Below are 72,089 nucleotides of genomic sequence, written 5' to 3'. Positions count from 1 at the left end.
CTTCAGTAGTTGTCTAAAAATAAATATAAAAGTATTTTATTTCTCATATACTTAGGCACTACCTGCAGATCACTTGTCTAACTGCATCTGGCATGTATCAGTTACTCTTGACATCAGTTATTGTTAAAGAGTTCTTTAAATATGGCATTGACAATAGTGATATTACTTGTCCCTCCTGAAGCTAGTAGAGAGCCAGCAATGAGTGCCTGCAGCCCAGAAAGAAAGAAAAAAAAGGATGGCCAGCAGGTCGAGGGAGTTGATTCTTCTACTCCATTCTCATAAATCCTACCTGCATCCAGTTCTGGGGCCTAGTAACAGAAAGACAAAAAACTGTTACAGAGGATCCAGAAGAGGTTTGTGACAATGATCACCTCTCTTGTATTGAAGACCTCTCTTATGAAGAACAGCTGAGAGAGCTGGGGCTGTTCAGCTTCGTGAAGACCTTATTGAAACCTTTTAGTATATAAAAAGAGTTCATAAAACAGTAGGAGAAAGATTTTTTACCAAGGCTTCTAGTGAAAAGACTATAAATTTAAACTACTCTCTCTAAAACAAAACAAACAAACAAACAAACAAAAAAAAAAGAAAAAAAAAACCAAAGCAACCAAAAAAGCTAGAGAATCCCCTAATTAAGACATCGATTGACCTAGGACATACCTCCTTTAATCCTGAACTGAAAATCATTGAAATGAAGAGGGACATAGAATAATCTAGACTTTTGTGCATATTTTTTGTGTAGTTGCTTCTAGTAAACAACTGTAAATTCTTTTTATCTGACAGTAAAATGTCTCTCAACTGTGTTAAAGTTAATGGAAATACACCTGGCTTTCCATGAACTTCAATAACAGTCTGCCTTCCTGTCGCCGAAAACTATTAATTTCCTTCTGCTTTAAGTCCTTGCAATTTCTTAATCCAGGCTTGAAATACTGGGAAGATACTTAAGGTTGTCCCTCCAACTTCAGGTCTGATGGCAGTTAATGCACACAGAGGCAGAGCACAAACACAGACAAATAATCCATAATTGCACCAGTATCATAAGCCTGTTCTCTGTGGAGTGTTTTCTACATTCCTTGTGCAGATATTCAAAGCACATTGAAAAGTAGCCCTCTACCTTAATGCTTGACAAGCAGAATTAGAGTCTCTGCCTCAAAATAGTCTTAGACTTGATTCTTCTTACCTTCTCTCTATGTAAGACACAGTTTCCCAGCTAGGTCAAAACGTAGGCAAAGATCCTTCCTCACTAGCTGAACTTAATTAAAAGTGTTGCATTTCCTTTCAAGGATCATAGCAACTTAAATCCTCTACTGTGTGGGATGGGAGATATAGGAAATGCACTGATTTATCTTGTTTACTGTACTGAACACAAGGCACAACACAGTTCTCTAAGCCAAGTTTAGTACATGGCATCCACGCTTGTTCCAGTTCCTGTTTACGCAGAAGTAACTCAATTTATCGAGTTTGTGTAGTCAGAGGACTTTTTAAAATAGATACATTTATCACTGTTTCCTTATTGCTCTTATTACAAATTTTAATAATTAACTCAATGTGAGCAAGCTTATTAAGTAGAGAAAATGAGAATTTGTCTGTGTAGTTGAAGCACAGCTCTCCATGAATACAGAGAAAAGGTAAATTGATCCATAAGTTTTCTGCTAGCTTCCTCCTCCAAAGGTAATAGAAGCTCTAGGGATCAGATTTTAAAGGCTGGCTTTGTGGGAGAGAGGAAAGTCTCAGGGAATGGAAAATAAAAAGACCGTGTTTGTTTTCAGAACCAATTTGATGTCCACTCTCCATCGAAATAAAAAGAAGGCAGATAATTAAGGTGGTTTTTTTTTTTTTTGACATCTATATAAGTGTCTCTCTGAACCTTTACATTTCCAAAGACTTTAATATATCTGGCTTGTAAGTGCTACTGACATATAAATGCCATTGGCTTGTAAATGTCACTAGTTTATGAGCCTGGACTTTTTATGACTTTTTCTTCCTTGTGAGAGTATCCCTATTGCACATGTTCAGAATGCTGTAGGCTCCCTTGCACTTTATTATGCAGACATAATCAAAGCCAAGATTTATAACCATAATCCACTACTTCTAACCAACTGAGAATTATTAATGCAATCACCACTCCATTCCCCACATTCAGATATCATAACAATTTTAATCCGAGTTAATAAAACTTCTCATCTGTAGTAATGAGGCTAGTAGACTGTTTTGCCATAATATTAGAAGATTTAAAACAAATGGAAAAATATGCACAACTAAATCCTCCCAGCACTTTAAGCCACCAGAAACCACTCACCTGAGGTATTTTTATGTTCTTCTCAAAGCCTGCATTTATATATAAATATGACTTTACAATTTCATAAGACTTGTAAATACGAGTAACATAGTCCAAGAAGAGAATCAGGATCCAAGTAATTTCTTGGATTTTTCCATTTCTTCTTTCATTTCTTTTTCAAAGGAGAGTTATATAAAAGTGTTTTTTTAAGTTTAATATAACTTAATTGTCATCTTTGTGCCATGCTGATATTCAACCAGTTTCTTGTTCTGTGTTGATCTGCATTATTTCCGTGAGCTTTTTGTATTTCTATCAGTTTGTGGAGATTACTTTTTTCCTGGATGGAAACACAGATGCTATGTTATAGAAGCATTTTGGAAAAAGCAATAAGGTAAATAAGTGAATGGTACTTGTCATGATTCAAGCCCAACCAGCAACAAAGCACCCCACAGCCACTTACTCACTCCCCCTCTCCACACCTCCCATAAGATAGGGAGGACAATTGCCAAATAAAATCAAAATTCCTGAGTTAAGAACAAATATAACAACTAAAATAAAATAAAATGCAATAATACCAAGAAGAATAAAGTATAATAATAGTTATTAAAAGAAACAAAACACAAGAAAGACAAGTGATGCCCAATGCAATTGCTCACCACCTTTGGCCATTGCTAGAGCAGGAATCTGCCCCTCCTGGCCAAGTCCCTGGAGTTTATACTGTAGGCATGACATCCTATCGTATGGAATAGCCCTTTGGCTAGTTCAGGTCAGCTGTCTTGGCCATGTTCTCTCTCAGCTACTTGTGCATATATGGTCCTCCTCCCCACTTCCCCAGCCCACTTGCTAGAGTGAGAAGCAGAAACAGCCTTGAGGAGTCCTGTTCAGCAATAACATCTCTGTGTTATCAACTTCTCTTCAGCATAAACTCAAAGTATAGTCCTGTAGTAACTACTAGGAAGAAAATCAACCCTATCCCAACTGAAACTGAGACAGTACTGAACACCAATCTTCCATTTAGAAAGCACAGAAAGTGTTTTAGTTTTTCAAGAAACATGAATGTGGCACTTCTGGAATAAGATTAATATATTGGTCGCAAATATGCATGAATAGCCACTTCCCTAAAGAGCTTACAGTTCTTGCATGAACAAATAAAAGAGGCAAATTGAGGCTGTAGGATTTTTAGGAGAGATACCACCGGCCTGATGCTTGTTTCCCAGTTTTACTACTCTCCGCAGGCTAAATGCCCTTAATCTCTTTTTCCTTGATTCATTCACAGTTGTCTGTTGTGTCCGTTCTAAATCCTATGCTTTGATTACCCAATGCTTCACTCAATATTATCTTGCATTTTGTGTCTCTGGCCTGAAAGAGCAAGTTTTGGAAATGTATGTATATGCAAAGGGAAATACTGAGATGATTAACTAGGAAATGCCCTTTAAGAGTGTTTGGAACTAGACTATCTTGGGCTTTTCTTTTTTTTAATTTAATCATGCTAATTGTATCTTAATACTTTTTTTTTCTTCCAGACACTATTTCTGTATTGTTTTCTTATCTTAAATGGCTGTCGAACCTCTGTTTACCTTAATATACAAGCTCCTCTTCATCTCTAATGCACTCATATCATGCCATTACCTGTACTATTTTAACTAACACAAAAAGAAGACATTAGCTTAACTTTGTATAGTTGTAAATAGACTTTGTGCTGGAACAGGAACTGAAGTTTCTGCTCCCACATTATTTGCTATACATTATTAGCTGCTTGTCCACTGCTGATCTGTCACACTTTGAGAGTGTCAGGAGAAGTTACTAATCTATCTTTTCTTGAGGAGGAAACTCCTCTGTTACTATATAGTCTGAATGAAAGATGTTTCTTCTTCACCCCTGGATTCTCCTTGAGGAATTGAATATGATAGTATTTCATAACATGCCTCCTACAAAAGAAAGACAGTAAAGAGAAAATGTTCATATTTGTTTTCAGCAGCATAAAAATTATCCCAAATTATCATGCGGAGTTAAAAAAATTGTGTCTAAAGTGTGAACCGGAGGCCCGAGGAAGTTTGTGTTTTCATCTTTGATAACATACAAATAGTATCTCATAAGTTATCAAACTTTTTTTTTTTTTTTTTTGCATTCATCAACAATGTCAACACTGTTTCTTTTGGCTCCAGTTCAGTGAATTGCTCCTGTCTAAGGACATTTATGAATGTACTTAACAGTAATCAAAATCAATTGAATTCAAGGGATTAGTTGACTGCTTATTAAAAAATAAGACTTTCAATTATCCTTAAAAATGACATACTATTCCTTGGGAGTTGAAGAAAAGGATTACAATGGCTCATTTTCAGCCTCTGTGATTATCAGTGTCTCCAGATCCAGTGTAAGTGCCTCAGCTTTGAGAAGATTCAACAGTCCAGGTATTTCAAAGGCAACATTTGGTGACAAGTTACAGAGGAGAAATAAAATCAAACATTTGAGAAGAAAAAAAAATATTCAATTTGTACCAATTCGGATAATTTAAAAAATACTTTTATTCTTACCCTGTCTCTTAGGAGCACTATTAGCATGTAATATCCTTTATTTCTGTTTATTTTCACCCTCTGGAGTGTCTAAGCCTACCATGAGTTAGACAGAAGCTGGCATTAAACAAATTCTTAAAAAAAAAAAAAAAAGTAAGAGATGTAAGGATCACTGTTTGTAGGATATGATCGAAAAAGCTGAGTGTGATTACTAGAGGAGGTAATTTAAGTGGGGTGAAAAGGAAAAAAATCAACTGTTGCCTTGTCTGTTTTCTCTAATAAATACACAGTTTTTTCTCAATTTCTTTACAACTCCATGCACCAATACAGGCTGGGGATTGACCTGCTGGAGAGCAGCTCTGCAGAGAGAGACCTGGGAGTGCTGGCTGACAATAAACTGAACATGAGCCAGCAATGTGCCCTTGTGGCCAAGAAGGCCAACGGCATCCTGGGATGCATCAAGAAGAGTGTGACCAGCAGGTTGAGGGAAGTTCTGCTCCTCATCTCCTCTGCCCTAATGAGGCCTCATCTGGAGTCCTGTGTCCAGTTCTGGGCTCCTCAGCTCAAGAGGGACAGGGACCTTCTGGACAGATTCCAGCACATGGCCACCAAGATGATCAGGGAACTGGAGCATCTTCCTTATGAGGAAAGGTTGCAGGAACTGGGGCTGTTTAGTCTAGGGAAGAAGAGACTGAGGGGGGATCTCATTAATACTTACAAATATCTAAATGATGAGTGTCAGAAGGTTGGGCCATCCCCTTTTTTCTGTGGTATCTGGCAACAGGACAAGGGGTAGTGGGATGAAATTGGAACACAAAGGTTCCATTTAAACATAAGAAAAAGTTATTTCACTGTGAGGATGAGGGAGCCCTGGCACAGGCTGCCCAGAGGGGTTGTGGAGTCTCCTTCCTTGGAGGTCTTCAAGATCTGCCTGGACATGTTCCTATGCGACCTGATCTAGGTGAACCTGCTTCTGCAGGGGGCCTGGACTAAATGATCTCTAAAGGTCACTTCCAATCCCTACCATTCTATGATCCTATGGTTCTATGATTCTATGAATTTGATTCTGTGATGATATACAATCTGTTGACGAGGACCTGTTAGCAACCCTCAACTTCTCAACTAATCCAGAATTATTATCCTTGAGATATTCCTGGTGTAAAGAAGTCACCTTGAGATTTGTAATTGCTAGGAGAAATAAGAATTATCTGTAAAGTAATCTCAGTACATAATTTCTGCTTTGAACATTTGGCAAAAATATACATAGTAGACATTGTCCCTCAATTATGATTTCTTCAGCATGATCCATGATAGGAAATAAACCAAATGTCACTTTGTAATGGGATCACACAATTTTTTCCCCGTTTAGTAAATTGTGCCTTCAGAGCTGTTGCAGTATACACCAGTCTTAGTTAAGCCCATGAACCCACCTTGTGTAAGCTCAATTATCTGTTTAGTGCAGACGCATTTACTAGTCTACACTAGTACTGATGCTGCTATAATTTATATGGGGTAATTGTATTAAAATAAGCTAATTTCAAATCTAATAAACTTCCTGTACCACAGACAGCACTAATTTAACTATGTTTTGATGTTTAACAGGTCTGTGCTGAGAAATCTTGTGTATTCACAATACAATGCAAACTATAATGAGCTCTTCAGTGCCTCTAGTGAGGCAGACTGAATGTTTGCAGATTTCAGAGTGGCATCTTCCATTTGCTTTTAAAATGAAAGTGATACGGATAAATGAGAAATAAAGTAAGTGACTGCCATTCCCCTCCCCCTTTATCTGTTATAAAAACATTTCATAAGCTTGTTTTGGTTTTAACAAATAAGAGCTATTTTCTCTTCACAAAGAACAGCAGCTGGTTGGCCAAAAAAATCTTCTGTGGATACAATTAAAATATAAAATAATTCTTTATCTACATTTAAAGAAAAAAATCCCTCTTTGCTTTATTAAGCAATGTAAACCTTTTCTGTAATATCTGAGGGAAGGAAATTTGCCTATTGTGCAATTTAATTTTTCCATTTTATGTTTATTTGTATGTAGCTTTAGTCTACTTAGCATCATTCTTCACATTTCTGTTTTCCACTTAAATAAGTTTCTAAAATTTTCTTGCTTTCATCAATTTTCCAGGGAACTGTGTTCTGTTGTATAAATGATATTAACATTTGCCCTGTGCTACCTTTGAAAGCTGCTATTTTTGCTGATGCCATCTTCATGCCACAGCCTTTTCCCTTAGACTGGTATTTAAAAAAATTTTCTTTCAGATTCCTGTGGTTGCTGTTTGTTTCCAGATTGCAGCCATTCATTTTTCCTACTTTAGTGCTTGTAGGTAACTAGCAATATAGGCAAATGATAGTCAGTATCAACCCTTTAAAATATACACAGTATATTTTAACAAGTTCTTTCTCACTAAGCAGAATTACTTAAGAACAGCTTAAGCTGTTGGTTTCAAACAGACGTCTTTTAAATGAATGCCATATATCTTTGAAAAAAAAAAAAAAAGAACAATCTCTCTGTAACAACTTAGAATATTTTGTTTAAAGTGATAAAGTTCATTATTTTTCTAGTAATAATCATCATTCCTCATCTACAGCCATACTTATTTTTGTGTATTACTATGTGAAAGTCTATATTTTAGTATGTTAGGACATTATGTGCAAACGTGGTGTACAAGATCTAAACAGAATGAGGGAAAGCCTGTCTAGCTGTATTATTATTTTAAAGGCTCTTACCAGTGTAACAATTGAGCACCATTCAGTCACAGATGGATTTGCATACCTGACTTGAACCATGTGAAACAGGGAAGTACCATTCCATTCAGATTTTAAAGGGTGAAACAGTTGCCTCTGTAATCACACAGGTGTATCTGGTAGAGGGGAGTAAAATGTGTGTTGACTTGTTGTAATTAAAATGTTGTGTCAAGACAGTACGTTGTTGTGGTTTTGACCAGAAAGCAAAGAAGCATCACAACAGTGTCTTGCTCACTGCTCCCTATCCACTCCCACCCTCATTAGGATGGTGGAGGCCCCAGCAAGATGGGAAAAAAGACAACCAAGGATGTTGTGGATCGAGACAAGGGCAGGGAGGGCTCATTGCCAGTTATGATTCTGGGCAAAACAGACTCCAGTACTTGACTTACAGAATAAAGTAAGTTTATTCTACTACCTAAAAGAAACAGAACAGAACAAAAAACAAAAAGGGAGTAGGATGATGAGAAAATTCCAACCAGCATTTTAAGATCTCCCTCCCCTATCCCTCGTTTCTTCCCAGGCCCATCTCATTGCTCCCGATATCTCTACCTCCTTCCCACTCAATGCTTCAGGGGGGCAGGGAATGGGGGATGTGGTCAGTCTCTCATAGATGGGCTCTGCCATTTCTCTCTTCTCAGATGAGGAGGACAACTCCTGGCATTCTTCCCCTGGTCTGGTACAAGGTCCCTCCCATTGGACACAGTCCTTAACAAACTTCTCTGGTGCAGATTCTTCCAGCACCTACAGCTTCTGCTGATACAGGGTCCCCCACACAAGACACAGCCTCTTCTGGGCATAATTTTAATGAGCTTCTGGGTTGTTCCTTCCCAGATGCAAGACTCTGCACTTGTCCTTGTTGAACCTCATGAGGTTCCTCTCTGCCCAACTCTCAAGCCAGTCAAGATCCCGCTGAATGGCAACACAGCCTTCTGGGGAATCAGCCAGTCCTCCCAGTTTGGTGTCAGTAGCCAACTTGCTGAGGGTACACTCTTCCCCCTCATTGTGGTCATTGATGAAGATGTTGAACAAGACTGGCCTCAAAACCCATCCCTGTGGAACTCCACTGGCCACAGACCTCCAACTCAATTCTGTGCCATTGACAACCACCCTCTGTGCTCTGTCATTCAGGCAGCTCTTGTTCCACCTCACTGTCCACTCATCTAATGCACATTGCCCGAGCTTCCTGATGAGGATGTTATGGGAGACAGTGTCAAAAGCCTTGCCAAAGTCAAGGTAGATGACATCTGCTGCACTCCCCTCATCTATCCAACCGGTATGCACTCATAGAAGGCTGTCAGGCTGGTCAAACAGGATTTCCCCTTGCTGAATCTATGTTGTCTCCCTCTGATAACCATCTTTCCTGTTCCATCATGTTTTCAGGGATGGAGGTGAGGCTGACTGGCCTGTACAAAAAAGTTACTAAACATCTACAGATTTCCAGGCATCCTTGACCTGCTGGAGAGCAACCCTGCACAAAGGGACCTGGGAATTCTGGTGGGGAGCAAATTAAACCTGAGGCAGCACTGTACTTTCATGGAAAAGAAGGCCAATGCCATCCTGGGATGGATTAAGAAGAGTGTAGCCAGCAGGTTAAGGGAGGTTTTCTTCCCCTTCTCCCCTGGTAAGCCCAGATCTGGAGTACCATATTCAGTTCTGGGCTCCTCAGTTACAGAGACAGAGAACTTCTGGAAAGAGTCCACTGGAGTTCTACCAAGATTATGAGGGGATTGGACATCTCTTTTCTGAGGAAAAGTTGCTGGAATTGGGGTTGTTTAACCTGGAAATGAGAAAACTGAGAGAGGACCATACTAATGCTTATAAATATCTAAAGATCAAGTGTCAAGAGGATGGGACCAGTCTTTTCTGTAGTGCATAGTGATAGGATAAGCAGTTAGAGGCATAAGCTGGAAGTTCCACCTGAACATAAGGAGAAACTTTTCCTGTGAGGAAGAAGGACCTGTGGCACAGGCTGCCCAGGGAGATTGTGGAGTCTCCTCTCTGGAGGTTTTCAAACTCGCCTGGACCTGTTCCTGTGTGACCTGATCTGGGTGAACTTGCTTTAGAAGAGGATTGGACTAGATGATCGCTAGAGGTCCCTTCCAACTATCATTCTGTGATTCTGTGAAATACACTTGCAGGCATGTATGGTTGCATGCACACACAATTGCAAGCACGTTGTCTCCCCTTACAGTCTCTGAGTGCTGAAAATTTTCTTCCCAGCCATGTAGGTCGCTGTCATACATTCATCCCTGCTGTTGCAGAGCCTGTGCTGCAGCTGTACCTATGTATGTGCCACCCCTACATTCCACTCACTCCCACACCAGTGAGGAAACGCCTGCAAAATGGCCAAGAAACTCCTCAGCACAGGGTTCCTCCACTGTATTCTCCACTGTGATAGTCCATAGTGGGGTGCAGGTGTCCAGTGGCACTGGGCAGTAAGGCCGTTCTGCTTGTCTCAGTAGATTTAGTCTGTCTATAGTAAGGGTAGTCTTCTTTACTTTAATGAGGAATCTGCAGTAAACACAGGCCTCACAAAAAGCAGGAATAGGCTATTTTCTGTATTTTCTTTCCAGACCTCCCCCCCAAATTGTATTTCACTTGTCTTGGATCTTATTGAGGTAGATTTAAAGCAATAATGTCTGCATGCAATAGGAATAAGAATGTGCAACAGGAATGTATCTGATGTTCTTTTTTCACAACAATCTGACAAAATTTCTAATGATGTCAGAAGCTTACAAAAAATTCTGCTAAAAATTTATATCTAGAAATCAATATATTAGACAATATTTGGACAGTTATATGATCTTAGGTTTGTGGCATAAATATGGGTTTAATAGTCTTCATTTGCTTGGCTTTACAGCAGGATGTATAGCATATGTAAGATGGAGCAATGTAATGTGTGGGAGAATATGTTTATGTTCCTCTACAAGGGCAATGAAACTTAATTATACTTGTATATTTCTAATCACTGCTTCCTGAAAAATATATATGCCTTCCCTGGAAGCCCTCTTATATGCAGTTACTTTCTAAATAGTCTAATTACGTATTCATGAATATGACCGTTAAAAAGGGAGATGAGCATTCCAGGGAGAGAATGCTCAACAATAGCAAGTTTAACTCTATTCAACCATTTTAATTAGGAAGATATATTTTAATTAATTATTATTGTTTTCTAATAATACCAGTTAGTAATAAAAACTAACTTTCACTGATACCATCTTTCTCAGCTTCTCTTGTGAATTTTTGAAAAGTTATTCACAACATTTATTAGGTGCAGATTGCAATGAATGTGATTATTGCTTTTGGTGGATTACCAATCACATTGTTCTCTGACAAATCATCTGTTTAAAATTGAAAACTTGAGTTTTTAAAATTATAGTTGTCCTTGATTTTATTTTTTTCCCCATTTTTGGTTATCTTTTTCCTCCATTATCTCATATTTTTGTCCATTATTTGCTCTCTTCATTAAAACTAAAGATATCTATCTGGGCTGCTTCCAGATACAGCTCTAGTTTCCATTCCGGTTGCAATTTCCAGTCAATCTCACTCTGATGTTGATTAGTGTTGAGAATTCTTTGCAATAAGCAAGTTCATTTTGCAGGCCCAAGCAAAAATACATTTGAGAAGGTTGAATGCTTTTGCCAGTTCTGCTTTTCATTTCAGATCTTAAAAAGTCAACATGTATCTTTATGGCAAGTTTTGTGTTTTGTTTTTGACTAAATTAACTGTTCATTCTAAACTATTATTCAAGTCAAACTATATACTGACATAAGCCACACAACTCCAATCTGATTAGTTAGGCCTATTGTCAATATGTTGCTACTATCAGCATAGAGGGGTTTTTTGGTTGTTTGGATTTTGTGGGGTTTTTTTGTTTGTTTGGGTTTTTTTGTTGCAGGAGTTCCTTCTGAGAATACCAGAATGAAAGGCTGTTTAGTTCTATAAATTCTTCGGAAAGTAGAGACTGCTCATTATTCAAAATGGGTAAATTTTCCTTCAAATAGCACTTTTCAATGTAATAACATCAAATGAATTTTAAGTACTATGACAATCCAAAGTCTGATTCTGATACCTGCATGTTTTACTTGGTTTGGAGATAGGAGAGGAAGATATATCAATCTAGATTTAAATTACCTGGGATTCAAATGAATGACATGACTGCATCTTAAGAGCTCCATATGATCCTAAGAATCAATGAGTAAAGTAATTATCTGATTGGCTCCTTTTTGCTAAACAAAAGAAAACATACATATTTACTAGGACCTGTCCTCTGCCACTCTCAGATTTTCTGGAAATCTCTCCTCTGATTACCTCATTCATTTCTAAATACCCCTGCCGCAAGTCTTCCTCAATGGTAGAATATCTTGGAATTAAGTGGGATTTGTTCTTCCCATTGACACCAGCACCTGATGCTTTGCTGCAGAAGAGGCTCTCAGGACCTTGGTAAGGAAGTCTGTGTTGTTAATATAATGTTACAGGAGGTTTGGTCAAAGCTATGTGAGAACAAAACAGAGCTGAGCTTCATATGTAACAATTCGTTATTCTTTGTCCTGCTTTCAAAAAACCATACTGATTGTAAAATAGCTTGTTTCATGCAATGGTGCTTTAACATGAAGCATTGAATGAGGATGGTCAGTAAAAATAAATCTATTTCATAACTTGATGTCAGATTTTAACTCAGTTTGCTTGCTACAGTCTTTCCTAACATCATAAAACTTCATATTATCTTTCGGCTCCCAGGAAGAAAAAAAAAAAGCTTATGCATGTATTTCTCATGAATTACTGGAGAATTTGCAGATATAAGAAATGTTAAAAACACAGGGAACAATTATGCATTTATAGTTGTGTATGAAACTGGGAAAGCATCAGGACAAGAAATATTTAATTCTTTTTCTTCCATGCTCTTATTATTGTTCACATTAAAAATCTTAGCTACATTTTCAGCTAGTCTAAACTGCTTTCAACAGAGATACTCTTATCAATATCCCTGATGTCCAATGCTATTAGGTCTATTATTCCTGTTCCTTCATCAGTCATATTAGGATGAAACCAACTATACTGAACTGTTTCAAAAAGGAACAAGAGTAAAATTGGTGAGATGTGAGTAACCCATACTCCTATCCTCTGTTGATTTGGAGAGATAAGATGTGGAGAGACTGAGTAAAATGAGTCAGCAAGTCTATTTAACATCAGACTACTTTATACTACTTTCATTGAGGCTGACAGCCTTCAGTCTGTTGATTGACACATATAAGTAATTCCAGCTAAGAAAAAATTCCATCTCAGCTTTAAAAAAATATATTCAGACAGCTTTAGTTTTCATTCTGAAGTAGAATGAAAAGCAAACTAAAGAACCTCCAAAATTATTGTTGAATAGGGTCATTATTCCCTGGTAGCCTTCATGAATGAGTTTGCTAACAATACACACTTGAACCCAGTCTAAAAGAACACAGGCAGCATGCTGATAAACCTTTGTGGTGGTTTAGCCCTGGCTGGGTGCCAGATGCCCACCAAGTCATTCTATCACTCCCCCTCCTAAACTGGACAGGGAAGACAGAAATATAAAAAAAGGGCTCACAAGTTGAGATAAGCTCAGGGAGATGATTCAGCAATTACCATCATGGGCAAAACAGATTCAAATTGGGGAGAAATTATTTAATTTAGTCACGAACAATCAAAACAGAGTAGGGAGATGAGAAATAAAATCTGGCACTGGCCCTATCAGCTACAGGGGAAGCTTCTGGCAGCTCTTTATTTAAAGAAGCCACTCCTGTAGCCCCCCACTGCCAAAACCTAGCCACATAAACCATTTCATCCTTTCATCCATTAGTTGAACTCTTTGCTGTGAAAAGAATTCAAAACTTATCTCTAATTGCTTTTAGTGACTAAAGTTTCCAGAAAACCTGAAAGCAGCAGAGCTATTGTTGGCATAATTGCTGTGTGTGTACTCTGAGAGGCAGGATTGGAACATCATCCGTGCCGCATGGTGATACACACTGCTGAAACTGTTGTTCTCATAACCAGCTGCTGGAGGGCATTGTTTTTATTCTGCTTTAATAACTTTAAAACCAGGTGCACCTTAATCCATCAAGTTGTTTGTTGTGAGTTTTTTACATAGTATGAGGAGATATATGCTTTCTATAAGGTCATATCACAGATAGACTCTGCAGTTGTTACAGCCTTAAAATATGTGTTGACACCTGTGAAGTTTGAGTGTAACTGAGCAGGATGTGTTTCTGACAGTACATACAGAGTTGAAAACATCCTAGAAACAACTGTTCTTGTAAGCTTTACTGACAACAAACTTAACTCTTGGATGATGTAAATCAGTAAGTAACAGGAATATCTCCATTTGAGAGCATTGGGATGGCTATAGCACTTTTTGTGCTTGCGGTATGAGCAGTGTTTACTTCTCCCAGTCACAAGTAATCCAAATAGAGTGAATCTTGAGTTGATTTTAAGGAGGCAAGAAAGGTACAATGGGTTCCTTTCAAAGTTTAAACTGGACTGCTGTGAGGTGTTAGCAGAAAGTTACAGAATGATAGGGAATTGTTATAACTTGTTGCTTGAAAAAAACCTTTTGTTAATTGCATTTTTGGCCTCACACTTCTATTTTCTTTACTCATCTTTATTTGCCCCAACTAAGGACATGTAAGATGTTGTAACTTATGGAAACTTATTTGTTGCTCTACTCCACATTCCTGGTTTAACTTACAGTTAAATTACTCTGATAAAAACATACTCAAAAGTAGGTTAACTGAGGAGTAGTATGAAAAAAGCTTTATACCAAATGTCATTCAAGATGATTTTCTGTTTTCCGCAATAATGAGGAAAAAGTTCTAAAAAAATTGCTTTGATTTTATTTGATTTTGTTTTATTTGTTTGTTTTTAAACCTAAAACATAAAAAGCAAGACTGCAGTGCATTGTGCAAGTCTAACACTGAGAGCAGAATGATGGAAAAGCATTTTCTACCTAGGGTATGTCCATCATATACTCCCCTCTCCCTCCCTTCCCTTCCATGTTATGCTGCGAAGTCCTGGGGATTTTTTATGAACAGCTAAAGGGAGAAGTTTGTGATCTATGAGGAGCACCTTCATGCTTCATACGTGGCCTTTACCCTCCCTGACTACATTGCATCAGTTTACTGAAATGTGCTGCTACATTTGCACTGGTGAGCAGGAGAGGTGGCTGACTTTCCTAAAAGTCACACTGGCACTGTACACAATCTGGGCAGCACATGAGAAACACCATGCTCCCCTTTTGGTAGTCAGTTCTTTAGTTCTGATTGGGACAAAATTTCACTTTCAGAAAAGTTAAGTAAAATCTCAGTCTTTATTTTCTCAAAAAATTCCCTTCCATAATTATTTGCAATGGCATACCACGTTTTGATAAAGGAGCGAGTTTCAAAATGTGTACTCTCAGAAGTTCTGCTTTGCTTCATTGTCTGCTAATATTATTGATACTCTTCCATTACCTTGATTTAAATACAAAGTTGTCTACATTAACACAAGTCTTGGCTTTTCTGTATTAATGCTATCCTTAACTCAGTAGAATTCCATCTATAGCATACCATGGACTAAGCATAGTCACATTTCTTGGCAAAAGAACTTTTTAGATGGACTGAAGGCAGATGAACACATCATTTTTCCTGTTCCATTTAGCAGTGGCATGTTAGTGGAACTGGTCTCAACCTCACTTCAGAAAACATCCTTGTGCAGATAACAAATGACAACATTACCTCAAATATCTTTAAAATATGAGAAGCAGCTGTCCGTGAAGAATGAGACTAATCCACTAAGAATGAAGAAGTGGTGGAGACTGTTGTATGGATAGAAAAAAATAAGGAGCTAATGCTATTTAAAGGAGGAAGGTATGAAAAGGGATATGATGTGAGCAAGATGAGGATCTGCTGGTCATGTAGCATCTTATAAGCACATCCTGCCAATAATGCATTCCTTCTGTGGCTGTGATGAAGCTGATTCCTGATACAGTCCTGCAGTGAATGCTTGAACTCCCTGCAAAATTTTCCCCATGGATGTAGATGAGTTGATTGGGGCTGAATAGTTTTTGTCTTCCTATGAGTGCAAGACTGTAATTCACCCTTGAGTGCTAAAAGTGAATCTTCACAGTTACTCCATGAAATAAACAACTATGATTGTTTTTTCTTGCTTTTGTAATCAGCATGCAAGACATGATTATATATAAAACGAGGCTAGAAATTCATTCATCTGTAATTATGTGATCTCATTTGGCATCTAACTATATGATAAGAAATCAGTGATTAAATTTCCTTTCAAAGTCTTTGTTCATCAGTCACAAAACAAGCTCAGTAATTATGAGAACTGTGCCTTCATTATTACATTCCTAATTGTTTTCAGTTAAAGAAATTTTTATAGATCACTCAACTGACTCTTTTGGACTGAGTGATCCTCATTTCTTTTCAATGAAGAAAGCAAGGCCTACAGACCATATTAAAATAAATTTGTATTATCCTGCTGGTATATACAATTGGATATATATTACATATCTACCAAAGTACATATATATTATATTTTGGTTTTCTATGAGGCATTTCAATTCAAAAAGTTTTATAAATATTCACAGAACATCCCAGGAGAGACCTGTAGCTGCCTGAAGCTGCAAAGAGCTGTATCACTGAAGAAAAATGAGTTTCATGTTGTAACTGTGGGTGAGATAAACCAGTCCTTTGTGTGAAAATGGCATATTTATTGTCCAGTCAATTCTGCAAACTAGCTCCCTATGTTTTTAAGCACTAACTTGCATGTCTCTTGTTGGATATTTTTTATTGTAACTCTTGAAGTGAATTAAACACTTTTTAAATATAAAAACTTCAATGTAAAATACATTGGACAGAGTCCATAAGCAGTTCTACTGGGAGTTTGCAAAGGTGTGACAGGTGCTGATTCCTTAAATACACTGCACCAGCACCAATCCTGTGAGTGTCAGCATGGGACATCTCAGCCTGACATTGGTATACCTCCAGCCCAGCTGTGTTGCCTAAAGGTGACCCCTGTGCCCTCTCTTTCCACAACTAATTAACTGCTACAAGCCAACGCTATGGCATTTCTTGTCTCATCACCAATGGAAACTTCATTCCCTTATAGAGAGGCCTAGCATTCCTGCATCCAGCTAATCCGGTTTCTTCTACAATTGGGCCTTCTTGTCCTCTATGCCAGGTGATTCCTTGGTCACAAATTACCAATGATGAGGAGTTACAATTTGAATTTCTCTCTCACTCTACTGGGTATACACACAGAACTCATAACTTGACCATTTGGATTTGGATTTTCAGAAAAAAAAAAGTCAGTAAAATGGCAATTATGTGGCAAAAATGTCTGCTCCCTCAGCAGATTGCAGAATCGCAGAATCACAGAATCACAGATTCTTAAGGATTGGAAGGGACCTTAAAAGATCATCTAGTCCAACCCCCCTGATCTGGTGACAATTGCAGAGACATGATGGGATGGCTCACATGACTGACGTGCTCATGGATGGCTGTATCCTTTTTAGGAAATTCAGGCCAGCAAGGCAAGGTGGTAGAGTTGCTCTTTATGTGAAAGAGCAGCTGGAAAGTACTAAATTCTGTCCAAGTGAGGATGAGGGACAAGTTGGGAGTTTTTGAGTTAGAATTAAGGGGCAAGCTAGCATGTGTGACACTGTAGTATGTGTCCATTACAGGCCACCTGCTCAGGATGGGGAAGTTGATGAAGCCTTCTACAGGCAGCTGGGAGCAGCCTCAAAATCAGGCCTGGTTCTCATGAGGTATTTTAACCATCTAGACATTTGCTGGAAGGCCCACATGTCTAGCCACATACAGTCCAGGAGGTTCCTTCAGTGTAACAATATGAGTCTTCTTCAAAGTATGATGATACTAGAATTGTAACCTGACAGTACTTGACAGAATATTCTACCAAGGATCAAATAATATAAGGGGTTTTTTCCATCCATATCTCAGTTATTTGAAGCTATGAACCATTTGGATAGAAACTTTCAAGACCCTTGAGCCAAGCTTTTTTCTACTGTCATCCTTTCAGACATATGAGGTCTCTAAAACCTTTAACAAACTGAACAATCATACCTTGGATGCTTTAACATTCAGTAAAGTTGATTTTGTGCCTCTCATTCTGACACTGACACTAAGCTGTCTCAACTCGATCGTTGTATCATTTGATTTTGAGAAGATATTTCAGTCATTATTAGTAGACAGAGGAAAATCCAGTGATAGGCTCTGAACAGAGTCCCTTGAGGTAAATCAATCCACCGATATGTTGATATATGTTTCTGTCTATTGATTTTACAAATCAGGCTTTCTACTTTTACATCTGAATAAACTGTGCCAGAAAGTGAATTAATTAATTCTTGAGTTGAAATAAATTGACTAGGTGCATGGAGCATGTTGTCCTATTGTGAGTTTGTTCTAAGTGTATGATGTGCCTTAGTGATGTGCCTTAGTGAAATGTAATGTAGTCATCGCTGAAGGGTGTCAGCTACTTTCACGTCTGTGATCATTGGAGCTGACTTCAGTGGGGCTGTGTCAAACAGAAATCCATTATTATCAAAAATAAGGTAACAGTTTAAGGATGAGAAGTTACAAAGTCATTCATTTCAGCTAATTACAAGCAAAACTGGTATTTTTTTTTAGCTTTAGGTTGTACTTCAGCTGAAATCTAAGCCACTGTTATAGGATTAGTTCTGAATACTTGAAAATTATTTTCTGGACAAAATTATGAAGAGCTATGGAATTTTTTAAAAAATATTAACAAAAGAGTTGATAAAGTTCTGGTTTGGAATATAGACTTATAAAGACTGTAACATGTACAGTACTACTGGAAGAAGCTTGATAAAATATTACTTTAACTGTTTATGAGGTAATATTTACACATATTTATTCTTATTAGGTATGAATTACAGCTAAAAACCCATATTCTGCAAATGTTTTCCATCTTTTATAGCTGTCCTTACTGTAAGGAGAACATTTTTCTTACTGTTGCAGCAAATCGCAATAAGTTTTCCAAAGTCATTGTTCTCATAAGAAATATTTACTTCCCTGACATTAATGCATTTCAGATATACTTTCAAGCTTATTAGTTTATTTGTTTGCTAAAAATCATCTTCCTAAAATTTGGAAAGCTCTTTTCAGAAGAAGAAATGCATGTGGATTAAGAGCTGCCTGAATGACAGAGCCCAGAGGGTGATGATCAATGGCACAGAATTGAGTTGGAAGCCTGTGGCCAGTGGAGTTTCACAGGGATGGGTTCTGGGGCCAGTCTTGTTCAACTTCTTCATCAATGACCACAATGAGGGGGAAGAGTGTACCCTCAGCAAGTTGGCTGCTGACACCAAATTGGGAGGACTGGCTGATTCCCCAGAAGGTTGTGCTGACATTCAGCGGGATCTCGACTGGCTTGAGTGTTGGGCAGAGAGGATCGTCATGAGGTGTAACAAGGACAAGACCTTCATCTAGTAAGGAACAACCCCATGAACCAGTACAGGCTGGGAGCCAAACTGCTGAAGAGCAGCTCTGCAGAGAGAGACTTGGGAGTGCTGACTGATAATAAACTGAACATGAGCCAGCAATGTGCCCTCGTGGCCAAGAAGGCCAATGGCATCCTGAGATGCATCAAGAAGAGTGTGGCCAGCAGGTCAAGGGAGGCTTTGCTCCCCCTCTACTCTGCCCTAGTGAGGCCTCATCTGTAGTCCTGTGTCCAGTTCTGGGCTCCTCAGCTCAAGAGGGACAGGGAACTTCTGGAGAGAGTCCAGTGCAGGGCCACCAAGATGATCAGGGGACTGGAACATCTTTCATATGAGGAAAGGCTGCAGGAACTGGGGCTGTTTAGTCTAGAAAAGAGGAGACTAAGAGGATCTTATTAACATTTACAAATATGTAAATGGTGAGTGTCAGGAGGTTGGGACATCCCTTTTTTCTATAGTAACTAGCAACAAGACAAGGGGTAATGGAATGCAGCTGGAACACAAAAAGTTCCACTTAAATATAAGAAAAAACTATTTCACTGTGAGGATGAGGGAGCCCTGGCACAGGCTGCCCGGAGTGGTTGTGGCGTCTCCTTCCTTGGAGGTCTTCAAGACTTTCCTGGACATGCTCCTATGCGACCTGACCTAGGTGAACCTGCTTCTGCAGGGGAGTTGAACTAGATGATCTCTAAGAGTCCCATCCAACCCCTACCATTCTGTGATTCTATGATTCTGTGTCAAAATTTACTTTCTTATGTGTAGGTCAATGCAGTTGAAAATATTTTTCAGAAGTTGCAGTGTCTTTAAAATGAAATAAATATTGTTTTGATCTGTTTGCACAGGTATGTACTTATGGAGAAAAATGTAATTTTGCTACATCAGAAAATGTTCAATTATCCTTATTAAACACAAATTTATGATTTGGCTTTGAGTTAGCTACCTAGGAAACACGTTCGTTTTGAGATCAACTTGGTGAGTTTCAAGGGTTATCTTATAAACTGAAGATTTCGAGAAGTTTAGGAATGACATAGGGCAGAATCTAGAATTTTAGAGAACATTGTTCATGAATCACTCATGGTGCAAATCTGCACACCTCTGTACCTGGCCGGACTCAATATGTCTGCTTTTCAGATTGCCTTTGATCCCATTAAAAAAGAGTCACAAGTCAGGTTGCTGAAGATGGGGAAATACACTTTTCTTTGCAATAGCCAATAAAGCAACTGCTATTGAGACAAGGTCACTTTGATTCTTACACTGTTCCTAGAGAGATCATTTCTCTATATAAACCTAAAGGAAATATCTTGGATCATTCCCGTAAGCTGTGTATTTTGCTTTAACATAGTTAAACTTGAGAAACTAAGATAAGATGTTTGTTCTCAATATAGTAACAGGGAATGCTCTGTAGTAGAGTAACAATACATTAGTTAGACTATAGCTCTCTCACATTTAAAGGCTGACAGATGATTTCATACTTCCAGAAAACTGAATGTAGCAATCTAAGGTTTAATGAAATAGGACATTTTCAAATGAGTGCAGAATAAACAAATATTTTCATGTATTATTTAAATAATAAAAAACCCAATTCAATCATATATAGATATGTATACAGGTCTGCATATGTGTATAAATAAATTTATAAATATATATGTGGATGTGAACAAGCATAGGCTGCACTGGAGTAAGCTTCTTCAGAAAAATATGCCAAAATTGTCTGTTTGTTGAGAGAGCTTTGGTGTCTATAAAATGCTGTAATTTTTCCACAATTATTCCTAATGTAGAGGAGCAAAGAGTCTGCACCAGTGATTCCTCCACAGTAGAGTATGAAAAAATATAATACCACTCATCTAACACTTGCAAAATAACAGAAGTTACAATAGGAAAAGACTTGTCAAGGCATCTGTACGAAGTAAGCTGTTCTCAGTGCTTTGTATATAATGCTTTGTCCAATATACTGATAGCAGTATGGGTAAACCAAGAGAAGTTGAGTTGTTATATTCCCTGTCATTCCAAAAAAAAAGCTGAGTAAGAGGTTGATGCTAGGTATGTTATTTTCTGTCATCTGTGAGATTGGTGTTTATTTTTGAGCAGTTTTTTGGTTAACTGCTGCTGCAGTAACCAGTGCTGCAGAGGGAGTACAAAATATTGTTGATGCCTGCTTCATAAAATAGTTGCTTCAGAAAAATTTCTTCCTAGGCTTTTTAATACAAAATCAGGTGAAATCCAGGCTGAAAGTCTGGAGTGGGCGGGAGTATATATTACAATGGACCTTCTGCGAAATCTCAAAAGAGCAACCGAGGGACTGAACAAATTACAGTTATCTTGTGAAGGTAACTTTAAGTCAGAAAAGAGCATATCGTTTGGTACTACAGAATCTTGCAAACTGTGCTAAGTAAAAGATTTCAGATAACAGGAATTTTTATCCTAAAGTAGCTGTGAAAGTTTTAACAGGTGAATTTTATTTCTAAAGGTGCAGTGATCGTCTCCAGGACTTCAACCCACTAACTCTTAAGGTATGTTTTTTATACTTTATGTATGTCTTGTTTTACTGTTTACAGTTATGTTGCAAGAGAGTTAAAAATTAAGTGGGTTTAGTCTTACATTTATAACTGTTGGGACTTTTTTTCTACATGGAAGAGCTGGGTTGTATAATGTGTTCTTTTGGTTGACCATGATAAGTTGATCACAGATCAATGGATGCAACAGATTTAACTAATTCATGAGCTAATTAAGGGGGTTTTTTTCTGTTTTGTGTTTTCCATTCTTAAATCATGAAATCTGAAAAGAGAAGAGAATCAAAGTGTAACCTCTGCGTGATTTTGTTACGTGTTTCTTTACTGAGCCTTAGTTTTTACAGAATGTGGATCTAGATTCAAGACTGTGGAGGGGGAAGAATTAAAAAAAAAAAAAAAAGAATTTTAGGGGTACAGGAAGTAGATAATAAAAGTGCAGCATTTTTTGAAATAAAAAATATCCTCTCCATTTTAGCATTTGATTATATGGTTGCTGATGCTCTTAATTTATGTTTGTGATTTCTTATGCACTGTGAATGAGAGGCTAAAGAGGTCAGTAAGTACACAAGAAAGCAGGTGGAGGACTAATCAGTGAATTCTTTAGTGTCTGTTATATCATCCTGTTATCTTGCTCACACACAAGATATCCTTGCTCACACACTTCCACTCTTCAGTATCTGAAAAGGCTTTTGAGGACTCCCTGCCTTACCTAGCTTACACTAGATTTACAGGCATAGTTCTCCCTCCTTTATATATATATTTGCATATGTCTTCTAGTAGATCCATCATCATCATGATAGATGTCCATGTTTTGAACTTATGTCCATGCAGTAGCTCCAATGGGTTTGGGATGTGTCACAGCTGTTACATGAGGCAAAGGATTTGCACACATACAGGTAATAAGTTTCATTTGTGACCCACTAGATTTTGCTGCTAGTGTTCAGAACAATTGACTGCTCCTTTGATGCACTCCACATGTGCCACTACAAAAATGTCTGACTGCATTCCACCAACAGTCAATGAAACAGTCAAGTCAGTCAGCTGCAATATTTTTCATGCAAGGCAGTAATTTGTTTGCACTGTTAAAGACCCCACATCAGGAGCAGTGATTCACTTCATAAAAGACCCCTTGCCAGGCACAGTGACTATGGACAGAGGAGGCCATGTACTGTGTGAGGGACCACATATTCACAGAAACTGTAGCTGTGGGGAAGAACACATGCCAAAGAAGTTCAATGAAATTATGCCCTCCTATGGGAGGGACCGTGTATTGGCAAAAGCCTTAGCTGGTGGGAAGAACCCACATCAGAGAAGGTTTTTAAGGATTGTGTCCAATGGGAGGGACCTAGTACCAGGCCAGGGGAAGAATGCCAGGAGTCATCCTCCTCATCTGAGAAGAGAGAAATGGCAGAGCCCATCTGTGAGAGACTGACCACATCCTCTATTCCCTACCCACCTTAGCCATTGAGGTAGAGATATACGGAGCAGTGAGCTGAGCCCAGAAAAAAGGAGTAATGGAGACTTTCCTCTCTAAGTCAAGTACTGGAGTCTATTTTGCCCGGAACTGTAATTGGCAGCGAGCCCTCCCTGCCTTTGTCTCAATCTACAACATCCTTGGTTATCTTTTTCCCTCCCATTTTCCTGGGGCCTCTGCTGTCCTAACAAGAGCGGAGGTGGATGGGTGGCACAAGCAGGAGACTGTCATGGTGCTTCATTGCTGACATCACAACACAGTGTTAGTAGGAAAAATTCCTGTTCCCAGTGTTGCCACCTAATAAATTCCAACTATTGGCATTTTACTTTTACCTTCAGATTAACTTCTGATAATCAATAGATGTGATTTCGGTGGTTTCAGGCTAGTTCTCAGTAAGTGACTAGCCTAGTAACTTTGGATTTGGTTAACATGTTTAGTTCATTGATTCAGGGAGGACAGAAGTCATATAGGTCATGGGGAAGAAGCCATATTACTCTCAGGGTTTCATATTCTACCATACAACAATTAGCTGCTATCATTCTTCCAAACCAATAACCAGAACTGCAAATGCAATAGTTAAGACTTGTAGCCTACAGCCCTTGCTAGGAACTGATCTGTGAGCTTATGCTATAACCACCAATATCAGTACAATACTGAATTTTGTTTCACCATACACCATAACCATCTTTTACCCATGCTCTTTATTTAAATGGTATGTCTTTGAGTCAGTTAGTGTGTCCTGCATTTATATTGTGTGGTACAGCAAGAAACTCTTCTTATGCAGTCCTCTTTTTTCATTAGAACTATGGAAAAAAAAAAAAACCCACAATAAATAAGAGGGAGCCATGACTATCTCTGCACTCATTAAACAGAACCAGTAGAAGAGCAGTTCCTCACATGCTTCATTTCTTTCTTCTTTGAGGCCTAGGCATAGGCATGAAATAGCAAACAAAGCTGGCAAAATGTTAATACTGCAGTTAGCAATGTAGTTCTCAAATCTGGCCAGGATTTCAGGCCATCACAGAGTCCCAAGCTACCAAAAAGCAAAGATGGGGCAGACTGCTGTCACCATAAAATCTCTTAATACGTTGAAATTGGGTCACACATACCTGAACAGAGAGATGGCAAAACTTAACCCCTTCATTTTTGAACTTTCTTTTCACAACGGTGGAAATATGACAGAAGGTATAGGCTTGTTATGAGTGCTTTTCTTGTTTGACTTTGCTAGCTCCAATTAAGTAGCACACTGTTAGGTATTTGTTCAGTGAAAATGTGCTTCTTAAAAGTATTCTCCAGAGTTTAGTTTTACTGTAGCTCCAATGTTATTACTTCAGTTCACTCTCAAAAATTGGACTATGGTAATGGTAAAAATGAACAAGCAGAGAATGAAATTGATATTAAATATTAAACCTATATACTTAAGTGGGGTTCTTGGGGGGGTTAGATATAGTGTCATGTTCTTCTTGTGCAGATTCTTTATTTAAATGCCAGTTTTGCTGAATGTCTATGGCTTCAAAAGTCACAGCTAATATTACTGCACTAAAAACACCAACTTAGCAGAGAGAAAATTAGCTTTTTTCATATAAAACTATGCTATTATAAACCAGAGTACATTGATATGTTTTAAGATTCTGTGAAGTACACAAAAGCTGTTGATTTTTTTCATTCTTTCAAACATTTAATAGGATTTCACAGAACTACAGAAAGGCTAAAAATGGCAGGCATCTCTGGAGCTGGTGTATTTCAATGTCGCTGCTTAAAGCAGGACCAGATAGAGTAGGCTGGTCGGTACTGTATACAGTCAATTTATGAATATCTCCAAGGATGGAGACTGCATAGTCTACTGGGCAACATAAACCAATGTTTAATCATTCTCATAGTCAAAATTGTTTTCTTATATTCAAGCTGAATTTAATATATTTCAGTTTGTGGTTGTTGCTTCTTGACTTAAACTGGGCACCACTGAAAAGACTTTAACTCTTTTAACTTTCTTCAGTCCTTATTGATTTGTATTTATACACATTGATAAGATTGCCCTGAGCCATTTTACCTCCAAGATGAACACTTCCATCCCTGTCATCAACTCCTTCTATGAAAGATGCTTCTGTCCATCATTTTTATGGCCCTGTGATGTGGAGATGCTCTGGTATGTCTATGTCTCTTGTATTGGAGACAGCAGAGCTGGACTCATACTCTAGGTGTGTCTCAACAGGTCTGAGCAATGGGAAGGAACCAACTCCCTCAACCTGCAGGGAACACCACTCTTAGTGCAGCCCCTCTTCTTTGCTGAGAAGATACCATGATAACTTATGGTCTGCTTGTCTCCCAGGAACTCCAAGTTCTTTCTTGCAGAGCTGTGAGCTCTTGATCTATTCCAGGCTGAGCATGTAATTTCTCCCCAAGTGCAGGGTTTTGCATTTCCCTTTGTTGGTCTTCATGAGGTTTCTGTTGACCCATTACTCCAGCCTATTGAAGCCCTTCAAAATGGCAGCACATTCATTTGATGAATGAGATTGACATCACACTGTGCTGCTTTGTATCATGTTCAAATTACTAAGGGTGTACTCTTCCCCATTGTCCATGTCTTCACAAATGGCTAAACAGTGCTGGCCTGAGTATCCACTCCTGAGGTGCACCACTAATGAATGGTCTTCTCCCGAGCTTTGGGACACTGATCCCAACCCTTTGAGGCCAGGAGTTTAGACAATTTTCAGTGCACCTCAGAGTGCACTTATCTAACTTGTCCACCAATTTGTGCATGAGGATATTATGGGTATCAGTGACTAACACATTATTAAAGTTGAGGCTTCCAACAGCATCCATTGCTCTCCTTTCATCCACCAGATTCATCATCTCACCATAGAATGCTATTAGATTGTTAAGCATAATTTCCCCTTCATTAAATCTATAGTGACTACTCCAAGTTAACATCTTTTGGATGGATTTGGAAAGGATTTCCAGGATTATTTTCTTCATCTGCATGTAGCAATCCAGATACCCCTTCTTATTCATCTTAAAGAAATGAATGACATTTATGTTCTCCTACTCCTTAGGAACCTCTCCTGGGAGCATCCTGTCAGGCCACTTGAATTTGTATATGGCTAGGCTTTTAAGTGTTCCCAAACATGACCCTCTTCCACCATGGATAAGTCTTTATTGTTTCAGACATGCCCTCTGATCTCAGGGGTCTGGAATTCCAGGAGGCTCCTCTTGCCAACAAGGAATGAGGTGAAGAATGCACCCAGTCAAGTGTTTTGTGTACTTTGTCATGATAGCCTCTTCCTCATTTGGAGCTAGGCCTTCAGTTCCCCTAGTCTTCTATTTCCCACTGAACCATTTATAGTGGCCTTTTTTGTTGCCCCTCACATCCCTTGACATGAATCTATCAGCTCCAGGTGGGCTTTGACAATCTTAACCTTATTCCTGCACGTTCTGACAATGTACATGCTTTCATCACCTGCACATTTACTTTTCATGCTTGCGTTTACTCTGGAGTTCATCTATCAAGACCTTCTAACACTTTTATTTGACTTCTTCCTGTGGTAATGGACCACTCTGGAGCTTCGAGCTTGAAATCAATCAGTTTTTTGTCAAAAAAAAGTGAAATAAACAGAGTGGACACAAATGTGTTTGCTAGAAGAACTCTTTGGAAGATGACAAGCAAAATAATGTCTAAATAATCACCAAACTGATTTGATTTTAGTATTCGCAGTAATCTAAATTTCATTTATAAGCTTTCCTGACCTAAAGATCTGGAATGGATATTGAGATAAAAATTACTGGTGTGCAGTGGAAATTATCAATGTTGAGCTTTTCCTTTTCTGGAAAATTAGGCCTTGATGAGTAATCATTGCTTCATCATACCTTCAGCACCTAGGATTTCAGCACAAAATTTCTGTCCCATGATTGGCCTCTTGTTTTCTTAGAAATCCCAGGAATCCTACACACAAATGACAGAATAAACAAAGTTTACTCGATTTTTCTTCCTACTCTACCAATTCGTGTGGAATCTTAATTGTTCTATACACATCTTGTCATATTCTTGTCATGCTGTTTCTCTTTTTTACTCATTATTCCTTCCCCAGCACTCGAGATTTCTCCACAAACCTCACCTTCTCATTTATTCTCTTTGAATTTTGTCTTCATACCTTCTTGTTGTTTGTTGATTTTCGTGCTGGATTTGATCTATGAAACAGGAATGGCAGGTGTGGTTTAACCACAGCTGGCAACTATGCACTACTCTAAGCCCCACAGTGGAAAAGGGAAAGAATTAGAAGGGTAAAAGTGAGAAAACTCACGGGTTGAGATAAAGACATTTTAATAGGTAAAGCAAAAGCTGTGCACAAAAGCAAAACAAAATATTGAATTAATTCACTACTTCCCATTGTCAGGCAAATATTCAACCATCTCCAGGAAAGCAGGGCTCCATCACACATAACAGTTACTTGGGAAGATAAACACTGTAATTCTCAATGTTCCCCACTTCCTTCTGCTTCTCCCAGCTTTTTATTGCTAAGCATAACATCATATGATCTGAGATATTCCTTTGATCAGTTGAGGTCAGCTGTCCTGCTGTGTCCCCTCACAATTTCTTGCACACCCACTCACTGGTGTAGTGGATTGAGAGGCAAAAGAGGCCTTGACTCTTTGAAAGCGCTGCTTGGCAATAACCAATCATCCCTGTGTAATCAACACTGTTTCCAGCACAAATCCAAACCATGGCCCCATACTAGTTACTGTGAAAAAAATTAACTCTATCCCAGTCAAAATGACCTCATTGGCTTAGGTACTGTTAAGTGCTTCTTTTTCTACTCTAATTGTCCTAGTTTTAAGGAGTTTTCATTTTCTTCCGAGAAGTGATTGGTCAAGATCAGACATAAGTTCTTGTCCAAATTGCCAAATGCATATATCCTGTCTCCATTTCAGAACAATTTCCCTTATCTGACTCAGGAATTCACCCCTTCCTGTGTTATTAGCAACTTCCAGTTTCTGGAGATCTTGACTTTTATCTAGATGGTTTATCCTTTGATCCTATTACCTTCTGTCTTTCTCATTTGCATTAAAGAGTGTAGTTGTTTTAGTTTGGTTGTACAAATCCTGATGTGTACAAATCCTGATGCATACAAACCTGAATGCTCTCTTTACACTGCAAAATGCAGAACTGTCATGAAAGCTTAGAAGAGTAACTGGAGTATTTAAGCTTGACCATACATAATCTGGTATACACTAAGAATTTTATGACAACAAATGAATGAGAAATTTCCATTGTCTTCCTGGAAGATATTCATAAAAGCTTTGTTTCATATCAAGATTCCTTTATGTGTGTATGATATTACATTTCTAGGGGAAACTTTCTTGCTGCTCTTTCAGAGATGTCACAACCAAAGAAAAAGTACGCTTCCCTGTGTCTTTTGAGTTTGGTAGATTTATTCTGAGGTATATTAATACATATTAATACATTCCTTCCTATGTCTCACTAAAATTCAGTTCTGCATTTGATCATGGAGAACCATACCTCAATCAGTGACTTATCTGCATGTACTGAATTGTATGAAAAGCATCCATTAACATGTCACTGCAAGATGTTCAGTTGGTTTTCAAAACACATTCCACTAACTTTTCATATTTCTTTCATGCATCTGACTTGGTGTATGATGAGAGATGAGGAAGAACTGTGATTCCTCATCATTTAGGTAGGTACCTTCCTAAAACTCTGTACATGGTTACTCTCCCACTTGAAGTCATGGAATATATGATAAATTTTGCACACTTGAAAACTGTTTTTCACATCTCAGATGCACCAACACTCATCTTTTAACTGTGCTAAGTGCAAACTTGTCTCTTTTTTAGAAATACCTTCTGTTGGTGTAGCTTTTAGAAACTGCTAAAGACTGGTGGAGATTCAATAGCAGTTTCTCTTTCTGCCCACTAGTTTTAGCTCAGTTGTTGAAGTCTAATAAATTTGATCTGTTAAGAATTCCCACTCTGTTTTACTCCAGTAGTGAAACACCTCTTGAAATTAAACAAGAAATCTACTAGAGTTGTATTTATGATATTTCTGAATTTGGATAGAATTTGTTTTTGTCTTGCACACACATGTATGTGCAAGCAGTCATCTCTGTGCACACATTTTCCTATTAAAATACATGCAACACTAGAGAAGTAAACATTCCTATTGGTAGGAAAGGTAAAGAACATCCCAGATTAGTGTTGGCATTCTTTAAATTTCAACAGAGTCTGAAGTAACAAGTTAAGACTCCTAAGGAAAGTCCAGGTCAGTGTACCTTCTGGATGAACTGGCCACAATCTGGATGCCGTCTGCTGTTCCTCATGATATCTGTGCATTGGCCAGAAGAATTCTGTGACAGAGAACAAAGATGACAGAATTACCTGTATTAAGTAAATTCATCTCACCTAAATTAATAATATTTTTAGTGAAGGAGGTAGATACAGTGTAGATTGAAGTTTGAAAAAATACATTGAGAAATTTTAAACATATATTCATTTGAATTACTAAAGGGACTTGTAAATGGTAGGAAATTTTGTCAAGGAACCTTAAAACTGTACAGAAGCAGAGTACTATATAAAACAGAAAATTTCCCTGATTGCATTAATACCATGTTGAAATGTGCCATCTGAATATTTTACTTGTCTGCACACATTTTCTTTGCAAAAAGAAGAGCATGTGATTGGAGTGAGTTTGTATTGCATCTGTTTTACAGGTTGCATTTTCTATTAAATATTCTGTAAGAAGTAGTAAAGCTGTCATGGAACAGCTATCATTTTACTGAATCCGTTCCACGACTTTTCTCAGATTCACTTTGGTTCAGAATTCTTTTTGAAACTTATATGGAAAAGGAGTTATGAGTCTACGTATGAAAAGCTGCAATTTTTTTAGAAAGTAAATACTGTGTATTAATGCTGAGAGTTTTAACAGGTTAATAAGTACAACAGAGTTTCATGTACTCAGTAAAACGTGAGCTAGGCAGTCCATGGTCTCGATGTTAACTGAGTGATATTTATGACTTTGCAGTCACTCCTTTATAATATATTGATCAATTAAGTGCTCATATTTCCTAACCTTAGGATATGGTTGAGTTTATTTCAATAAAACTGTAAGAATATGTGTGTCTTCCAGATTCATTTCAATCATTCTGAGTGTGGTGCCATGAGAGATGCTGCTGTCCGTGACAGATTTGGATTATCATGATCGGGTGCTCTGTTTTGACTTCACCCAGTTGTTAAAAGATTTATATGGTAAAGGGGAAGTATTGGACTTTTAAAATCATTTAACAGGTAAGTCAGTTGAAATCAATTTGTTTATTGACAGTTTCCAGACTAATTCCAATTGCAGGTATTTATCGAGTCATGTAGAAGCTCTTTCCAGCATGATTTCCTCTCAATTACCTTTTCAGACTAGTAGCTGTGGCTTGAAAGAAAAATTTTCTAATTTTTATATGTGCAATATAATTTTGCATAAGTGCAATATGACACATAACAGGCTAAAATAAAATTTTAGTCTTGTATATCCAAACAGAAAGGAAACACAAGAAACATCAAATTGTGTTAAAGCAGATGCTTATTTCAGCTTATTAGTCTAAAGCTTTTGCATGATCTTATTTAACTGCCAAAAAAATCTATATTCCACATGCTCAAATGCAAATGACTATTATAATTCCAGTTCTAAGTAGGTCTCTATTTTGTGCAGAAAGTTGTGTTCTTTTCTTTAGATAAAACATGTTTCTTGCAAAAGGAGAGTGACTTATTTCCTCTAAATTGTGCTAATAGAAACAATTTCTGCTATACTCAATAGCATTGCACCAGTGTGAAAACAATGAAAAAAATTTAAATAATTAGACTAGCAGAGAAATATACTGGACATTATGTAACTCGTTATATGAAAAGGCTATTACTCATAAGAAGACTGGGCCTGACTGCATTTTTACTGCAAGATTGTTTTAGCATAATATTTTGTTTATTGTTAGACACCAAGAATTCTTTTTCATCTTCAGCTAAGACTTCTGTTCTAGTGTCTAAACAATCTATCCCATTCCTTAGAGCAATCTGTAGAAACCCATTACTCTTACCATAAAGCAATGTGGTATGGTTTCTTTTAAACATTACCAAAGATATGTCTATCTTGTTTGATTTTGATGGATGTTTCACAAGAGAGGGAGGAGAGTGTAAACAGTTTTATGTTGTTTCTTTTTTTTCTGCATGCTGCCATAGCTTTTCTCTTTTCAAATAAAAATCTTTAAAACCACACAACAATACGGCATTCTGGCAAACAGCTGAATTGAGATTTAATTTGTGGGTGTGTAAGCCTCCTGTTTATGGCTGATTGCAAGTGATCATATTCAAGTTTTCCTTTTTGGCTTAGTAAAGAATAAGGAGTGATATTTTATTTATCAAGGCTGTGTTCAAAACTGTCTTGAAGTATGTCTTAGGCAGCAGTAGATACTGGAATGTATATTCCAAGTTTATGCCATTGTGAGTTGAACCATACAAATACATAGTTTGGGTCAGGAAACAGTAAAACAATGTTCAGGTGGCACTGTACTTTGTGGTCTTGATTGTGCAACATCCAGACACAATCTTGTTGGTAAAGGTCAGCTTAGACTCAAGTGCAGAAAAGCTATCTTTGCATTCATTTACCCAAACTTACAATTTTGGAGTACACTTAAAAAGATGCAGACCAGGTCTATCTGTATTTAAATCTTACCTACATTGCCATTGTGCTTTGCCTGTTTCCAAAAAATATCAGCAACAAAACTGTTTTTCTGTAACAGATGTGAAAAGTACATTTTATTGTCTGTTTAGTGCTGCAAGTGATTTTGTGGTCTGAATTCACAGCTAGTGATTTAAGGAATAGGTTTGTATTAAATATTTTTACCAGCATAAAAGAATTTGCTTTTTAGCCTTGGAAAACTCAGAAAAAGAAAGGAGAAAAGAAATTAGTTTAAAATGGCACTTTATAATGGACTGAGTTTTCAGCTTCACATTGCTGTCTTATACAAACCTGATAAAATAATCTTGTTGTAGGCCTGTGTATCTTACCATAGCTTTATTCTTGTGATATTTATGTAGAGTCACTGTTGAAAGCATTGCTTATGCTTCACTAATCCTTATCTCCTTAGGACTCAGTTCTTTTACCATTTTAAAAACTTTTATAGTATTTAACTAAAGGGTCTGCTGTTAAAAATAAATCAACTATCAATTATACTTCTAAGCTTTTGGAGTGTGTGGTATGTGGAACAGAAGAAGTGAAAGAAACATAAAATTATTATTTTGCCTTTCAGAAAGCAATGCTTCTTCTTTCATTACATCATTCCGTTCATCATCTTAGTAAGAGTTCTAATTCTTCATCATTTGCATCAAGGAGTAAGCCACGTTTCCAGCTTTCCATGCAACAATAAATAGGTCTTTAAGCTAAGGTACTTCGGGGATGGGGGGGTGGGGGGTGGGGAGAGAAGCAAAACAGAACAAGCTGTGCCCTTTAGCTGGGAAACAGGGCAGGAGAGGGAATACAAGGATAAGTGCTCTTCATCTGCACACTGGGCTGAGATGCAGAAGGCTGACCACCCTGAGGAAGAGCCAAACCAGGGAGGAACCTCCTGCACCCGCCCAGGGGAACCTGTGTGTTTGACTAAGCCCCTACGCTGCCTCTACACCAATGCACACAGCCTGGGGAATAAGCAGGAGGAGCTGGAGATGTGGGTGTGGATGCAGGGCTACGACCTCATTGTGATCACAGAGATGTGGTGGGACAGCTGCCATGACTGGAGCACAGCCATGGAGGGTTATGTGCTGTTCAGGAAAGACAGGCTGACAAGGCGTGGAGGTGGAGTTGCTCTCTATGTGAGGGTGCAATTAATGTGTACCGAACTGTGCCTGGGTGGGGATGAGGAGCGGTTAGAGTGCTTATGGGTAAAAATTAATAGCCAGGGCAAGGCAGGTGATATTGTTGTAGGAGTTTGCTACAGGCCACCTGATCAGGAGAAGGATGTGGATGAGGCCTTCTACAGACAGCTGGGAGCTGCCTCACGATCCTGGTCCTCATGGGGGACTTCAACCACCCTGATATTTGCTGGGATAGCCACACAGCCAAGCACACACAGTCCAGGAGGTTCCTACAGATTGTTGATGACAACTTCCTGTGGCAGATGATCAAGGAACCAACAAGGAGGGGTGTGCTGCTGGACCTGGTACTGATAAATAAGGAGGGTCTGTTTGGGGATGTGAAGGTTGGAAGCAACCTTGGATGCAGTGACCATGAGATGGTAGAGTTCAAGAGCTTTATAAACAGCTTGTGGAAGGAATCTGTTCTTGAGTCTTAAATGGCATTACTAGCCAGTGCAAAATATTTACTTCCTATTTTCCCCTTAACTTTTGCGTAGTGGCACTATGCACTTGTTATCCAACAAAAGTCTGTTGTTTTTTTAGGGGCTGGAGAAAAAACAGAGACAGTCATAGCCACCTAATGTAGAACTCAGGATTTTTTTAGAGAAAATTTTCAGTGAAAAGAGGCTTAAATTAATTCCTCAAACAGTAAACACAAGGCATTGCTTTGTAGTGTTTTGTATGGACACTTTGAAGGGAGAAATATTTTTCTGTACTTTTACTTTGGTTTATTAGCAGTACCTGCTTGCACGCGTGAAGTGTGATATGCAAACTAGCTAACTACACTACGCTTTCTGGCAAGGCCTGAAGACAAATACAGATTAAAGATCTGGAGGCTTTAAGTGACATAATAATACAACATCCTTCCTTCAGGATTATTGTGGATGTTCTCTGATCACTCTAAGTCAATCTGAGGCTACTTACAGTAGTCTACTTACAAAATTAAGTGAGAAGTAAACGTGTGGGAATTTAGGAATGAAATTATGCTTTTGACTGCTCACATGATTTTCTGAGCTTATTTTGAACTTAGACAGGAGACTCAGGGCTATTGCTACAACTTGCTTTCTCTTTGATTTATTCATCGCCTCATTTCTTCCTTCTTTTGAAATTAAAGTGTTTTCAAGTAACTTGTGATTTCTTCATTTCATTTAGAGACTGATGTCTTCTTGGAATACAAGGTTCCGAAATCATGTAAATACTTAAAAATGTAAGATGTATTTTTGTCTAAGGTGTTCACAGAATCACAAAATCACAGAATCACAGAATGGTAGGGGTTGGAAGAGACCTCTAGAAATCATGTGGTCCAACCCCTCTGCTAAAGCAGGATCACCTTGATCAAGTTGTACAGAAAGGTGGTCAGACAGGTTTTGAAATCCTCCAGAGAAGGAGATTCCACACCCTCCCAGGGCAGCCTATTCCAGTGCTCCATCACTCTTACAGTAGCTTTTCTTTATGTGGAACTTTTTGTGATCCAGCTTTTGTTCAATACCGTTTTTCCTTGTAGCCTTGTCCTTGTGTTCTGTGGTCTGCATTGGTATAAAAAGGTACTAAAAGAATTGAGCGTTGAGTTAGAAAACAAATTAAATGAACCTAAAATCTACCTCAATTTTTTAAAAATTTTCATTATTAAGGCTCATAAACTAGAGGCACTGCAAGTAACATTTTTAGAGTTTTGAGTCCTTAGTTATATAATGTAGAATGCTATCTGAAAGAAAACATATTGCTGTAAATCTCTTTCCTTTGAGATCAGATTTTTTTTTTTTTTTTTTAATTCTGATAGGGAAAGTCTGGTTACATAGTTAAATTTGGGCAAGAGTCATCAGTGGACCTCTGAGTAAAAAAAAAGTGTTACTTTTCCTGTGTAAATATTGTGGGAATGGCACTCACAATTTACTGATCATATTAATTAGTATACTGTCTCACTGGACAATGGAGGATGACTTCTCCCTCTACTCTTTGTTCGCTTCTCCTCCTGTTCCCCATTTCAGACCTTTAACAGAATTTTCTGCTTCTGATATCCTATGATGTGAGCAAATGGATTGTGGAAAGTGCCCTCTGTGGCATGCCTGCCAACTGGGAACAGATGAGCATGCTGACATGAAAAGGTGTAAAAAAGGTCAGGAGGAGCACTAACAGGAAAGCAAAGCTTCCTTAATCATAGAATCATAAAATCATAGAATGGTAGGGGCTGGAAGGGACTTCTAGAGATAATCTGGTCCTATTCCCTTACTAAAGCAGGGCCATCTAGATCAGGTCTCACAGGAACATGTCCAGGTGGGTTTTGAAAACCTCTAGAGAAGGAGACTTCACTGTTCCAGTGCTTCATCACTCTCACAGAAAAGAAGTTTTTCCTTAAGTGGAAGTTTTGATGTTCCAGCTTATGCTCATTCTCCCTAGTCTTGTCACTGAAGATAGAAGAAAAAAGTGTTGCCCTATCCTCCTGACACCCACTCTTTAAGTGTTCGGAAGTGTTACAGAGGTCCCCTGTTAGTCTTCTCTGCAGCTTTTCCTCAAGAAAGATGTTCCAGTCCACTAATCATCTTGGTGGTCCTTTTGTGGACTTACATACTTGTAAATATTAATGAGATCCCCTTCAGTCTCCTCTTTTCTAGACTAAACAGTCCCAGTTCCTGCAGCCTTTCCTCAAAAGGAAAATAATCCAGTCCCCTGATCATCTTAGTGGCCCTGCACTGGAATCTCTCCAGAAGATCTTGAGCTGGGGAGCCCAGAACTGGAGACAGGACACCTCACCAGGTCAAAGTACCGAGGGAGGAGAACCTCCCTCAACCTGCTGTCTTCCTTTAAGTCATTAAGTGAAAAAGTAAAAATGGAAGAGTAAGGAAGGGCAATTGCAGGAAAGAAAGTGTAGACCAGGTAAGATCAAGTAAGAGGACTATCCTTATCTCCCAATTGTTGAATATGGACAAAAAAGTCAAGAGACTCCTCTGAACATGGCCCATAGAGATTGTTTCCTCACACCAGTTGCCTAATTGTCCTGCAGTGCCGATATTGAGGGTGTAAAGCAGGCAGATTAAATGGTGCTGCTCTAGGTCAGCCTTCCTGATAGGTAGAAAGACAGCTCAGACTGTTTGTTATCTGCTCTGTCAGGGACCTATTTGACTGATGCACAGACAAACATGATCTTGACATTTAACTAGAACAATCCATAATGGAACTGGCCGTTCTTCTGCTTTGCCCTACAGACTGTCAACCCCATTGGGCCTTTACTACCCTTAGATTACTTAAATACAGCATTGCACAGTGGGCTATATCAGCCCAGAATGGGTCGATATCCAGCCCTTGTGAGTCTTAAAACTCAGCCTCACACAGATTTGTTGAAATGAAATCTCATACTTCTGTTCTTCAAATTTATGTTTCAATTAAAAATGAAGTAAGTTCTTCAGAATGTTATTTCTCTTACTTGGCTTTTATCTCTCTGGTTTTATCCTTCTATTTGTCATTTTATCACTTTATCAATCATTAAATCTCAATTTTCTAGCAAGTTTAGCTGGCCAACAAATAAAGCCAAATGTACCTAAGACCAACATGCTCATGAGCAAAAATAAATAAGCTTTGAGAGGAGGTCACCAAAATTGGTTTACTACAGAAGATCTTACAAAAAGGTGAGACAAAGTCATAACAGATACAAAGAAAGGCTTAGGGATATCCTGAGCCTGTCAGCACAAGTATCCTTTTGCTCATAAGAGGAGCTAAATTCCTGCAATATTATGACTTCTTGCCTAAAGTCTTCCCTGTCACAAAACAAGATGTAGCTGAAAAGAGTAAAACAACAAATCTTGATCAAGTTAATAATCAAAGGTCTGAATCTAATTCCCTTTTAGTATTTCTAAAGTATTCTTGAAATCTGCAACCCTTCTGAAGTTATCTGTTTCACAGAAATAGGTAAACAATAAAGGGAAATGGAAATAATCGAAATTAAAATAGAAATAATAATTTAAAAAAATCAGACTTTGTGTCAGGAAAAACTCCAAAGTATTTGAGTAATGGTAGTTCTCAATCTTTTTCAATGTGTAAAGATACATATAAATTTATATAAATATATATATATAATTTTATATATGTATTTTATATAAAGATCTCTTTTTATTTATTCTTTTTCTCAGAGTATCCTACTTGTTTTTTTATTTCTGCCCTACCATACATATAAATTTATATAAATATATATATAAAATTTTATATATGTATTTTATAGAAAGATCTCTTTTTATTTATTCTTTTTCTCAGAGTATCCTACTTGTTTTTTTATTTCTGCCCTACCATAGGTGTCTTTTAAAAACACCCACTCATTTCCAAGGACATTTCTGTGCATAACAATAGGTTAGGTTTTAATCTGATTTTCTGGGGATTTTGTCAAAATCAAATGGCACTTTGAACTTTCTGTCTTTATAATTCCATGGTTTTACAGCTCAGGTTCCATGAGAGTTTGCTTTTCTCCTCTTACTGGCTGATTTGTTGTGACATTGTGACTTGCACATATCTGAGATCTTAAGAGCTTCAACCTGTGATGAGATGAGAATGAACAAAGACTATCTTAGTATGATGCAGCGTGATGGTGCTACTCTAGTTTCACCATAGATTGGAAAAGAAATCATGTCAAGCAGTCAATGTACATTAAGATACAATGCTCCTAAGTGAGATGTGCACAATATCTCTTGGTCTGTCAAATAAATATTATGTATTTTAAGATGTGTCTAAATAAGCATTGGAAATTATACATTTTAGCAGTTTCAGATGAGCTGTCCAAATAAAATCCACCCTTTCTTCCACCCCAAAAAAGGCAGGAGGTAGAGGGCAAAACTTCTAGTATGAGGTCATATAATAAAATATCCTTTTAAATGTCCCTTGCAACCTCTGTAGTTTGACATGTGAAATTTCATATATCTTGTAACAAATTCTTTATTTAGGAGGTTTTGTGAGTGAAAATAACTTTCTGCAAAAAGCAGAAACTATTAATAATGCAAATTTTAATATGTCATTGCAGATTATTTTGCTGAAAACTATTAGTTAAGGGAAGTATACGTTATGAACATTATGAAGCATCCTTCTTAATAGTGAAGGTTAATATCAAAGCCATAGGACATTGTAAGGCATTAATATGTAAGACATTATATATGATGAACATTGAACAACAATATTTTACCCAGTCACTCAAATAAGATTCCAGTGGTGCTTTCAGAAACTTCAGCCAAATCTGATAACTACTTCACTTCATGGGCTGCTGGAATTAAAACCAAAGGGCTGCTTACCTGCAAACTACAATAATGTAATGCTAGTCTTCAAATCAAATAATCATCCATCATGAACAGCAATACATTTTTAGTATTAATAGAACGTAGTGTTTTAGGTCACTTTCTTTAATGATGTATGTTCAAGGAATTAAACATCAAAGAAGTCTTTTGAGAATGGTCTACTTGTCTATTGCTGTGGAATTAACTTTACATTAAGGTGGAACTGGAACTAGATGTATATTTTATACTATATATCTATACATTTCCGTGGGCATCTTTATACATTATCCCAGTGTGCACAACAATACATTCAAATGCATGAATGATGGCATTAGAACAGGATGAAATAAGACTAAAATACTCATGGGCTGAGATAAACAGAGGGAGATAATTTACCAAGCACAGTAACATGCAAAACAGATTCAACTTGGGAAAGACTGATTTAATTTATTGTCAATGAAAAATTACATAGACTAGTGAGAAATAGACAAAACGAAAAACACTTTCTCCTCATCCCCTCACATTCCCAGGCTCAACTTTGCTCCTCAATTCATAGCTCTTTTAGCTCCTCTCAATCTCCCACTCTAACTGGTGCAGCCAGATATGAAATGGGAGTTGTGGTCAGTTCATAATACTTTAGTGCTGTCACTCCTTCCACTTTACACTGTTCCCCTGCTCCGGCATGGGGTTAACTCTATAGGCTACAGTCCTTTAAGAACTGCTTCAGTCAAGGTTCCCCACAAGACCACAGCTTCTTCCAGTAACTCTGCTTATATCTGGGTTCCTCTACACAGGCTGCAGTTTCTCCAAGGAGCCTGCTCAATCATAGTTTTTCCACAAATAGCCTCCTTCAAATACATGCACCTGCTCTGGCGTGGGGTCCTCTGGGCTGCAGATAGATATCTACTCCACCATGGACCTTCCCAGGCTGCAGGTGGAGCTCTGCTACACATGCACCTCGATGGACTGAGGGGTGACAGCCTGCCTCACAACAGTCTTCCCCAGGGGCTGCAGGGGAATCATTGCCCTGGCACCTGGACCTTGTCCTTCACAGACCTAGGTGTCTGCATGGCTGTTTCATATTTTCTCACTCCTCTCTCTCTTACAGGTATTTGTCAGGTTTTCTTACCCTGTCTTAAATATGTTATCACAGAGACATTAGCACAATTGATAGGCTCAGCTTTGACCAGAGATTTATCCACTTTGCAGTCTGCTGAAACTGGTTCTTTCCAGCATGTGTAGCCCTGGCATCTCCTCACAGAGGCTACCTATGCAGCCCCCTACTACCAAAACCTTACCTCTTAAATGGAATACAAATTTTATGGACTTGTAATGTGAGATGGACCCTAATTGTCATTGAATATTCAAAACTTCAGGAGAAAAGAAGAAAACATTACAGATTACAACTTTTTAATTCATTATGAACACTATACAGTAAGAAATTCCACTTTTGGAGCATAGCTAGACAACAAGGAGCTGCATTTGCACACAGATTACTCTGCTAAAATTATTCAAATTTGGGTAAAAATTGTGATGAAAGTTGTTGACAGTTTCACAATATTTTCAAGGTTGAAAATGAACTGCTCTGCTCATTTATTAGCATGGATTTAATATGCCTACAAACAGCTATTGTGCACACACAAATCAGGTATTTATTCATGAATAGGACCTAGTAGAAAACTAGCTGCCTATTTGTTTTATGCAAATACGTTGTTTGTGCATCGCTCAACTGGGAATTAGCACAAAAAAATGGCCATGTTTTATTGTTTAAGCTAATTATATACATGTAACTGGCTTACAACTCTGAAAAATCACAGTAGAATTTATTTTCCCCATAGTGTCTCAAATGAAAATGTATGAACATCAATGACATCATTTCATAACAATTTTTATGAAAATTGGTCAATGATATTTCTTGTGACTTCTCGTATCTTTTTAGTTTAGACTAAACTCTTGAGTGCACATACTGTTCACACAAAACAGAAGACCATATGCAAGTCTTCTTTGGTCTAAAAAGTTGTCAGAACTTGGCCTATTAATAAGAAAACTATTCAGAAATTTTCAGGTCATGAACCTTGTCCAATCTCTATATCTTCTGTGAAATCCCAAACAAGTATCTGGAAGATATTTTTTTAATGTCAGAAATAGAGATAGTTTGTGAATTTATGACCAATATTCATTTAAATCAGTAAGCTGAGCTAAAAAGTATGACCTATTGCTTATTTATGTGTCAGTTTTCTCACAATAACAAATGTACTGTATATACATTTTTATCGGATATGCGTTATCCAGGAAATATTATCTCATGATACATTCTGTGACGAGGATAAGATTTTCAAACTAGCATGACAGTCTGAAAGGAAGCCCAGTCTATCATGACATCTGAAATCCTACCAGAATAATAAATATTTTTTCAGCTTTCTAGTAGTGCATAGAACACAGATAGACATTGTATGGAGTAATTTCTTTTAATTAGAATTACTATTTCATTAAATGAAAAGCTTTTTCATACAACCAGAAAAAAGATGCCAAGGCTAACAATGAGTTAAAGCTTCTGCTGTGAACTCTAGGTAGCCTACAGATACAGTCTTTTGAATTGTGAACTTTTAAAATCTAGAAGACATATTCATCACTTGTTCAAATCAGTGAGATGTATTCTGTGATAGATTTGTAACTTAGAACTACATTTGTTGTTTTAAGCCCTGTTTCATAACTAATTAGCAGCCAGGTATACACATCGCTGACATAAGAAACTAGTCATGGCACTTATTCACATTATGCTTTACCTTTTACTTTTACTTTTTTTGTAGCACATTATGCTCCAAAAGTGGAATTTCTTATTGTATAGTGTTCATAATTAATCAAAGAGCTGTCATCTGTAATGTTTGGTGTCTTCAAAGCCATGTGGGAAATGGCCATAGTAATTCTTTCAGTAATGTTTTGATTTTATTTGATATGCAACCTCTACATTTAACTCATGTGAAGATACAGACTACCATAAGATCACACCCCTCTCTAAGCTGAGGAAAGAAAATATAATCAAAGCTCAGAGGTTGAGATAGGGACAAAGAGATCATTCAGCAATTGCTTTCATGGCCAAAACAGACTCACTGGGGAAAAAATAGCACAGATGGATCGGGAATGGGAATTATAACCAGTTAATCACAGATGGACTTTACTGCTGCTTCCTCTCAGCGAAAGGCCTCCTCACACTCCCCAGTGCTTCAGTGTGGGGTCTCTCCCATGGGAGACAATCCTCCCCAGATTTCTCCAACATGAGTCCTTCCCATGTGCTACAGTTCTTTGTGAAATGCTCCAATGTGGGTCCCTTCCATGGGGGAAAGAGTCCTTCAGGAACAGACTGCTCCAGCATGAGTCTCCCATTAGGTCACAAGCCCTGATAGCAAATCTGATTCATCAGGGGCTCCTCTCTCCACAGATTCTCAAGTCTTGCCAGGAGCTGCTCCAGTGTGGGCTTCCTACAGGCTCAAAGCCTCCTTCAGCCATCCCCTCACACCAGTGTGGACTCCTCCCCTGGCTGCAGGTGGATCTCTGCTCCACCTTGGAGCAGACCTTCCATGGCTGCAGGGGCAGGGCCTGTCTCACCATGGGCTGCACCACAGGCTGCAGGAAAATCTCTGCTCTGAGCCTGAAGCACTTCCTTCTCCCCTTCTTCACTGACCTGGCTGTCTGTGGAAACATTACTCTCCCATACCGTCACTCCTCTCTTCTGACAAAATTTGCTCCTGTGCAGTAACTTTTGCTCCCCTTCTCGAATACATTAATCACAGACACATTAACACCATCAGCCTTGGCCTGAAGCAGGTCAGTCTGGGAGACAACTGGCACTGTCCCTGTCAGATACAGAGGAAGCTTCTAGCAGGTTTTCACAGAAGCAATCCCTGTAGAATGTCTTTTCCTCTTCCCTTCCCTGCTACCAGAACCTTGCTAACACAAATCCCGTATAATAATTGCAATAGAAATATTTCTTATGCCTTTCTTTAATGAGGATTTGCCCAAAGCAAAGGATTTCTCTGTTATAATACATTTCTATTAAATATCACATTACTTCCATTTTGTATACATAGCAGGAGAAAAAGCCAGATTTACTAAATTTTTATTTACATGTTGCTATTTTACATAGCTCTCCTGTTTTTTAATAACCCTTAGAGTTTTCCAGTTTAAAAGATCTACATAATATAGGGGTAAATGGGATCTTAACAAGAAAATTTGCAATTATATAATTTTATGCAGAATGCCAGCTGACCTGCATTTTGAAAGAATGTTAATTTATTTCAAACTGAGGTAATATATTTAGAAGCTTTCAAGTGTCTTAGTAGTACAGTGTAATGAAGGCACTAATTCCTCAAATTAAAATAAATTGTGGAAATAGCCTCTACAAAGATCTACTTGGATGGATTTCATGGGATATGATTCTAGAAGGTAGAAGTGTCCATGCGAGCTGGTCAGTCTTCAAGCACCACTTCCTCCAAGCCCAGGGTCAGTGTGTCCCAATGTGCAAGAAAAGAGTAAAAGGAAGTAGGAGGCCTCCATGGATGAGCAAGGATCTGCTGGGACAACTTAAGAAGAAAGCAGCCATCTATGAGAGTTGGAAACAGGGGCTGGCTTCTTGGGAAAAGTATAGGAACATTGCCAGGGCATGCAGGGTGCAACTAGGAAGGTTAGAGCCCTTCTAGAATTAAATTTAGCCAGGGAAGTTAAGGACAATAATAATGCTTTTTTCAAGTACATCAGGAGCAGAAAGATGCAGAGAGGAAATATGGGCCTGCTGCTAAACACAGAAGGTGCCCAGGTGTCTGAGGATGCAGAGAAGGCTGAAATACTGAATGCCTTCTTTGCTTCAGTCTTTACGGCCAAAGCCGGCCCTCGGGAAGCCCAGACACCAAACTGGGAGGACTGGCTGATTCCCTAGAAGGCTGTGCTGCCATTCAGCGGGATCTCAACTAGCTTGAGAGTTGGGCAGAGAGAAACCTCATGAGGTTCAACAAAGACAAGTGCAGAGTCCTGCACCTGGGGAGGAACAACCCCATGCACCAGTACAGACTTGTTCTGCTCCCCCTCTCCTCTGCCCTGGTGAGGCCTCATCTGAAGTACTGTGTCCAGTTCTGGACTCCTCAGCTCAAGAGGGACAAAGAACTTCTGGAGAGAGTCCAGTGCAGGGCCACCAAGATGATCAAGGGACTGGAACATCTTCCTTATGAGGAAGAGCTGTGGAAACTGGGGCTGTTTAGTCTGTAGTAGAGGAGACTGAGGGGGGATCTTATTAACATTTACAAATATCTAAATGGTCAGGAGGTTGGGACATCCCTTTTTTCTATAGTAACTAGCAACAGGACAAGGGTTAAAGGGATGAAGCTGGAACACAAAAAGTTCCACTCAAACATAAGAAAAAACTATTTCACTGTTCAGGTGAGGGAGCCCTGGCACAGGCTGCCCAGAGGGGTTGTGGAATCTCCTTCCTTGGAGGTCTTCAAGACCCTCCTGGACATGTTCCTATGCAACCTGATCTAGGTGAACCTGCTAAATGATCTCTAAAGGTCCCTTCCAACCCCTACCATTCTATGATTCTATGAATAGTCACTCTAAGAAGACCTACTCAGAGAAAAAAGAAATACTGGAGTTAGTATTCCTTAGTTTCCAGTAGTTAGGGTTCCTTAGTTAGAACAAGGAATGCTCTGGGTTCCAAGTCCACTGGACTCATAGAGCTTTTTCTATTGCTTAGATTTTTGGCCTTAAATCACAGAATCACAGAATCACCAAATCTTAAGAATTGGAAGGGATCTTAAAAAATCATCCGGTCCAACCTCCCTGTCAGATCAGGACCACCTAGAGTAGGTCATGCAGGAACTCGTCCAGATGGGTTTTGAATGTCTCCAGAGTAGGAGACCCAACAACCCATCTGGGCAACCCATTCCAGTGCTCCATCACCCTCACAGTGGAAAAATTCTTTCTTGTATTTCTTTGGAACCTGTAAGAAGATCTTTTTGCATATTGCAATATATGTTCCTGCTTCTATAGCACCTTTGACCAGACTCTCAAATATCATGATGTCTAAGTCTCAAGGTTTTTACCTGCTAAATTTATTACAATTACACTTTCATATGACGCTTCGTTCTCTGCTTTTTGATGTTCATATGATGCACTATTTGGATTTGTGTAATAACCATCCCATTACTCTCTTTTGTTAACGCTGATCAACAACCAAACTATGGAAGATCCCTCCAGCTAGCACATAAAGTGTAGGAAGAATCACAGAAAAGGGATCCTGGACTTAACCCTCTGTTAAAATAATGTAGGGAACAGCAGCAGGAACCATAGCAAGAAAATTGTAGGAATGTTTTATTTTTTCCATTGTTAACAGTGGAGATATCACTGGTTACATGTCATCCTGTTAGCATGACATGTGAAGGCGATTTGAACTAAAGTATTATACTTTGCAACTGAAATAGACTGACAACATCCACCTGCCCTGTTTTCACATCTCAGTTTGTAAGTGATCACATGTTAAGTTGAACTAAAAGAATCATCTAATTATGTGAATGTAGCCAAGGAATAGACAGTTCCAGCTCATAAGTTATTTAATAAAGAATGACTTGTGCAGAATGGTTTAGAAAGGGTAGAAGTCTTTCTGATTTGTACAACAGGACAACTGATACAGGAATACATTGTTTTCAACAACACAAAGTGTAGCGCCAGTGAAAGACACTCATGCTTGTAAGAGGAAAAGGCAAATGTATTAAATACGTTCCAGCTTGATGTTGCTTATACTTCATCTATTCAGTATTATCATACTTTCCTCTAGGCTTCTTTGATCTTTCTTTGTTTACCTCACATTATTTCAGAAGTCGTGCTTGAAATCCTTCTCTATAGTCCAATGGAAAAGCAGCATTGTGATTTTTTGCTGCTGCATATCTTAGAAGCTGAAGCTGTTCTGCAGTGTCTAAGAGAAGCAGTACTGCAGCCCACATACTATAACTGGAGTCAGAAGGGCATTAGAAGACTGATTCTTTGTATTTTCAGTCAATCATAACTGCCAACATGGAGTCATGCACCTCTACAGACATTAACTCTGTTCTTTCTCAATTCCCACTACTTCAGAAGAAGCATATTTTAACCATGCATTGTGTAGGATTGCTCTAGCTCCTAAATATATTTTTTTTCTTATTGTATTAAGAACGTGACATTTTCAAATGCTAATCAATATATGTGTGTTTACCACTACTCATGTTTTACACAGCCAGTGCAAACAGATGTTTGGATTTGGATTTTGGATTTTCTTCCTGCTTGTGAAATATTTTGTGAAATACAAGAACAGCTCCTTAAGTAAAATCTTCTGATCCAGGTGTGTATGGGATAGGTTTTAGCCAGTGACAGATGCTTTAAGTGCTGGGCAGGATTTTTTTTCAGACATCCAGATTTGGTCTCAAAAATTTTCTCATTTCTGTTGCATATCTCTAATGCTAGAATGGCATCAAATACATGGACAGTCATGCAGCTTCATTTTGGTGGTGTCACAAGCAAAATGTGTAAAGTACTGGTGTGACCCAGAATTTTTTCACTTTAACCTACTTCTATAGCCATGATGATCTATGATCCAATCCTCTATTTCGTTTTCTCTACCACATATTACCTTTGTGATCTTAGATTTATTACATTGTCTCACTGAGCCTCATGCTCTGTCTGTCAAACACTGGTAATGGTGCTTCTTACCTCCCACATCTGTCCCATTTGTTTTGATGGCAAGCAATTCAGAGAGGGGACTGTCAGGCACAGTATCTGCACAGCACTTAACACAACAGGACCTCACTATCTGACATCTTGCATGTTTCTGAAATGCACTCAGGAAAGAGTGATATGTAATAAATCTTGCCTAAAACCTCCCAGAGGACTTGCATTTTCTACTTCATTTTAAGGGAAGGCAATGTAGGCACTGGCATTTAGTAGAAGAGACAAAATTTCTATCTGGAGAGCAAGTAAAAAGAGGTGCATTTTTCTCCATCTAACATGTGCCTCACCTCTGGCTTGGAGGATTGACTTTTCTGGGTTGAAGGGCAGTTTGTTTTCAACACTCGTTCAGCCTTGGCCTCTTAGTCATGGTTGCAATCAAAGATGTCAATCAACATTAGCTGTAATTGGTTTATGATAGAGAATTGGAATGAGGCCACCAATTCATTTCCTACAGGCCACAAAGCAGCCATCTAATTGTCACAATTTTCAGTCATTGCTGACCTCAGGCAATTTCATGTTGTTATCTAGAGGTAAAAAGCTCCCCATGTCATTACCTGGCAATAAAGCTATCTATGCCTTCAAATTCTCACTTCTGAAAAGATTTTTGGCCTGCCTCTGCTTTCTCATGTGCTTGTGGCAGCTGTTTGGTTCAACAGAGAAGTGTGATCAGTGAGGTTCAGGCTTAGTCAGTCCAGCTATCACCTGCCCCTTTGCACAGCTTTTTTCTGCTGTGTGGCCTGAGGAATCGCAGTGGCTTTAAGTCATCTGAAGCACACCCATAGCAGGAGTTAATATTTGTGACAACATTTCAACAAGTAACCAGATCTTATAGCTGTTTTGAGGTCTAGTATCCCAGAAGCCTAGACAACGTTAGCGAGCCTTTTTTCATTAACACAGTGTTAGCCTGATAGTAACTCAATATTGGCTTGAGAGTGTATCTGGGAGAATTTGCTCTTCAGGGAGTGAGGGGAAGGTCATTGTTTTTATATGTCCTGGGTTTTTTCCGACAGTAAAATATTTGCTTAATGGTTGCTTTTTATTTAATTTTCCATTTTACTCATACAAAATTTCACTCTGAGAAACACTTTTGGAAATTACCCATGATATTACCTTCTACTTTCCAGTTGTTCTATTGCATTTATATGATGTAGCTATCAAGATTTCCTGAATATAATTTCATTATTTTCAGAGGTAGGCATGATATCTCTAGCTATATCTACTTGTATTTTATTGCAAAAAGAGATCCAGTAAAATGAAAAAGAATGGTTTGATATTTTTCTGTGGAAGTACACATATTAGGATTTGAATCTCAAATTATTTTGGATAAAAAGACAGACTACAGTCAACATTATAGTTCAGTTTTTTTGTGTAACACAGAAAAATAAATCCATCTCAATAAGCCTCTGTAGTGGTTTTGCCCAGAGAGCAATGAAGCACCACGACAGTCTTGCTCAGTGCCCCCCACCCACCTCCAACTCTTATTACAATGGCAAAGGCCCCAGTGAAATGGGAGGAAAAATATAACCAAGGATGTTGTGGATTGAGACGAGGACAGGGAGGGCTCACTGACAATTATGGTTCTGGGAAAAATCAATTCCACTACTCATCTTAAAGAGGAAAGTAAGGAGTTTGTTCTTCTAGCTAAGAGAAACAGAACAGAAAGCAAAAAGAGAGTAGGATGGTGAGAAAATTACAACCAGCACTTTAAAATCTTCCTCTCCCATCTCTCCTTTCTTTCCAGGCCCAGCTCTCTGCTCCCAATATCTCTGCCTCCTCCCCTCTCAATGGCACAGAGGGGCAGGGAATAGGGGATGTGGTCAGTCTCCCACAGATGGGCTCTGCTGCTTCTGTCTTCTCAGAGGAGGACAACTCCTTGCATTCTTCCCCTGCTCTGATACAGGGTCCCTCCCATAGGACACAGTCCTTAATGAACTTCTCTGGTGTGGATTCTTCCCAGCAGCTGCGGCTTCTGCTGATACAAGGTCCCTCACACAGGACAGGGCCTCTTCTGGGCATAATTTTAAGAAGCTTCTTTGGTGTGGATTCTTCCCCACAGTTACAGCTTCCGTGAATATGGGATCCCTCATGCAGGACATAACCTCCTCTGGGCACAGTTACTGCCCCTGGCACGAGTTCTTTTATGAAGTGAGTCATAGCATCTGATTTGGGGTCATTAATGACATGCAAACAAATCTCAACTTCACCAGTCCTCTCTGCAGGATGCAGGGGAGTCTCTGAACCAGCACACCTCCTCCTCTCTTCCTTCATTGAACTTGGAGTTCATATGGTTGCTTTTCTCTCTCAACTTCTTGTATCACCACCAGTTGAAAAAGAAGAAAGGGTAGAAGAAAGAAGGAACAGGAAGGATCCTCCTCTTTGTAGAATCATAGAATGGTAGGGGTTGGAAGAGACCTTTAGAGATCATCTAGTCCAGCCTCCCTGCAGAAGCAGGTTCATCTAGATCAGGTCACATAGGAATGTGTCCAGGTGGATCTTGAAGACCTCCAAGGAAGGAGATTCCAAACTCTCGCTGGGCAGCCTGTGCCAGGGCTTCATCACCTTCACAGTGAAATAGTATTATCTTTAAATATAACTTTTTGTTTTCCAGCTTCATCCCGTTACCCCTTTGTCTTGTTGCTAGCTACAACAGAAAAAAAGAGATGCCCCAACCTCCTGACACCATCTATATACTTGAAAATATTAATGAGATCCCCTCTCAGTCTCCTCTTTTCTAGACTAAACAGCCCCAATTCCTGCACCCTTTCCTCATTGGCCATTCTTGGCCACCAGGGCACATTGCTGGCTCATGTTCAGTTTATTATCAACCAGCACTAACAGCTGTCTAATAATTCTACCCAGTGAAACTGAACTTCTGCAGTCAAGCTGATGTTCCACAATACAGCATTTAGAACATTAAAAGCACTCATTATTTAAAGTTATTTATCTATCTGTCTATTTATTTATATATTTATAAGATGTCCACTATCCAAAAATGGCCTTTTTGTGTCTTTCGATGGAAAAATAGAAATGCAAACTAATATCCTGTGAAACTTCTAAAGTGCTGATTGATTTCTGGTTAACAGGGACAGATGAAAGGCCAGAAATGAGATTAAACGGTACTTTCAGTGACTTAAATAACTCTTTGTCTGGATATTTTCTTTATCTTACTTCCTGTGTACTTAGTTCTCTGCCAGATGCATGGAAATTGAAGGCTAGATGTCTTTTCTTGAACCAAAACTTTTAAGTATAAGCAGCTTTAAGTATCACTGTATTTTGAGTGGCTGAAGAGTGAGAAAAGGAAAGAGTTGGAATTCAAATTTTCTGTTCTTTCTAAGAGAATAAAAAGAATTCCTATTGATTTCATCAGCAAGGTGTTCAGAAGTGTTTCACACAGTAGCACAATATAACCATAAATGGGAAGAAGAAATGCTCATTTTCCTCTCTCAAGCATCATCTTTTGAAAGTTCTTATTGCTTGTAATTTGAACAAGTACTTTTGAGAACAAATCTCTGGAATGGAACTGAAGTCTGTTTCAGGAAACTCATACTGATTTAGATTAAAGAGCCGCTAAAGAATATGTTTACTAATCATTATAAATCAAGAAAGACTAGGAGGACTGATAGGGACATCAAAACAGACTATCTTTACAATGTCACCTGGATCTCAAGAATATCTGTTCAGTCTTGGTAGTTACCTGATCAAAAATGTCAGTGTGCTTTGTAACTGCCATGTTCACTTAGGCTTTTCATCCTGTCTCTTTTTAGGACCATTACACTGTTCCATTATGTATTATTAAGGATGATTTCTAGATGCAAATGCCAAAGAATTTGAGTCTGAGAATCTTAATTAACGTCCCTGATGTCCACCCATAAAGTCAAGGCCTTTCAATCCCAGATTGAAATACTCCTTCCATAATTTCAACATTTCAACAACCTGAGCTCAGTAGCAACATGGTACCTGTAAACAAAAAGATGTCTGAACTGGGAACCACATTTGACACAGGAAGGTCATCAGCTTCTTTGTCAGGACTGAAAGGGAATGTATTTGTTGCTTTCCATATCTTTATTTTGCCTTCTACAAACATAAAAATTCAACCAGCAGTGGGTGAAAATGGGACACCTCTCCTCACAGTGCAGAGATGATTAGACTCCCACTGTGACAACATGGGCTGAACTTTAGAAAAAAGATCCTTCTGCTACTCATTTAAGAAAATAGGCCTGATGCTTCACGCTTTTAGTATTTATGCAATCCTTTATACCCAGATAAAAGCAGGTATAAAATGCAATCAGTTCAGTCTTGTTCTCTTACATCTGCTTTGTACAGGCATAAATCATGCATGAGTTGCTTAGTAGTGAAGAGTCAGGTCTGAAATATCTATGTTTTATGAACTTGGGTAGTTTCCTGTGAGTCAAAGCTAGGCTGAGAGGAAAAAAAAAAGAAAAACACAAATTATTAGTTTGAACACTGGGGAAAAAGCAGTGCTTCAAGGAAATTCAAGCAGGTAATTGTTGCAATCAGTTGTGAAATATATCTCATGAGCTTTGTCAACAGTGTTTTCAAATTTCACTTGCCCAAATTCTCAGTCATCTAGCACTAATACTCTCCATCCTGGGAAACATTAGCCACCACCCTTCTTCACCTCCCAGTGGACAAAACAGATTAGAAGCACCAGAATGTGCCACTGAAAACTTTTTTTGCTCTCCTCTTTCAAGATGCACAAGACCTAAGTGATACAGTATGAGTTATTGCCATACAAGTCACAGATTTCCCAAGGATATGTACCACTACAGTCTGTTCTACTTCTCACATGTATAAAAGTTAATTTTGAAGAATGGAGTGAATGAAGGGAGAGGAAAGGGGAGGACAAAGTCTCAGCCTTCCTTTGGTGTCTTTTTCATGGAAGTTGCTGAGCTTCATAGCTCATAAAATATTCATCACACTGTTTGAAGAATAAAACAACATGTGTGTGTGTGCTCCCAGCCTTTAGGAGAGAGAGAAATTCCTCCTGGATCTGATTTATATTCATTGTGTAAGATTTTGTGTGGTTGGCAAGTCATTGAGAATAAAGATGGGTGGAAAAATGGTTTGAAAAAGATGTTCTGTGTCATAACTCACAGCTCTCATCATGCTGAAGAAATCTGATTTATTTTCATACTTCACTAACAAGACTCTCTGGTGGGATGGATGCTAATCTCCACAGACTGTGCTTCCCTGGAAAAAAAAAATTCCTAGAAGATAATTTTTAATGAGCTGTAGGAGCAGTCTATCCTTACCTATGCCTCATATTAAAATGAAGGCAGCCAACTTCTTAAGACTGCACAATTAAAGAGAAACAAGCACTCAAAAATAAGTTCTTGTAGAAATTTTCTTATAGGTTGCTAGCTTTCAGTTTCAAAATTTTCCTTCTGACTTCCTTTCTGCTTCCTCCTGCTAAGGGGAGGAGTAAGAACAAGAAAGCGTCAGAAGCAGTGGTGACTGAAGCAGTGTACCTTCTTGCTTGTTGTTCAGTCCTCATCACACATATGTACAAACTGAGCTTTAGTCTTGCAGCAGCCCCAGATCTTTCATTTCTTTAGTAAAATAGTCTCGTTTGATTTGAGGGCTTTTTTCTGTGGCAGTCGATTAAATTTCCTTCATGTGAAAATAAGATGTTATTTTATTTTTAAAACCTGTCCCTTTCAGAAATAAAGTTTGATATTTTGTAAATTTTGTCTTTGTTAATTATCTCTTACACTATGTTTGGTCATCTTTCTTTTGAAAAAGCTCAATGAAGTTAATGAAAAAAATCCAGGTGATCCTATACTTTTGATGACATCTTTCATCTTGTCTTCTAAAAAGTATTTCAACCTGTCCTTAATCCTGGGATTATTAACCTAAAGGTTATTTTGGCATTGCTTAATGTCTGTCATGCTTTAAACGTCTCCCCTTCAAGTCTGTTTTACTCTGGAGGCTAAACCTTTTTTAAGGCTAAAACTAGATCTTCTCTTCTGGTTAAAAAGTATTTTCAAATGACAAAGATGATGTGGGTCTCCTAAACATCATCATTACATCACAGCTGACATAGAATCACATAGTTCCTGCACTGGTACTATTCACTCTAATGATGTAAATTGACCTATGATATGGTTAGTATCAGTGACAAGGCTTGAGATTGTGATTTCTTGTGTTGTCTAGTTTTTCTAGATGTTCCTTATGGTCCTCACAACTACCTCAGTACTGTTCAGGGAAATTTTCAAGGTAGTAAGATGGTCTCAAGCTATGGTCTTCCTGTATTATTCTGTGATCGTTCTCAATGTCACAGAGCTGCAATTCTTCCTTTGGGAAAAGTAATTCTGTGTAAGTGTAAATAGTAGTAAATGTTAGGAGCTAATAATTCGAACGAAAAATGTGGTACTGGGAAGAAAGGAGAAGACATACTTCTTGAATTATATGAAAGAATCAGAGTCTGTACAGTTTGGGAGCTTTAAAAACAAGACCAAAAAAAATCCTGCTTCAGAAAAGTTTTTACTTATACCTATGTCCTGTAATGTACTGTTATTTGTACTATCATCATACCTTGTCATGGTCAAGGACACTTTCATGCTAGGTGGTATATAAGAATAGAATAAGAACTCTCTTTCCTGTGGTGTTTACAATGTACGTTTAAGATGAGACAACGATTGGAAACAGACATACTGGGGAAACACAAGACAGTCAGCCAGTACTGATCAATACTCTAGGCAGCTATCTCAGCAGTGCAAGTGATGCTAGTGTTTTGTGCAAACAGCACAAGAGAGTTTTAAGGAGATTTTGAAAGTGTTTCTACTACATTTGTGAGAGAAAGCGCAGAAACAGATGTACGCCTATTACATAAAGTCGAATCCATGAGATGGTAATTATGTTGCATTAAAACAATTTTCTGTAGTGCTAGGACAGTGCAACAGGCAATCTGAATTGAAACATTCTCCAGGTAGCATTAGATTTAAAGGGCCTTGGCATAATATTTTTTTTAAGCTTTTAGAGTTTTACAGGACATCAAAGGTTACAGGAGGTTCATCTCAGCTGGCCCTTTCTCTAGAAAGCCTTGTCAGCTGCAGAATACTTGAAAGCCTCTGCAAAGTTTTGTGCCTGAAGATGTGCTGACATTACGCTCCTTATTCTAGAATTTCACTGAAGTAATATGCCCAGGAGTGAATTTTCTTATGTTTAATCACAAAATGGGAGACGTGGTTCCATTTTTAGCCAAAGGGGTAGATCTCTAGATTTAAAATAATTACTTTAATGATGGTAATTGGTTAAGAAGAACAATCTGGAATATTTAAAAAAAAAAAAAAAAAAACACAAAAATGGTGGAAAGAGGTTTTTATACCTTTTGTTTAGCCTAAGAAAACAAGCAAGCTATGGACAAAGTAATTGAAAATACTGCCATGGCTGTATTTTGTATCTTCAAAGGATAATCAAGAAGTAGTTGAGAGTCATATGTTAAAATAGATCTTAGAATCATAGAATGATTTGAGTTTGAGTAGACCTTCAGAGATCGTAGAATCATGGAATCATTTTGGCTGGAAGAGACTCTTAAGATCATCGAGTACAGCCTTTGTCCCAACCCTATCAACCACTAGACCATTTCCCTAAGTGCAACATTCAACTGTCTCTTAAACACCTCCAGTGATGGTGACTTCATCCTGAAATGATGTCTGAAAACCCTTTCAGTAAAGAAATTCCTCCTCATATCCAGTCTGATCCTGTAGTACAACCCCGCCTGCCATAGGCAGGGACATCTTTAACTGGATCAAGTTTCTTAAAGTCCTGTCCAATGTGATCTCAGACAGTTCCAGGGCATCAACAACTTCTCCAGATAGCCTGTTCCAGTCTTGCCACCCTCATCATAAAACAATGTCTTCCTTATATCCAATCTAGATCTACTCTCTTTCAGTTTACTACCATCTCACTGTTTCTGAAAAATATGAACGCTATTTTTTTTTCTTAGTATTCATTTCATTTACAGCTGTTTCTGAGGTACGGTCTTTGGGAAGCTTCACCTCTTAGACAAAAAAAAAATATCACCACAGGTGGTAAGATTTCTTGAGCCCTTTGCACACAACTTATAAGATAGATATAGTAGAAAAAAGGACTCCAGTTCCTATGGTTGTTGAAGTGCAGCTTTCAGGGCATCAAACTGAACAAAATAAGACACCCTGTCACTTAACATCAAAACTTATATACTTCCCTCTAATATTTACTCCATATCTAAATTTAGTAAACAGCTTATTCAATATCAGTGCAACTTTTTCACCTGGAAAAATATTAAAGAGCGTACTGAGACTTCTGTATTTCAACACTAAATTTTGAAGCTTCTGGCAATACTACTATTATCAAAGAAAAATTGAAACTATTTTCCAATTGATTCAATTCCAACTGAAAATACTTCAACTGAAAACTGAAAAAAGTGGAAATACTTCCAACTGCAAACAATTCCATTAACAAGGGTGGTGGGGTTTTAGTGGGTTCTTATACTGTGCTCCAAGATGAAAATCTTTCTACCATACTAATTAAATATTTTTAAAATAACTGAAAATATTATAAAGAGAAAAGACAGAACATTTTGTTAAAGATAGATATTTATTCATCCTATTCAATGTTCAATTTAAATTTGCTGCTGTTTGGAATAAAAAATAAAAGGCCAATTTAATGTTAATGATCAGGGAAGAATTTTTATTTCTAACTGAAAGAATTATAACTCATCTTTTCTTTATTAAGAATGGCAAGTAAGAATAATTACTCCTATGTGCTTGCCATCTCATTAGGCATTTGATATAAAAAACTCTCCAATAAAAGCTCCTAAATAGTTTGAGTATTTTTTCCTTCTTGCAAGGTTAAGCTGAATAAGGTTTACTCTTTCCATTAGGCCTTAGAATTTGATTATTCAGTCAACCTACATCAATCCAGGAAGTCACTTATGGTCCATTAATTTAGTGATTCTCCTTGGCTTGTGCCATAATTTTTAAAGAAAAAAAAATGTTCTACTTAACAAAAACAACCCCCACCAAAAACAGAGATTATTAGTTCTTTCAAGTTTTACTTTCTTCTGTGGCTTCTGTCCCTCTTGCAGAAAACTCAGAAGCAGATGAGGTAGAGAATCCTGAAGAATGCAAGACAGAAAAGCCAGGGAATACTGGTATTTTTCCTGAAGGAAATATCAGTCTAGTCAAGGGGTAGTTTCTTTGCATTTCAAATGTAAAGAAAATTATAATATTAATAATTAATATTTCTAATTAATAATTACTATTACTATATTTTGGTATTATTACATTTCAAATGCACTTTTTAAAAATAATTTTTTTCTTTAACCTTTTTTCCTTTACATTTAAAAGCACTTTTTAAATCATGAAGATTTGCATCTTGTCTAAAGAAAAGCGTACAATGGGACTGTTATGAACATTAGGAGAGTTTTTACCTATCAATTTCCAAACTCTTCATGATCAGTTAGTATGGTCCTAAAATCTTTATAAGGGAACATACATAAGCTTTACTTCACATAACTCTCATGTTTTAACCCTAGCAAGCAACTAAGCACCATGCAGCTGCTTACTCATTCGTCCTAATGGGATGGGGAGGAGAATCAGACAATAAAAAAGTAAAACTTGTGGTTTGAGAAAAGAACAGATTAACAACTAAGATGAGAGGAAATATAATAATAAGATATACAGTAATAATTGTAATGAAAGGGACATAACAGAAAGGAGAGAGAAATAAAATCCAAGAGGGGAGGAAATAAAAGAACAAACAAAAAACCTCAGGCAATCCCCAATTCAAATGCTCACCACCCACTGACCAATGCCTCAACAGAAATCTGCTGCTTCCTGCCAACTCCATTTCTCCCCACCCTGTTGAGCTTGACATTCTATGGTATGGAATAGCCCTTGGGCTACTTCAGGGCAACTGTGCTGGCCACACTCTCCCAGCTTCTTCTGTGCCTTCTTGCCAGCCAAGTCTGGGAAACTGAGAAATCCTTGAGTCAAGACAGACATTACTTAACTAAGAAATCAATATGTTATAAACGTTATTCTCACACTAAACCAAAACCACAACACTATGCAAGCTACTAGGAAGAAAATTAACTCTGTCCCAACCAGAATCAGGACATCGAGATACAAGGTTCAACCACTTCCCTGCATTCTTAAGATTTTATTTTTTTTTCAAGGTCCTTAAATCATAGAATCACAGAATGGTAGGGGTTGGAAGGGACCTTTAGAGATCATCTAGTCCCACCCCACTGCAGAAGCATTCCTGCAAAAACGAAAAAGAAGTTCAGTGCCTACATAATCTTGTAGAACTGCCTCAACGAGGCTATGAAATACAGAATCATGGATCATGCAGTCTGACTTCAGTAGTGTATTATTATATATATTAATAACAATATTTGTAATATTCATTTATGGTTACTTAATATAGATTTATTTCGAGGGAAATTGACAGCACAGTGCTGGAGGCAACTAAGATTTTGGGAGTTCCCCCTGCAGTCACAACAGTAGTTCTGAGAGGAAACTCTAATCTGCTTTTTTGTCTTGAGATACTGCTAAACTCTTCTCTTCTCCCATGGGAAGTAAATAAGCTGAAGGTGCTAAAGGCTTTTGTTGTTTCTCTGAAGTCTCAAATGGGAACAGGATGAATGAACAGCATAGATGAACACAGAGTTTCTGAGCTCGGACATACAAGAGACACACAGTAGGTGGAGATGTATTTTTATGTAAGAGGAAAGGTAATAAAAATGTGGGCCCATTGCTACATGGGGCAAGGGGCCTAGTGATCAAAGACATGGAGATGGCAGAGGTAAATTTTTGCCTCAATTTTCACTGGCAAGATCTGCCCTTAAACAACTGAAGTCCCTTAGGTGCACATCCTTCTAGATCCCGCTGGCTTCATGACAGCACTACAGCTAAAACAGACACTGACAGATTTTAGTCTAAGCCTTGATTTTCAAGAGATGGAGATTCCAAACAGTGCTGACCTAAATCAAATTTCTACTTCTACTATATCATTGAAAAGGTATCAGTTTTCATCACTAGCCTTTGGATATAACCTTCTATTTTAAATGGATATTAAAACCTTCCTGGAGGTCTGTGAAGAAATCTCATACTTTGGTTTACTGATAAACTGTTAATGACCTTGGTTGATGAAAGAAGTTACTTCGATTTCTTGGATTTTTAATCCTATATTGCTTTTTTTTTATTATTGATATGCCACTAAATTAAAGAACTAAACCGTAGTGTTCATATTTTAGCAATAATTTAATGAAATATTGATTCTTTACCAAGTATTAGTTTCCTTACATGTGAATGTATATGCCAAAATTTTAGTTATACTCAACCTTGATAAAACTATACTAATAGACTAAAACTATACTAATAGACTAAAACATGTCACAAACTCACTATAAACAAGACACTTTGAAACTTTGTGCTTGTATTTTGCTGAGAGGTAATGGGTGTAAATTTAAAAATTGTTTGTGCTTGCCTAGTGTTGTTATCTTCCTGCAGCCACATCTGAACAGTTTTTTCTGTCAACGAATCAAAACTGACATAAGCAGCAAGGCTACAACAGTCCATTTTTCTTGCTCAACTTGTCTTAGCTGTGGTCTTAACCAGCCACTGTTAAAATTATAGAGTTTCTCATGATCAAATCTAAAGCAGCACCTGGAAGTTCATCTTCATTCTCTACATCAAGGAATCATGTTGGTGCAAACTATTTTCTTAATGACTGGTATATTTTTTAAAAAACATTGTAGTTCATCAACTCTTATGCCAGCCTTAGTCATTCTTCATGCATTTGGCTTTTGAGCAGTTCACAGGCAGTTGAGTAGCTCATAACCTGGCCTAGTACATGCACAGAGCAGGAAAATTCTTGCCGGAGCTACGGAAATAGTAGACTCCTGTCCAGATTCAATTGAAGTATATTTTGCTGACTTCATCAAGCTCCCAGATGCCCTGTCTCCTCTGTTCCTTTTCAGGAAGAAACAGCTGGTGTCTTGACACTATACTTAAATGTGCAGGTTTTATGCAGTATTTGGGGTTCATATCAGAGCAAAAGATGGTACACTTCTTACAAGGCATCCTGTTAAAATTGTCTGACTATAGGTAGGCATTAACCAGCATTCATTAGTTCTTCCACTCAACATTTCTTTTATTACAAAAATATGGTACTTCACCTGCTCCATGTTTTGCCAGTAACTATCTTGACATTACAGTACTGCCTGCTACTTTATCAATATCCTACTAGGCCAGACAAGGAAGTTTCTGTTAAAGTTACTCCTCTAAGCACAGTTTGAAGCTGCTATTAATTTATCAGAGAGTAGAATCAGATTAAAGCTTTCACTTTAGCTTCTTTCCAAAACTCAAAAAAACAGAGCAGAATTGTGAAACCACCCAGGTGAGTGGCTGGAGATGTGATTTCAAAAGTGCTGTGGGTAACATGATTGTACCACTCAAAAGTGATAAGACGCAATGTGATAGGACTGCAAGTGATCCTGCTGTGATCAGCTGTGTTAGGAGAGGAAGCGATAAGTGATTTTTACTTTTACTCTCTGGTTAGATGTTCTACTTAGCTAATGCTCTGAGGATTTAAAAATGCAGGTCAACAGCTTGTCTGCTGTGCACTAATTATGTTTCTCTTGCATGCACCAGTTTTTTGATTGTCATAAATGGCTGGACAAGAAGATTCCTCTTTCTTCTGTGGAACTTAGTGCGTAAAAGTACATAGCTACTGCTGAGCAGGATGACTGATGACATAGTGTTTTAACAGCAACAGTTGTAGACAGATTTTTCTGTGAAGCAGTGCATGAGGACAGTGTAAATCTCTTGAAGCTTTTAAAATTAAACCATATCTAGTGCATCCTTTATAGGAATAGTGCTTATTTCAAAAACATTCACTCCCCAGAACACCATGAGCAATTCATCTACAGGCTTGAAATGTTGTACGGGTTGTTGCTTTTTAGACAGAAGATCAATAAATATTAGTAACTTAAAAAACTAACAACTTTGATGCCCACTGTTGGGGAGAGTCAGAGAATTTACTTTGCATTGAGAGAATCACAGCAGAAGCTGGTAACTGTCTTTATTCATTACTGGGGACAGTGGGTAGCAACTGGGGCAGACAAACTTGGGAAATAATGATGCTTTATATAACCATTCCCTGATGCAGTGTCAAGTCTTTAGACTTTGTGTAGCTCATTCATGTCTGATAAGATAAAAAAGTTGTCCCAAATTGCTTCTTTATTATGAGTAAACAGCTAGAACACCTTTTGGCAATCAATACCTTCCTTCAGCAGCAGATGAGAGCAAAATGGAACCTATTAAGGATGCATGAAAAGAAATTGGTAACACATTTCTATACTTGTAGAGCTGACCTTTCTAATTCCACACCATTCAGAAGCATCCATTTGTTACTTTGCACCATAAATTCACCTGCCTCTGACATTTGTGTTTCTTTAAGTGGAATTTTGATTTTTTTTAAAAAAATTGTTTGGGATTACTCTTACTGTTTTCAATGGGAACTGCTAAATGCTTAGCATTTTTGAAAATTTTGGTCTACAAAGGCAATACTGTGAAGCAAAATCAGAGCGCATGTGTTATGCTAGTGCAGAGTATTTCTTACTACTGCCTTTGTAATATCCTGTGCAGCATAATAAATAGAAAAATCATTATAAAAAACTTTACATTCCTACCTTATATTTTATATTCTGTTATAAAACTCGTTAACATGGTTATGATGTAGGTTGATTCATACAAAATACAGGCAACTATTATGAGATATGGTGTCCGAACACATTCTACCCTATACGTTTTATCGTATTATACAGTGTTACAATCATTTTTTTAAATAGGTAGTGAACTAGTAGTTTATGAGTGAGGGAGACACGGGGGAAAACAAGAGAATTGTCATTGTGAACCAAAACTTTTCTTTAAAAAAAATAATTACAGATATCAATTGTATTTCAATCTCACTGGCAATTCTCCAAATTCAGCAAGACTCCTAAGAAGACACTGAAGCTGCTTGTTTGGTTACATACCTTGGAAAAGGCACTCACTTGTTTTTGTGAGTGCATTTATTATTTCTTTGTTGCATGTTCCTTTAGTGTGCTCCCAGGTGCAGTATAGGAGTGAACGGGGAATCCTTGGTTCGCTGAATTATGCTGTTAATTTTGCCACTGGCTTGAGAGGGGAAGTGTGTCACTATTTTACAAAAAAAAAACCCACCAGTCTATATGATTCATGAGGTTTTTACATTGTATGCCAGGTTGCATACATCCCAGTATGTATAACAACTGTGAAAACAGGGCCTGGATTTTCAACATAAACACAGTGATAAAGGTAATCTACCTAACAGAAATGCCTATGAACAAAGTGATAATGTTGCCGAAGTTACAGTGAAGCGTGACATTGATAAGTCAAATGTATAATCAAAAACCAATGAAGTAGAGGCAAAGTATTATTGCCTCTGCATATAATATAAATGAGACTATTATTGATGTTCATGGTTCAAAAGTGTTAGTAAAAACAATGGAAAAGATTCAGAGAAAGATTACTTTTAATATTCTCATATGCAGAAAGAAAAAAAAGAAAATGTCTAAAACAATAAATATATTTGTGAAGATCTATATAATTTGCCCATTAAACTAATTTTTCAAGGTCAAGGTAGTCATCACCAGATGGCTTGGAAACATCTGGATATTCTTGGTTGCATTTGGATGAAAAGGATGGATTATGTTAACTTAAATCCAGATTTTTATTTGACAGACAGAAAGAACATTGACTGTTTTTATTACAGGGAAATTTGACATATCCTACAATAGGAAAAAGAAAGACACACCCAAAATCCAGAAATCAGATTCAGATTTAACATTAAAATGGCATCTATTGCTTATAAACTATTGTTGAAGTTATTTATATACGTTTTTTCTGGAATTATTCATATCTGAGAGAAGTATTAACAATCATGTCACAGCTTCAAATAGTAGAGAGTGTATCTTCTGTCATGTGAGCACAAGTTTTTAAAAATCTTTTAGAAAGAAGCATATCACTTTTGCTTATATGAAAACAAGAAAGAAAAATATCATCTTAAATAATAAGAAGATACTATGGAGGATTGCTTGTTATTTTAGAATATTTGTTTGTAGTACATTGTTATATTATGTTTCTTTGGTATTACTATGATTATAGCTATGTTTATTAAAATGCTGCAATGTTCTGGTGGAATTACTTTCAGAGATATCTATAATCCAAGAAAGTATTAGTACATAGTCATTTGTTGCACATAGACATTGAAATATGTAAAAAATGAAAATGTAACCAAAAAAAACCCCATTTGCTACTCTTTATTTGCACTGAAATTGTTCTGGATCACAGAGCACTGGAAGACAAAAAAATTATTGTCTCATATTGCATGTATGATATTACTGAGTTCTGCTTAACATTTGTGAAGCAAATGCTGAAGTGGTAACATATACTAGAGAAACTACATAACTTGGAAATCACAGGGGTACAGAATGGTAAGGACTGAAAAAGACCTCTGAAGATCATCCAGCCCAACATCTTGCTCAAGCAGGTCCACTTAGATCATGTCACACAGGAATGTATACAGGCCACTTTTGAAAACCTCCAGAGGAGACTCCACAACCTCCCTGGGCAGCCTGTGCCAAGTCTCTTTCACCCTCACAGTGAAGAAGATTTTCCTTGAGATTAAGTGGAACTTTTTATATTCCAGCTTTTGTCTGTGACCGCTTGTCCTATCACTGAACACCTCAGAAAAAAGTGTTGTCACATCCTCTAGACATACAACTTTCAAATATTTGTAAGCATTAATAAGGTTCCCTCTCAGTCTTCTCCAGGCTCAATAGTTAAAGGTCCCACAGTCTTTTCTCATAAAAAACATGCTCCAGTCCCATGATCATCTCAGTGGTGCTTCGCTGGACTCTCTCCAGAAGTTCTCTGTCCCTCTTGAGCTGAGGAGCCCAGAACTGGACACAGGACTACAGATGAGGCCTCATCAGGGCAGAGGAGAGGGGAAGCAGAACCTCCTTTCACCTGCTGGACACACTCTTCTTGATGCATCTCAGGATGTCATTGGCCTTCTTGGCCACGAGGGAACATTGCTGGCTCATGTTCAGTTTATTATCAACCAGGACTCCCAGGTCTCTCTCTGCAGAGCTGCTCTCTGGCAGGGCAATTTCCAGCCTGTACTGGTGCATGGGGTTGTTCCTTCCCAGATGTAGCACTCTGCATTTGTCCTTGTTGAACCTCAGGAGATTCTTCTCTGCTCAACTCTCAAGCCAGCCGAGATCCTACTGAATGGCAGCACAGCCTTCTGGGGAATCAGCCAGTCCTCCCAGTTTGGTGTCGTCAGCCAATTTGCTGAGGGTACACTCTGTCCCTTCATCCAGGTTGTTGATGAAGATGTTGAACAAGACTGACCCCAGAAATAACCCCTGTGGAACTCCACTGGCCACAGGCCTCCAACTCGATTCTGTGCCATTGATCACCACTCTCTGGGCTCTGTCATTCCTCCAGTTCTTCCCAATGTACCTGGAAAGTCCTCCTGACTTTCTAATAGGCCTATCACTTTTTATTAGTGTAATGATATCCTGTATGTTATTACAGTACTGAGAAAACAACCTTTATTTTTCCCCAAAATTTTATGCCCTGAAAGAATAACATGTGTTTAACCTCCTCAGAGGAAGAGAAATCTTTTCTTTCTTTCTCTAGGAGCAAGGTATTTCTCATGCATTTATTTACAAGGCAACTTACAACGACAACAGAAAGAAAATCTGATGCAAGAGAAAAAGAAAAAATAATCAATAAGAGGGTAGATTAACTAGATAAATTTGATGCTCAGTGAAACATTATTCCAAATAGTCTGCAGAGCTCAGCAGAATCATGAAAGCCTTGTATTAGCCTATTTTTATCAAATGTGAAATATTATTTGTTGGAATTGCATTCAAACAATGCACTCTACATAAAATCTACTCTGATCTTATTTATTTTGCTTGAGTTTTGTTTGAAGACCAGTTTAGGTGGCAATAAAATATTAAAAGCATATTTTTCATCTTTATATACAATGAGCCTACTGGTGAAACTCCTACATACACAAGGAAAAAAGCATTGCCTCGTGTGCCTGTGGGAAGCCGTGCAGAGTCTATGCATAGCTCTGTTCAGACACATTGAATCGCTTCTAATGTTAGCTCAGCCTCTAATGTGCATTTATGTGTGGTACACTTCAAGAAAAGTGAGAGGACAAAAACTATCTCTAGCTCACCGTGAATTTCTGAAATTAGCCATGATGATTCAGCTCTGCTGAATCTAAAGTGTAGCTTTTTTAATTTACAAATGTATTAATTTATTTTGTTTGTCTTTTCAATGTGTCAGTGTTTCTCCTCCTAAAATTTAATTTGCTCAGTTTAGTTCCTGGTGAAAACTTCCCATCTCCTTATTTCAGATTAAAACCTTTTCAACCAGCTTTGGAGAGTTCACTTTCAGAAATGTATGATTTTATACCAAATGACGACTCTATTGAGTATGGACATTACCTTCCACTTAGAATGAAAATACTTACTGTCTCACTGCCACACTAAAAATCACTCAGTACTTTCCAGGTTCTGCTAAGCTATCATTATTCATGGGAAAAAAAGTCTTCCTCCTCACAGTAATATCATTGTGAGCAAATCTTTCAGACAAATTCAACTGGTCCATTCTTTTAATGAAAATTTTTAAAATAAAAGCTTACAAAAATTATGGGGACAAAAATAAAAAAACTTTAGAAAGTAAGTGTGTGTGAGGTTTCTGAGTTTCTGAGAAGGTAGACTGAACAAGTTATCAGTGTTTTGACAGGTAAAAGTGAAAGGGTAAGGGCTGAAGTGAACTCTTGACTCGGAGTGAAAACACAGGTTGTTTGCTACCCTTCACCTTGAAATTCACAATAGGCTAAGACGAAAATCATGGATAAATATATCTAACATTGATTGTACATAAAAAAAAAAGCAAGATAATCATTAAAAAAAATCCTTTTACTTAGATGCTTGATTTGATGTATTTTTGAATGCAACACAGACCTTCAATCTTCCATTTGCTTCATAGGCATTCAGTGTTTGTTTTGAATGTGCTGAAATTTTTCAGTGCCAGTATAGTAGGTATTTCACAGAGGGAGATCACTGAAGTAAGAGTCCTTACAATGCAACAATGAGTTTGAGATTTTTTTCTGTTTGCATTTTAAAAGAGGTACACACATTAATAACTAGCAATACTTCACAATAACTGACATAGTATTTCCACAATTTTATGTTTCTTTCAGCAAGCAGCTATGTAACTCATGGTTTGTACAAAATTTAATTAATTGTTACTCTCACTTATAGAACAGGGTTTTTTTCACTTGCCTGAGTGCACTCTAAGCAGAAGATCCAACACAGTGTTTATATCTTAAAAGTAATGAAAATGAGGATCCAATATGTTCAAAATTAGACTTCATATTTTGTTTATACTTAGAACAGTACACACAAAAAAGCCTCCCATACATTAGTAGACCAGCTTCTGATTCTATTTTCCAAAAGAATGGGAGAAAAATATTGCATAAGGTACATAAACACTACCAGATAGCATGAAAATTTCTTCTTCTCAGGATGTTTTTGTCTGATATCTAGGACTGAAAAAAAAATGAAAACATTAAATGTTTACCAACGGGAATAATTGCAGAGTAAATTCCTTTATATAAACGGAAAGGCTTTGGATGATCATGTAGAACATACAAATAGAATGGAAATGTTTTTTTTACTTAAAAGATGTCATGACACTCTGGTAAATTAAAAGAAAAAAAATCTCAACATATATTTGAAATGGAAATGCTTACACAGTGATTGTGCAGGGACTTCTGATATCCGAATTCTGTAGATTTCTTATCTGAAACATAGTACATCATTCTTCTGCAAAACAAAGTTATAGTAGCATCTATTGGAGATGTATGTTTAAGGATAACATTTTCGAGAGTATCAAGTACTCAAGTATCTTAATCATGTAAGTGATTGAAATGTAAATTGTAATATAGAGATTTGCTATAAAAGTCTGAACTGGAGTGTATCCTGCAAGAAAGTCCTCATATACATCATATTTTATTAGTTATCTGTCAGTTCTTTCTGCTCTAATAATGAAAACTTCTCCTCCTGTATTCTGATTATGAAGCCTCTGCAAATACTTGTCAGATATCCATTAGAATGAAACAAATTGCACTGTTGCCACTTATAATGTAGTTTACTTTTCTGTAGAGAGGACTGTAATATTATCACCCACACAAGGTAATGATCCAGAACTGCAGATGTAAACTGGACCATTAACTTTCAAAGGATCTAAAAGAGGAGGACTAGGTATGGTATCTCATTTTATATTCAATCTTACTGAATATTGTAATGGTACTCTCTTATCTGCAGTATTTAAGAGCCATGTATACACTCAGACAAAGCACAAAACTGAAACTGATTTAGAGAAAGGAGATCAAAGGGTACCTATACATCTGAGATCTCTGAGACTGAGGGTAGCAACCACATAGGCTGAAGTAAAAATTTCTAATGAGACACGTACATAGATCACAATATTCATAAATTCAGAGTCTAATTTGACAGAAAATAAAAAACTGGAACAGAAATGTATGAACACATATATTTTGTTGTAGCATTTCTTAAAGCCAGTTGTTGGTGAAACAAAATTTCTGTTTTGACCACAGAACCCTGTACTTGGTCAATCTTTTGCTAATTAGGACTCCATTTTATCAAACAGGGACTGTATTCCCAGGAATTACTCTGACAAACACACAGTCACCTCATAATCATATTTTAAATTAAAGAAATTTAAAGCAAGGATGCCTGACTAAGGATAGGTGTCTCTGATAGTTTTAGGAGAAGAAGGTGACAGAGTGTGCATATGTATGTGAGAGACCAATTCACTTGCTTGTACAAGAACCAGAAGTAAAGTGAGAATTGTATCTGTCAAGTTTCATGGTGAATGGAGGCAAGATCTGTGGTCTTGGGTTTGGACCTACTTCCTTTCCTTCCCTTCTTCTTTTCTCCTCTCTGCTATGGCTACATGCAGGCCCCATACTTAAAGCTTATGAAGCCTTTTAATATTTTCTTGTTTAGATAAAAAGGGTTTCTTAACCCAGAAGCTCTGCTTGGGACAGTATGAGCTGAGAATAAGATTGCTATTAGTCCTGAGCTGAGTAACAGGAGTGGTAGACAGCTTCTACTGCTGGGAGTAAAAAACCCAAATTCCAGAGAGCCATTGCATTGGAAATCTTACCCAGAGCAGGATCATCTGCAACAGAGCAGAATTGTCCACAGAAGCAGACTGTATTAGCATGACCGGAAGGAGAATTGCATGATCACACATTGTCACGCCATGGTCATCAAAGTATTGTGATCGCTGAGCTGTGACATTTGACACAGAAGCATTTGAGATGGACAATCAAACTCATCTGATCCTTATTGCTAACAGTTCCTGGACAGCTCACTGTCAGGCGTGGCTGGACAAAACTTCCCATTTAGCCCTCAGATAACATGGTTGTGAGCTGGTATGTTGCATGGGCACAAGTGGAGAGCTCTGCTTTGTGGAAGGCTAAGACTGTCTTTGGATTACCTTTTCTTGACTGAAGCTTTTAACAGGATAGCCCATTTAATGTCTGTAAAATAATGAACAGGAATGATAACTTCTTTAGGTGTTGGTGTTAGACTACTCTTTTTTTTTTTTTTTTTTTTTTTTGCTAGGATACATAATGGTGCATAGTAAGGTATAATATTTAAAACGTATCTTAACATAACTATTACAAACTGGTAACCTGAAGGATTCAGAAAGTCAGAGTTCAAAACAAGTATTGTGGTTTTGCATTTACATTGTACTTCTATTTGTACGTTTGTAAGCTGTACACTGCAGCGTCTTTCAAAAACAAGTAGTAGTTTAGAGGAACTCTATGGTGAGGAAGCATGATTGTAATTAGTAAAAGGATTTCTTCTCACAGGACATAGTTAAAAAACCACTGAACTTTCAACACTCTAAAATTGGCAACCTTTATGCTAAAGCTAGAACAAAAGTTTGTACATTCCTGCATTAGTGTAATATTTCTTTGCATGAATTACTGTAGCATGCTTAGTCTGACATCTTTTGGTCTCCAGTAAAATGGAACCATACTCATCTGCATAAGTTGATGGCAATTCGCTTTAGTTGTCCATCCAAAAATGAAAAGGGAATTGTTAGGGTGATAACATTCATTTCATTGTGAAAAGTTGCCTTGTGTGAGTGTATATACATCTTTGCATAAACGTAGACATAATCTTCAAAAACATAGTAGATTATAGAATGTTTTCTATACAGTAGTCAAAAGAGGCCTACTCTTACCACACAGCTATGCCTGTATATTGAGATGACTGCACATGTATCAATGAAAAGAAACACTGTAAGTAGAAACTGAAGAAGAAAACTTCCTTGGATAGTCTTCTCCCTTTTCATAAGTTTTTCAACTAGGCAACTGAACTGGAATTTCCCTAAATGAACCTTTATACTTCCCGTGGCTACTCGGTGAGCATTTCTGTTGTCATGCAGCATCACATCCATACAGGATGAAGTAAGACCAGAGGTAATATTTTGTATCCGTAGAGTACTTTCACTCAGCATCACATAAGACATTAATATTGCACTGAATGAGTTAAATGAGTAGCTGCAGCAGTGTTCAGTGAAGTGTTGAATGCCACATGCCTGCAAAAACTTTGGTATCATTTAGTGCTCTGTCACGCACACGAAAGAGAAAAGCCAGTTATTTAAATAACCTCTAGACTTATTTGTGTTTCACTGTACCTCTGGGTTTCTAATGCACTACATTCACCTGGCATGTAATAAAAAACTTTACAGTGAGCTTCAGTCTCAGAGTGTTTATGCCTGCAAGTGTTTAAGATTTCACCAACTTACCCTCCTTCCTCTGCTCACTATGATTTTTCACACAGACAGAATAGCTGTTGTCAACATGTTTTACATGTATTTATTCTGTTCTTTGTACCCAATGCAGCTGCTTTTTTGACTTATAGAAACTTTTTTATGCTTATTGTATCTAGACCCTGCCATTCCTTCCTTAAAGTTTCTCTCCATTCTTCATGATCAAAGGAATGTTTTGAGACATGATTTTAAGATGGTGTGAAGAAACTGGAAGAGAAATTTACAAGAAGCAATGGACAGACAGATTTGACTCACAGTTGTTAATAAAGAACGTTTATACAAAGCTGAGGTCAGCCACGAGTCACTATTGTGAGGATGATGAGACTTTGTATATGAACTAGAAAACAAGCTTCATGCCCAATAACAAAATCAGTAGAATAACATTCCAGTGTTTGTGTTTTAGTCTGCCAACTTAATAAATAGAACATACCTTTTCTGCAAGTAAGCCAACTGTTTATTGTAACTGTACTCAATGTAAAAAAATTAAAACTGAAAATTTACCAGAAAACTTTCGAGAAAAAAAATTTTCTTGAAATTCTTTCAATTTCTAAGTAAGAAAAAAAAAACTTTACAAAGAAAATTCGCTAAGTAAAGGTCAGGAGAAATATTTATAATAGATCTGCACATGAACTTTTACACAAAGTAAACTGGAATCAGAAAGTTGCTGCATAATTTAACTTGCCTGCTGAAGGATATTCCTCCAAATTAGCTTGACTTTGTGTGCTGGATAAAAGTATGCTTTTATGTCTCCATGTTGTAATTCAATAATTGCATCTTAAATTAGGTAAACATATATAGCATTTTTTGTGAAGGAAAAGTAAACAAATAGACTCTTACCAAGCTTTGTAATTTAACTCAGTAATTTTACTAACATAGAAAGAAGAATTGATTTTGATAATTTCTTCCTGAAGCATAATTGTGTCCTGTCTGTGTACTCTACAAGAACTGCAATTACTTCAGAAGCAAAGTATGCTTTTTCTAATACCTTTTATAAAGTGGCTTTAACTCAGTGAAAAACCCAGTTGCAATACACTTGGAATATACAGTTGGCTACTTAAATATAAATTTAATCTTGAAATCTAAGGATAGCCAGTGGATTGGCCCATAAGCACATTCAAGCCATTTGGACACTAATACTTGTTGAGACAAAAGTACACAGCATGCAGCACTCAGAATTTCCCTGTCCCACAGGGAAAGGAGGACAAGTCTGAGGAAAAAATATTGATTAACAATAAGCATAGTTGTCATGGTTTAGTCCCATCTAGGGATAAAAAACCACAATCAGCCTTAAGAATCACAGACCTTGAAACTTCCTAAGGTCAGAGAGGCCTCAATTGCCACTGATGGTCCTGGACAAAACAGACAAGAGTATTCAGCTTAGAGAAGAAAATTAAACTTAATTTAATCCACTGCCAACCAAAACATAACAAATAGAAATATCAAAGGGAAAAACAATACAGTGCAGGACAAATGACAGAAAGTGCAACCAGCCCTTTAAGATCCCCTTTTCCCCAACCCTCCTCTCTTCCTGGACTCCAAGCCCTGAGCCCAGTGTCATTGCGTCCTCCTCTCATAAGTGGCACAGTAGGCAGGGAGTGAGGGGTGCAGACAGTCCTTTCTTGGTATCTCTTGCCACTTATCCCATCCCTGACCAGAAGGATTCCTCATGTCTTCCCTGCTCCAGTGTGGAGTCTCCCACATACCAGGCAGTCCTGTATGGGCCACTCTGTCAGGGCAATGCAATTCCACTTCATTTCCTTCCCTTTGAGTCGGGCTGCAATCTGCTCACCCTCTCTGACATGGGATCTCTGTGTCTTGTGCCCTCTGGTACAAGGTCTATAGTCTCTCACTGCAGGCTGCCGGAGTGTCTCTGGTCCAGCACTGTTCACCCTGTCTTCACTGTAGGGTCCAGCTGGTCACCTCTATATTGCCCTCCTTTTCCACATCCTCCTACACATAAGTTCTACTTTCAAATAGTGATAGCAGAGGCATCAGATTGACCTGCCAGGCCAGAAGTGGGTCTAAAAGTAGAGTTAGGGGAAGGGGTGGGGACTGTTTTTGGGGTGCTGCCCCCTCCCCCTGTTACAAAGCAAAAGCAACTCCACAAAAACCCATGACAATTGTATTGACAGCAAGTCATCAGTTCAAGTGACAAATCTAGAAGACAACAGAGCTGGGACAAAGATAGGCTGAGCTGTTTTCTTAGCCAATGAGACAGGAGTGACTTGGTGCTGGGACCTGTCGTGTCAGAGCATGTTGAGGTGATGTTACCAAGATGGGGCCGGCCACATCTTTGGAGCAGAAAGCACCTTTATTGATGCAGTAGGCCAAGCCTAGTTTCTTAGTACACAGAGATGAGGAGCTTTTCTAGATAGTTACTGTTGTCACCAGGTAGACAGCTGAGCTGACAGCTGAACAGAGCTTTTTTAGTAGGTATTAACAGGAAGCTGTGTTTGTCTCAGAAAGACAAGAGACTGCAAGAGTTAGTAAAAGGCCAAAGAAGAGATTTGTTCAGGGCATAGTGAGATGGCCTCTTCATATCAAGTACAGGATCTGTGCCAGATTGCTCATATCATTTCTTCACCATGGGCCTGGAGAAGCATCCCTACAACATGATGCTGCTTTACTGGGTGACAGAGAAAAAGGAAGGATGAGTTTACACCTGAGACAAACAATGCATGAACATCAAAGTACGCAGTCTGGGAATGCCTATTTAGTCATTTGTGACAAGACCTTTCTGGATAGCTAGGCTTTACGGAGTGGGAAATCCTGCAGGTTGTCACTGTGACTGAAGGTGCTAGAGTCTTGATTCTGTCATGTATCTACCAGTACTTAAGAATGTGTAGAATATCCACTTTTCTTCCCTGGTTTCCCTGAATAACACACAGCTAACTAACAGAAGAAACAAGAGTCTACAGACATTTGCCTTTGCATCTTTCCTTAACCTCATGTCTTCCAGAAAAGCTCACTTGGTTTCTGTAGCTCTTCTACTAATCTGTTTTTATAATCACTTGGTCCACCTCACTTGACACTCAATCGAAGACTCTTTAAAGGATCAGAGATGTTGTGACAGTCCCCATCAAAATAGGAATTCTTTTAAATTCTGATCAAAGTTGACACATGTTGATCTCTGTTATCACTCATAAGCAGAGGGGTTAAAAGCTTTCAGTTGCCAGAGTGATCGAAACAGTATTTTTTTGAGAAAAAATGAACAAACTCTAAAAGAGTAAGGAAAAGTAAAACTATCTGCATTTGGTAATTTGAAAAATGGGTACGAAAAAATAAACCTGAGTCAAGAGTTTGTACTTCTAAATTATCATATATGAAACACTTGGAATTAAAAAAAAAAAAAAGCAATGTAAAAAGGTGGGGTCATTTATTTTTAAATGAGGTAACAGATGATAGGAGCTGACTCTGTAGGACTTTAAAGTTATTACTTTAAAAATTAAAATTTAAAGTTAATAACTGCTAATATGCTTAGGATTACATTTATAATTTATTTTTTTTCAATTATAGAAATGATTGATGTGATGAGTTCTGAACCTGTGTAAGACTTGTATTATCTGACCTAAACTACTTTGTGATGTTATATTCAGTCAGATGTTTATTAAATGATTTTGAAAGTATTTTCAGTTAATTTCAGGTAGTGCTTTTAAATTAAATTTTTGAAAGATTTTCCATATATGTAAAGAAAATGCTTATTTTCAACTTCCCAATATCAGGCAATGTCCAGTCACTTCCCATCAAGCAGAATTTCAGTATATGTAGCAGTTGCTCCAGAAGACAAATGCCGTAGTAACAAATGCCCCCAATCTCATCCTTTCTCTTAGCTTTTATTGGTGAGCAGACTTCATATGGTACGGAATATCTTTTTGATCAGTCTGGGTCAGCTGTCTTGGCCATTTTCCAAGATCTTGCCCATCCTCAGCTTACTAGCCTTTGGGTGTAAGTAGGAGGACTATTGGAGAGATAATATTGACACTGTACAAGCGCTGCTCAGCAGTAGCCAAAACACATCACATAGCACCATGAGGGCTGCTACGGGGAAAATTAACACCATCCCAGCCAGGCTCAATAAATGCACACAGGAATACTTCTGATCTTGAAAATGTAAATTGCAAAATGTGTCTCTTCATAAGTTCCCTACCTTTGTTTTTCTAGTCTCTACCTCCA

This window comes from Colius striatus, chromosome Z (genome assembly GCF_028858725.1).
Source record: "Colius striatus isolate bColStr4 chromosome Z, bColStr4.1.hap1, whole genome shotgun sequence".
Lineage (NCBI taxonomy): Eukaryota > Metazoa > Chordata > Aves > Coliiformes > Coliidae > Colius > Colius striatus.
The sequence above is the reverse complement of the archived record's forward strand: the minus strand, read 5'-3'. Positions refer to the sequence as shown.